The sequence below is a fragment of the Gouania willdenowi genome, chromosome 19 (genome assembly GCF_900634775.1).
Source record: "Gouania willdenowi chromosome 19, fGouWil2.1, whole genome shotgun sequence".
In the NCBI taxonomy this organism is placed as follows: Eukaryota; Metazoa; Chordata; class Actinopteri; order Blenniiformes; family Gobiesocidae; genus Gouania; species Gouania willdenowi.
In genome coordinates this window covers 12,718,511-12,790,599 of record NC_041062.1, presented here as the reverse complement: position 1 = coordinate 12,790,599, position 72,089 = coordinate 12,718,511, and the positions used below count along the sequence as shown (strand labels likewise).

Sequence of the window (72,089 nt, the reverse complement as noted above, 5' to 3'; positions counted from 1 at the left end):
TTCTCACCTGCTCTAAACACATGCTGTCAACAGGACCAGATCTGACCTCATGATCTACCACTGGACTCAGAGTCAAGGATGAAAAAGTGGAAAACTGCCTGCAGTGGTGTCATAAGTTTCTATATTTATAGGTTTGAGATCATCATGGTCATGTATTAGCTCTAGTTTCATGAATTCCTCAGGCCAAAATGCATCCAACAAAACAAAAACAAAAAAAACAGATCGATTATAAATAGTAACTGTTGGAAAATATTTAAAAATACATTGGATTTACTCCACCAGAAGGAAGTGTTGCATAATTCTGAAGCAGATGGTGTTATCATGAATCCAGAGTTTAAATCTATGAATTTAGATTTTTGCATTGTTTGGGATTTTTACTGCTTGCTCTGATGTATTTACTCTGTTCACAGAGTAGTGCCTGTTTATGAAGCTTTGTGTGTTGACACTTTATTTATTTTTTTATTTTTTTCTCCAAACAATCAGCTCTCCGAACAGAAACACTGTCTGCATGCTCGCTACCAAGTGTGTTTTGTCAGCTGCCATGAGACGCTCATGTGCCACCCACCAACATCTGTCATTGCCGATGCTGCGCTCCTTCACTACGCTCACGCTTTACTTAGCCGAAGGCAAGAATTAATGACAGAGCCAAAGAAGAGAAAGAGAAAAAAAAAAAGTTGTTTTTTTTATGAATAACAAAAAGCAAAAATATTGCCAATATCACATTTCACAAACAAAAACAATGGAAAACATCTGAAAAGTTGTTTACGTAAAGTAAGGAACAAGAACTGCATTTGCAAAGACAATGAAAGGGTTAAAAATCCCAGCCTGAGAGCATTGTTCGATTGTTTGAGTGACACACTAAATAATAGCCATTACATTTCTGAACGCCATAAACAGTAATAAGAAATGATTTGTGTCAAATTATTGTACATGTGTGAGGCGACACGTTCCAACAAATCAATGCGTCTCCTACTAAATTCACTTATTTGCCTAATGTATTCACTTTCTTTTACGTCACGTCTTACATTATGCAAGACGTGTTAAACTCATCTCAGTGCAGGCACTTCAGTATAGCACAGGTCACCAACACGGTGCCCGCGGGCACCAGGTAGCCCTCAAGGACCACTGGAGGTGCCCTCAGGCTTGTTCTAGCAGCACTAGACACCAATGAGTTCAGTCTAAAATGTAATTTACTTTGCCAGGCTTCAAACTCATAACAATAAATATGGATGACGGACGTAGTCAGTGGCTTAGTACAGTTAAATGCTGCTGCACTTGATAATGTGAATAAGTATCACAGATAGGTTTTTTGTTACAGATGGTAAAGATTTAGTGTTTAGATTTAGATGTTTTTCAAAAGTTTGATAAAATCTTACATAATTGTTGAATTGTCAAAACATGTTTCCATTAGTAAAAGTAATTAGTGACTTGAGAAAGTCATTTCATTTGAAAATGAAACCATTGCATAAATTAAGATAATTAAAGTGTAGCATGTTGAAACTTAAAGCTGACATCTGGAGTTTATGAGAATCTATGTTTATGTGTAAATCTTTTGAAATGCAAACAATACCTAACTAGTCTTTTACTATGGTCTACTGTTGGTGGTCATTCGTATACATTAGTGTATATAAGTCCCTCCTTCGTCCTGTAGACCCCGATACAAATGAAAACGATTGCAGAGTGCTCCCGACTTCCTGTTTTTGAGACTGTCAATCAAAGTGAATGCGGAACTGTGCACGGAAACAAGGCCACGCGTCACAACAGCAAACAGGTAAATATGATTTTGTCTCTTACCTGACCCATAGACATATATCAATACGACCTGATGCAACCTTGTTACGTTCCGCGAAGGAGTGGCTTCTGGTAGATTGGGAGAGGCAGTGGGAGGAAGTGAGGCTGTTTAGGGCGGGACATCGAGACGTTTCTCAGAAACTCCGAATAGCAGCTTTGAAGCTGATATCCGGAGTTTCTGAGAAATCTATGTTTATGTATGATTCTTTTGAAATGCAAAAAAAATACCTATCAAGTCTTTCACATAGTCTACTGCCGGTGGTCATTCTTATACATTAATGCATATAAGTCCCTCCTTCGTCCTATAGACCCTTATACAAATGCAAGAATCAAAAGTTATGGCACTTTCACAATAAAAGTGTAGTTTTTGTAGTTATGCGACTTTGTTAGGTTTTGCACAAACGTAGAGGCGTAGCTTCTGGTAGATTGGCAGAGGCAGGGGAGGAAGTAGAGCTTGTTGAGGGCGGGACATCGAGACATTCTCTCAGAAACTCTGGATAGCAGCTTTAAGTATTTCTTATCTTTTTAGGTTGTCATGCTTCATTTGGCTTAGGGTTAGGGTTAGGGTTGGTTTTAGGGTTAGGGTAACAAAGGGTTAGGGTAACGAATGACACTTAATGACAGCCTTCATTAAGCCTTATTCATGCTAATGGCAGGTGTCATGTCATAATAATGACAGTGTAATGTCAGCCTTTATGTATAAAAGTTCAAGTAAAGTGACACTGAACTAATGAAATTATTTTCGTGAGAGCGTCCAAGTGTTGTCTGGGAAAGTTTCTGCTCTCACTTTAATACAGGATCATCCAGATATTCTAAAAGCACTCTCAGTAAATGAAGTGTTTCACATAAGCCTGATTCTGGTCACTATTTCCAGGAAGCGAAGCCACCAACCAAACATAATCAACCATTGTGATGACAGCTTTGCGGGTCATGGTGAGGGTCAATGTTGAAGAAATGAAGAAAGACGTGTTATAACAGACTTCCATAATTAATCCTGCAGCAGTGTTTTTGGGCCGCAGTTGACAACAGCATCTTTCCCATGTTGTGGCCAGCTTGATACTTGTAAAACCCCCCTGGGATGCTGCAGGAGCGCTTCTCGTAATCAGTGTTGTCGCTTTCAATTATGCACTAATCAGCTTCTGGAACAAGTAGGGGAACGGAAATCCAGATGTGACAGGCAAATTACAGTGTGGCTCCAGAGAGATTATTGAGATAGCGAGAAAGTGAGCAACCACATCTGCCTGGACATGAGCTATCTGTCTATTCCTGTTTTTCTATGGTTTCCATTATTAAAAACCAAATCAAGTGTGATCTTCTTTCTATAACACAATACTTAAGTTATACTCATCAAATATAGTTCCATTTACTCAAAAATTATTAGTCAAAGTGACTGAAAAAAGGAAGAAAATGTTACACCAACTTGACATAATTAAGTTTGTAGAACTTTTTCTATAACTTTGAGAATTAATCTATTTTGTTAATTTTAGCGTTTACAGAGAACATTAAACAGTCAGACATCAATGCTTTCACTCTCCAGGTAAAAAGGGGCAATAGCCAATTTGATATACTAAATATTTGTACTAAAATGTGTGTATTTAACGATCCCGAAAAAAGATGAACATTTAATTAATAAATTATTATTTTTTTTTTTACAAAGATCAATGAAAGAAAAGACAAATATATAATCATCTTAAATGCTTCGTTAAGGATGCTCATGACGACTGACATCCTACAGTTACAATGTTATCAGCGAAGATTTCATGGTTGCAATCAGGTCGCCACAGCAAGCCATCGCATTGTGCACCATCATTCATTTTCCTGTATACATATTTTCACATGGTGAAATGAATAAATAAAATAGCAGACCCTGGTGTAACCGTATCATCATTAGTCAATTAGTAAATGTCGATTCTGTGAGCGAGGTGCGTCGGCAGTGATTGGCTGATGCAGATCATGTGCAATAAAAGGCATAAAAACCAAATCTCTATTCTCTGCATTAGGGACAAACATGGCCTGATTTTTTTGATGTAATCCCAGAGATGAGATATCAACCCAATCCCTGAGCAGATAAATAATTTTAATCTGTTATTTGTCTCAGTGGATGTCTGTTTTGTTACCAGGGGTTATGTTTGTTTGCACTTCTGAATGAGTGTGCAATGCCGTCTCGGGGATGTATTTTTCAATGTATTTTCTTGTTTTTTTTTTTGTGTGTGTGAAACAGAAGCAGCACGTGTTGATAAGGTATTGATCCGTCAACGTGACGTCCAGTGCAAAGAACAGGATTCTCGTTCTCTGAAGCTGCAGTGATCCACACATCCAAAACCCACCAGCCTCGATAATGAGAACACATTCATTTCGAACTCCTTTCTCTCCTCCTGAATCATTGAAGCAACTGCGACACTAAATCCTACAGATCTGCGAAAACCGTCAAATCTGGTTGATGATGACTCGCTGCTCTGACAGCTAATGAAGAAGATCTTCCTTCTAATGTCACATGTTAAGACTTATCCACCTCTATCAGCTGCAAAATGGTGTGCCTCCAAGCTGCCCAGAGGGCTTACAGCCTCGGTGTGTAACAGATATCCAGCCAGTAGTGACCCAGCACAGCATGAGGTCCATGCATGAAGAAGGAAATCTATTTCTGTCACTGGGAAGCACTGATACAGGCAGGAAGGATGAAGCTGTAGTTTAAACAGTTCACAAAGAATCATAAGCACAAGTTAGTGCTCAATAAATCAGTATTTAAAATCTTCCCCCTGACTTTGTTTATTCTCTAAAGCTATTTGACCTTTTTCAGTTCTGATTTGTTTGAAAAATGATTAAAGTTCTTCAAAGCTGTCTTGCAAAACTCTTAGCCACCCACCAGTTGTTTAACTGTACAGTGCAAAACGGTGCTATATTTATTACATGTGTTAATTGATGTCGACAGTTTTAATGCAATGCTTGATCAGTTTTAATCATGGAGACGAATATAATCCAATTTAATTTTATACTTTACTTCTCTTTTACTGGTGATCTGATACCTATATAAGTCAGTCTAAAGTCATCCATCCATCCATCATCCATCCATCCATCCATCATCCATCCATCCATCTATCCAGTGGCTCTCGTACCTCCTTTTGCCTTGATTCTGAATCCAAGTCCTCCCTTTGACTGACTACAACATTTTGCTCAGAATAAATAAAACCACTATAGAGCATAATGATGAAATTAATGAGTGATAACACACATTTCAAAGAATCTCATGTTTTAAATAACTGGGAAAAAAACAGTAAATAGTGCCTCCTGAATAGATTTATTATCCCCCGCTATAAATGTGTGCGTCCGTCCGTCCGAGTTAAAGGGGACAGCTTTTCTCAGAAGATACGATAACCAAATTCGGTGTGTGGCTTCAATACCTTGATGGAGTTTGAAAATGAGAAGCGCGCAAATATGTTTACCGGAGTTATTGCCCTTGTTCTGTTTTTTTACTCTGTTCTAGGTATCTTCAAAGGGGACAGCTTTTCTTAGAAACTGTTTAATATACAAGAACCAAATTCGGTGTGTGGTTTCATGGTATCACTACCTTGATGGAGTTTGAAAACGAGAAACTCGCAAATATTTTTTCCGGAGTTATGGCCCTTGTTGCATTTTTTTTGTTGCTCTGTTCGAGTTATCTTCAAAAGGGACAGCTTTTCTTAGAAAACATTAGATAGTAATTTCATTTTCTGATGTGGTAATATTTTATTGTGCATACATCTAAGTTCGATTTAGGACATTTAGGAAAAGTTGTGAGTTATAATGAGAACCAATGTTTCTATAATTTTTATCATTGTGGGACCAAGACTGACTTTTGTATTTTCAGTTCATGTTCTAATCAAGATCATTTCCATCATCATTGTTATGATTATATTTTTAACTAAAAAAAAACATTATAAAACACCATAGTTTGATGCTTTGTTTTGTTAATTCACCACACTTTCTCTCAAGTACAGCACCCCTTGTTGTGCCGTTGCGTACCCCCATTTGAAGAACACTGGTGTAAATCATCTGTTAAAACTGAAATTTAAGAAAAAAACAAACATTACGTACAGTTTGAAGCCTGCAGTTTTTTAACATCATGCCACCTACACGTCAAATATACTTTAACAAAAACTGTAAAGCTATAACTCGCTAGACTCAAAAAGCTATGTATGCATAACCCACACAATTTGATTGAAAACATGCAGCTTCTGCTGAGAAAAAGCTCATGGGAGCGGAATGAAGCGGAGGTTAGCATTACTGCTGTAAACTAGAAGGTTAAGAGATCAAGCTAAGGCATCAGTGTTTTGTTTGCACTTCTTAAAGTGCGCTCAGATATTCCTCCGATGTGTGTGTGCAAGGTTTTCTGGGTAAAAATGGCTATTAAAATGTGTACTGTGGGAATCTTGGTGTGAATCTAAACATCCTGGATATCATTCTTGGAGGTGTATACGTGTCCCTTTTTTTAACACCATAAATAGATAGTGTACAAATAACAATGGAAATCTTTCCCTCCTGATGAATAAAGTGGTGAAGGCTGCACCTCAGAGACTGAGTCAGACATCTTTACTGCTGGGAGGAGATGTGCAAATTGAAAAAGTTGAACATGCCGCAGGGTGAGTCATGCCTGTAAGAGCATCCCACTTCACCTGATCTCACAGCGGACAGCCTCAAACTGCTGCTGCTGCTGCTGCTGCTGCTTTCAACTTTTTGTCACCACCTGAGAGCTGGGCCGTATTTCTGAAAGGCGGCGGAAAAGTTTGTCACACAAGCCGCTGTTTTCAAAGAGGGGATTAAAACAAGTTTCGTGCAGGCGGGAAAAAGTGGCTTCTTTTGTGAGACAAACAGGAGGCCCACTGAGTATGGAGGTGGATTTGTGTCTTTATTATTCAATAAAAAATAAAAAAACCTTTCTAGTCAAAGAAAAAAACCATTTAAATGCAAAAAAATATATATTTGATAGCCAAATAATTTTATTTGAACACTTTTTTGTGTTCAAATGCCATTTTTTTGTGTGTGATTATTTTTTCTTGATTGAAATGTTTTTTTTTTGATTGAATAATAAAGACACAAATCTACCTCCATAACAGAGCGAGCCTTCCTGTTTGCAGCTGTAAGGATGGACACATTTCAGGGCAAGAGTCACTTACATATTTAAATTACAATTACGTCTTCAATTATCCATGTTTAATTACAATTTATCACAATTACTGAGCCTTTAATAAATAAGCCCATGAAACTCCAATGATAGCGGGTCAGTTTTGAACTGATGTATTTAATCAGCTGTGAAATACATAAAAACGTTATATATCATCTAATTTCTTCTATCATCTCTTGGTTACCTTGTTAGGCTCCCTTATTAATGAAAATATTGGTTTTAATATTTTTGTGTGGATGTCTGAGCTTTTTTTTGTCTGTCAGTATACACCTCAATTACAATTTACAGTATTTTGAATAGTAAAATGATCCTTAGGAGAACTGACAGGTAAACTTAATATGATACATATTTTAATGATTCATAACTACGTATATGTAAGCCATGGAACTGTAACTGTGTGTAATTCAATTGTTATAGAATTCCCATGCCAGTTACAATTACAAGGTCAAACATCTGAACACAATTACAAATCAATTACGATTACAACAGATTTTTTCCATTTATGATTATAATTATAATTAACCTCAACCCAAACACATTTAGCATGTTTTGGAAAAATTGACTGTGCAGGTGTCGTTCTGAGTACTTTGTTTCCAAACAGGGGTAAAAAAAAAAAAAAAAAAAAAAAGCCTCCAGAAATGATTTCATCAATTCAGATGTGGGAAAAAAATCAACAGCACAGCGCCACCTCATTAATTACCTCATTACATCAGAAGTAATTAAGGCGACTCGGCGCGCTCTTCAGCTTCAACATCTCATTAAAACGAGTGGAGGGTCTGCAGGCCTTTGGTGGCACATTACTCCTCTGATGAGGTCAGGCTGAAGGTCGAGAGCTCCACAAACATGCATCAGAGGGGAAACATTAAAAAAAAAAAAAAAAAAAGGGTTTCCTCAGCATTATTTCTTCTTCATGAACACATTTATCACCAAGACTCAGGATCTCACTGAAGAGGAAAGGGATCGTTTAATTGGGTTGGAATGAGGTCTTTGTGAAAAAGACAGATGAATAAAACCAGTGTATGCAGGTAGTTCTCACATGTAATTTATTTCTCATAAAAGAAGGAGAAAAAAAGGGTCTTTTTAGTACAAATTTGTCAGAGAACTCATTTCCATTATGGTTAAACCTCTTTTTTTTTTTTTTTTTTAATTAAAATGCAAAAACCTTAAGACGTTCTCATCGTGAACATTTTCACATCTATGTGAAAACCTTTTAAAACGCGACCGAAAATTCTTCTGAGGACCACCTTTGGCCACTTTTTAAGTCAGTTCACACAATGTGAAACTCAACCTAATTCGCCTAAAGCAAATTATCAGCAGAGATGATGATTAGAAAAAAGATGAGCTGCGTGCATTTACATACTTATCATGAGCATATTAACATATTCAGCTGATTTGACTTTAAAATATGCAATAATATTATGATCAAATCATTAGAAAATATAGAATGAGAGGATATGAAGTGATACTCAGTGATGCTTCAGCTAAGCTGGTTCAGAACAAAGAGGTCAGAGCACATTAGTCCAGTTTTAAAGTCGTTACCGTGGCTCCCAGTCAGCCTCAGAATAGACTTTAAAGTTCTGCTGCAGGTGTAGAAATCAGTGAGATGCTAGTCAGGTATGAACAGAAGAGGACTAGGGCCACTAAAAAAACAAAAAAACAGAGCCAGTAGTGGAAGAAACAGAAAGAAGAAGAAAAAAAAACAGGGAAAAAAAAACTGAGCGTCTTAATAATTTTTTTGTATTAATTTTTTATTGTTATTATAATTATTCTTCTTTTTTTTTTTTCCTTGAGTTTTTTTTCAATTTTTTTTTAGTCTTGATTTTTTTTTTCCAGTCCTGATTTTTTTTTATTTTTTTATTATTTATTTTTTTATTTTGGAACACAGGTGGAGACAGGCAGCATGTTGGTGAATGAAAACAAGTGAAAATGACCGAATTTTCGCATTTTCTCTGTGAGCTAAGGGTTCCAGAGGAATATATGAATTATTATAATAAAAGGAAAAGAAAAGATAATTATTAAGACAAAAAATATTGATGATAAATTAAGACAACAACAAAAAAAAAAAAAAAAAAAAAGATTACTTCCTCTACTCGCTCAGTTTTTTAGGGTTAGGGTTAGGTAGTGGCCCTAATCTTCTTGCGTAGGTCTGAACCCAGCAGGTCTCTCAGATCTATGGACACAGGTCAGATAGTGGAGCCCAGAGCTCACAGCAAACATGGTGATTCTGCTTTTAGTTGTTATGCTGCAGAGAAGAAGTGGAACAAACTGCCGGCAGACCTGAAGTCAGTATCTAATGTGAACATTTTTAAATCCAAGTTAATGGCACTATTTTTTCTCTACTGCGTATGATTGAGAGGGAAATTTTTAATCATATTATTGTTGATTTAATGCTTTTAAAAGTTCTTATTCATTTTTAAACAGTTTATTGTTTTCTGTTACACTTTTATTATTGTATTGCCTTGTGTATGAAATGCATTATACAAATATGGTAACACTTTATATTAGGGAACGCCCATTAACCATTAATTAGTTGCGTATTAGCATGCAAATTAGTAGCATACTGACTCTTTATTAGTCATTATTAATGTCTTATTAATGTCTGATTCTGCATGGCCTTATTATACAACCAGAAAGCCATTAACTAAGAGTTTTCCTTTAATATCTTCAGAATTATTACTTATCAAAGTTAAAGTTAACCCTAACCCTGATTGGACTGCAAGACCAAGGCATTAGTAAGTACTTAATAATGAATAATCGTGATCAATGACTATATGTTGTTTGTCACATGTAAGAATGCAGTCATATTTTTCATTTATAATGTTAAATGTTACTGATCTCTTTATTTATTATTTGAATGACATTTGCACTGCTGCCAGTTAGAATTCTGGGAAAAGAAACAACTCCAGTTTCATCATCCAGAATTTAGTGCATTGTGTATAATTATGGTATTAAATGTCTATTCGGTCCCTGTTTACTCCATCAGTTCTGCAACATATAATGACCACATTCATTTCTGATTACATTTTGTCACATTGTGTGAGTTTTTTCTTTTTTTAAAAAAAAAAAAAAAAAACCTGTCTGCAGAAACCGTTCAACGGCTGACAACAAGATGAATGAATATATTCTAATAGTCTGTGAAGTCCTTTTGAAGTGTTTTCCTGCTCTGGCTGAATGGTAGAGAGGTGGGCCCAGACCTGAGGTGATGAAGGTTTCAAAACTTGGTTGAACAGTGAAGATTAATGATGCCCTGAGTGTGAAAACCACATGGAGAGAGGGAGATACTGTGTCTCAGCTACAATCAGGAGACTGTCTGGCTTCATTAAAATCCCAGGATGGTAGAGCAGCGCTGGAGTAGAAAGGAACCAACGCGACTCTCACGCTACTGTCTATCAGGAGCTTTAAAGTTGAGGTTGCTTAGCAGCAAACAAAAGGCATCCTAAAAGCCTCTTTACTGCATCCCCCACTAAGCCTTTATGCTACCACAGGCATCTCTGCTGTGGATTAATGAATTTAATGTGTGGAAGAGGATCTATTAACTGCAACAAAGAGTACTCCGGTCCACAAATGTGGTCATTTCAGGGAATATTTCTTTGTATCGCGAGGATGTCAAAAGGGCACACAACTATGAACCCAATTACAGGATGAAACTTAAAAAGCAAAACAGCTTCTGTTGTGCTTTGGCAGCGTCAGTTGGTTTTTGGTTTATTATAATCACACTTTGCGAACTTAAAAACCCTCCTACACAAGATCAATAAGTTTTATTTAAACTGAAATAAATATTTTTCAAGTTCGCTAATCAGCTCGGTGCCAACAAATTGTAATAAAGTTGTTGTTGTTGCTGATTTTGAGCAACAACTCAATTTATACCTGTACCCACTGTACCTATATATATCTAAATGTTCTATTTTTATTGACAGACCATTTTACTTCTGTAATATGCTGTACTGTATATTTATTCTTTCATAAATGTAGACCCTAAGAAGCACACCAAAGTGGCATGGGAAGATTAGCATTCTTTACATCACATTGTTAATAGATTTCTCATTAGCTACTTCCTTTGCATCCATGGGGTTTTTTTCTGTCAATCTAAAAATACCCTAATTTACATGAGCAACAGTGATGTGCGTCATGCCGTGTGCTTAGCCAAAGCTTTTGTCATTTCGTACTTCACTGATTAGACCAGGACAGCTGGAACACTTTGGAAAATGTGATAATTGTGTTTTCATGCTGTCCTGATGACAGTCTGCAAGCTGGAGTCGAGGAAGAGTGAAGAACGCCGCTGCAATCTTCATCGTCTTCATCAGGGACAATCGTATAACTAAAGAAGGCACGAATTGCTCAATTATTTAAAAAGAAGAAAAAAAAAATACAGTGAGGTTGAATTTATTCATTTTTGCACTGCACGAGAATAATGGTGTGATAGTGTACCCCGACTATAAAAAACAACAATAAGGTCAATCATTTTGGTCACCACCCCAATTCTATAATGTGTGTTGAAGGGTGCCGATTGTAAAGTTTTGCAGGCATAAATGAACAGCAAAGTTTTGCAACATTTAGCAACAAACCTGAGCTGAGTTTACAAAACGGATGTGAATTTTTTAACCTTACTTTTGACCAGATTTACAGCAACATTTGTGATTTTTTTTTCTCGTAAAAATATAATGTTAAATGTAAATGTACAATTAAATATAAATGTTAAATATAAATGTAAATGTTAAATGTTGAATTTAAATGTTAAATGTTTAATCTAAATCTAAATGTTAAATGTTTAATCTAAATCTAAATGTTGAATGTAAATGTCAAATGTTCAATTTAAATGTTAAATGTTAAATCTAAATGTTAAATCTAAATGTTAAATTTAAATCTAATTGTTAAATTTAAATCTAAATGTTAAATCTAAATCTAAATGTTGAATCTAAATGTTAAATCTAAATGTTAAATCCCAATGTCACAGTGAAACTAAATATTTAGCGAATATCAAATTCACTGTTTGGATTTAACATTTAAAATTTAGATTTAACATTTAACTGGTGCCCTGTCCAGGGTGTACCCCCGCCCAGTGCCCAATGAGAACCGGAAATTGGCACCGGCAGACCCCCGCGACCCTGATAAACGGGAATTAGCGGGTTTGAAAATGGATGGATTGATGAATGGATTTAACATTTAAAATATAGATTTGGACTCAACATTTACATTTAACATTTAGTTTTAGATTGAATATTTAGATATAATATTTAACATTTAGATTTAGATTTAACATTTAACCTTGTTGCCTATATTTTATCCCTGGCAACAGCAGGCATGCACATGGGGCTGATACGCAAATGTTCTTAAACGAAGGAGTGTCAAAATAATTGGAGTTCAGAGGCCAAATACAGAACAGTTTGAGCTCAGGTAAGCCAGAGATTTTTGGCAGGAAAACCAATAATTTCCACAGTAATGTTCCTGCGTGAGCCAGAAATGCATTGCATTGTATTTTTTTAGTTACACAGAAGGAAGAGTGCAACTAAAAAGCTACTTCAACTCAATGGTCATCCCCCAACAATCTGTAAGCACATCAATCTACATCATCTAGCTCTACAGCTGCTTGACAACACATTAGGAAATGGCTACAAGATCTGAAAAATGAATCACTCGCCCCTCATAAAAAAAAAAAATAAATAAAAGAATCACAACTAGTGCTTGCTTTTATTCTTCAGTGTACACTTTCAAAAAGTTTGTAACAATGAACTGTTTTTTTTTTTTTTGTTACTTCAACAAAAATAGAAACACTGCAATAAATAATTCATAGGTTGCTACTTGTGAGGTCACTCTCTGTAGACCTTCAAAATTTTAAAGCTAGCAGGAAGTGTGCTGCACTGCTCACAGAGCTCAGGATGTACTGGTGTCTGCTTTTTATTAAATATGATGCTTAGCTGAGCATCATGTACAGACTGCAGCGCTAGGTGTGAGCTTGTTATTTGTGGTCGTTTTTTAGAGTCTGTTCAGAAGGGATTAGAGGTTAAAAATTAAAAAAAAAAAAAGGAACTTTTGATTCTTAGTGGATCCCCCTTTTCAGCAACTTTCAAAATATCACTTCCATTTCCTGCACTTGTTTGAGGTAAATTGCCACTTTCCTTGCCAGGGCATGCTCAACCAATCATCCATCAATCAGTGCGCTCTCACTGTCACCCTCTTCATCCGTCTTCCTCAGCACCTCTGCACCTATTTCATTCCTAGTCCTCTTCCTCCTCACTCTCCTTTTTTTTCCCAATTCCCTATCTGCTTCTCTCCTGGGAACGACACCACCCACTCTCATTAATGCATGTGCGTCATTCTTCCAATGTAATTGCTTCAGACCTACTTAAGGAAATGGAGGAATAAATATTAAAGGGGTTTGTCGTTCGGACGGATGGAGAACATGAATAAGATAAAGTAAAGACAATGGTTTTCATGGATGTCTGTGATGTGTGAATGTCAAATCCTTTGTTTTCAGTGATAAGCAAAGTTGCTTAAAGCCATTTTAAATTGAGGTCACAAACAGCAGAGAGTGATACATTAATATTCATATTTTTCTTTCATTATCTGGCATTTCATTTGAGCACAACATTAGTAACCTAGTATCAGCGTGAGTATTTGAGAGCTGATGATGCACAGGTGGAGCAGCTCCAGTTTGGATCTCAGCTTCAGCACCAGGGGAGGGAATCTGGGGCAGATGAAAAGCTAAACACAGTCACTTATTAAAGCTGTATGTATCTGACACCGTTAGGGAGGTAGAGCACCTGCAGCAAGGCTTGACATGGTGGCAGATCTACTGAGATGTTTTCCAAGTGATGACAATAGATGTGGAGCCAGTCATTCATTTGAATACACTTAAAAAAAAGGAGGAGTTTGTGTGAAGTTGAGGAGGGGCCGATTCCTCTGAAATGTAAAAAATGATGAGAAAGAAATTCAAAAAGAACACTTTTTTTCTTTTTAAATCTGCATTTGGGAATTAAAATGAACTGTTTCTGTACTAAATCAGCCTTCAGGGTGTTTAGCTTAGTTTTATACCATTTAACATGCTGAGACATTAGATTTGACTGCAGTGTGATAGAAAAAAGAAAAAAACTAATTATACTCCACCTGCTGAATAAGACTTGTGCTAATTTCCCCCATCTTTTCTAAATTAAGATTAAATCAGAAGTGTCATGGAGGAGATTGTGCATTTATGTTTGATGCAGGAATGGAAATTCCTGAATTTCACTTCAATGCTGGAATATGTTTGGCTGAATGAGTAATTGATTGCATTTGAACAACAAAACAGGTATTGTTGTAGATAATTACTCTATATCACATAAGTCAAACTCAAGGCCCGGGGGCCAAATGCGGCCCTTTGGAGCATCCATTGTGACAGGCAGGAGAAGGTAAAAATGAGAGAAAACATGAAATTATACCAATGAATTCAGTTCCTCTTAATTCACAAATGAATTGAAACTCCCCAGTATTTCCAGGGGCTTGAATGGTTTCAGCCCCTTTTAATCGTAAAGTGTGACAAAAAAAACCTATTTTTAAAAAAATAACTAATACAAAATCCAGCAATTTCTCAAAAGCAATCACAAAAAAAAAAAAATCCTCTAAATTTCACAAAGTCATAAAATCAAGGAATTTAGAGGATTTGTCATTGATTGTTTAAAATTGTCTAAAATTTGAGGCCCACTTGTCCAAATTGGCCCCTGAACTAAAATGAGTTTGACACCCCTGCTTGGATAGATGGAATTCTGCCAGCATGCAGAATTCCATTCTCGCCTTATTTTTTTGCCAAGTTGATGACATCCAAATCCTCTTCATAAGCTCATATTCTTGGAAATGTATTGGTGCCTAAACATCACATAAATCCTGAAGGGAGATCACATTAGAATCATTCAAACAATGCCAGAGATTGATGGAAGCAAATCCTCCCAGTGAAAGTAGGTCCAGCTCCTTTGAGGTGGAACTGTAGCATTGCCCAAATATTATAAGTTATTGAAAAAGATTTGATGCAAACATGTAGAAAGGACTTTATTTTTTTTAAACATCATATCTGCAAAACTGGCAAAAAAAAAAAGGAGGTTTCACAAAATCACACACCATTGAGGCTCTTCTTACGTCATCATAAGCGTCACAGATGTGCGTTCCTAAAGATGGATCACATCTAAACTGGCAAGCAATGAAAGAGGACCAAAATACTCTGCAAGCCTGCCTGGAAATTTGAACAGGGAATCGGAAATTCAGTCAATGATGGTTAAACGCTTTTCTGCAGATTGGACACTTTTGTGCTTCAAACCCCCACAGAGAATTATCTTATGTTTCTGTCCTGTGTACAGTGTTGTGACTAAAATGACATCATGCACTTTGTCGGTGCATTTTCTAATAAAAAGCCGCGACTTCTAGAGGAAGTGCCATCTGTTCTTGGCATCGCTGGCTCTGCCGCCGAGTCTGATTAATGCCTATAAATATCATCAGGACATATGTGATGGAAACACATGCGTCTGTAAACACGAGGAGCGATGTTGTGAGTATATGTAAACTCTCACTTACAGTAATATCAACACTGAGAGTGTATAAAAGTACAGTACATGAGCTGTTTTGGGACGACAGATGAATAATTAGCCAACAATGAACAATCCTGTTAGTGATATTACTCGCACAGGTGTGGATGCAAACGTGTGTCGACTATGATGGTCAACACCGGCCTTATTTTCAGTCTTACCCATCTGTCAGTGTCCTTTTGCACATTAAACCCATTAGAATGGTGAACGTCATGCAGGCAGATGGGAGTGCAGCAGCTGCTACCTAACAAATGAAATTTAATGTTGCATTGGTGTTTTTTCAGTTGTTTGTGTCTGTTTCACCCTGTGACAGACCATATCTCCAAATTCATTATGTACTGGTCAGTACATCATCCGCATCGGTGCATCACAGTGCTAATATTTTACGATATGTAATCAAAATAAACTTAGCAAAAAAGCAACAGGTTAATTTTTTAATCATTTTTTTTTTTAAGCTGGGATACAAATGTCTGCCGTTTTAGAGAAGACCCCATCGTTCTCGCTCTGTAATTAAGACCTAGTGGCATTTGAAAGGAACCCGTTACGTGATTAAATTTGTACAACCCATTAAGCAGCAATGATTGAATATGCAGCTGTGTAAACGGTGAAGCTTATGAGCCTGTGACCTTGGAGGCTGGGCGCGTGCCAGGTTTCGAGCATGGGAAAAGCAACCGTTAACATTATTAAACATGCTGAGAGCATTTTTATCACAGCCAGTAGGAGCCAATCCCATAATAATAGTAATAGCAATAATAATAATAATAATAATAATAATAAAACTGTTTTTTTAAAACGCCAATAGCTATTACAAGTGAAGTAAAAAAAAAAGAAGAGGTGAATTGTTTCTATACAATCTAATAAAAATATAAATAAAATGAAAACGTTAAACTACACAAGAGTCTGGGAGCACACAAAGGGATAAAACAACCTCTTTTGCATTGTTACCCCAAGAATTCCTGATGACCTCAAAGACAATTTTTTTTCTACAGTTGTTTTTTTTTTTTTTATCATGCTTGTTATGCTGCATTACAAATACAGAGTATAGCCAGGATTAGTGACAAGTTTTTGTTGTTTTTACTTTATTTTGTTTGAATTAGATGGACATTTGGCGTGGAAAAAGTAAAAGTAAAAAATTTAAATTAATTTGAAAAAGACTAATACTGTAATCTAAAAATTAATAATAATTATTATCTTTTTTTTTTTTAATCAATTACTAGACATTTCAGGTGACCCCATTTAAACTCCAGGCAACCCCACATGCGATCCCGATGCCAAGGTTGAAAAACACTGAGATAAAGGGTATAAGCGACACCTTTGAGTTAACAAAAATCAACATAATATTCAGCGATTATAGGAAGCTTCTCCCGTATAAACCAACAACAAAAAAAGATGTGAGGATTAATGCACTGTAGCTCTTTTACAATTGAAGAAAAGGTGTGTGAATGTAAACACATTTCTCTTACGAATGCTCATCTATCTCATGCTTTCATAATATGTCACGTAAAGTGTGTCTATTCATCTTCCAAACAACTAAAAACGAACTCACTGTGTCACTCTGGATACACTGTGATATAATATAGTTTGTGCTGTATGACATCTAAAGTGTGATGTAACTCATAATTCTCCCCGTCACAAGCTGGTAACACATTAAAACGTAATGAACCCTCAAGTGTAGCTGTGCTCTCCAGGCTTGAAATTCTATTTTTGTTTGTCATGACACAGTCAAGAATGATGTGTCACTCTCCATATCTGTGAACAGTGATATAAGGAATAAAACAGCAGATGTGATGATCATAAGGAAGGACAAATTTCTATATACAGTGGGTACGGAAAGGATTCAGACCCCTTGCGAGTTAAATATGAGTGTCACAGCAAAGGGTCTGAATACTTTGTAATATTTCAGTTTTTCTTTTTTGATAAATTTGCAAAAAATTCTACATTTCTGTTCTTTTCTGTCAAGATGGGGTGCTGAGTGCACATCAATGAGAAATAAAATGAACTTTTTTGATTTTAGCAAATGGCTGCAATGAAACAAAGAGTGAAAAATTTAAAGGGGTCTGAATACTGTAGTTGTTCAGGTATAATTACATATATTAATCAGAACCACAGCTCTGTTTCTCAATCTCAAGAAAGAACACGAGTTTTGTGTCACACTTTTTCATTTGATCGTGCAGATACAAGGAAATAACGCAATGGATTTAAGCTTGGCAGACTTTATATGCACAGACAAACTCCATAAAGGTCGCTACGGACTGGATTTAAACTTGGGTTGTATACCTTTGTGCGTGTTTTGGCAAGAATATGCTTCATGTAATTATGATAATGACTGAATTTCACAATAAATGCGCTCATGCAAAAAGTTCCTCCCTGATTTGTGTCAAAGTAGCTATAATATGATCTAATTATATACATTAGAGTTGATAATGGATGCTCATTAAAGGCCAATGTGTTCTTTTTCTTTTGTCCCAAGAGGAAAGCACAGGTCTCGCTGTGTCCCTCTTTATGTGAATGATTAGAAAATTATCATAAAGAGCTCTCAGAGAAAGTGAGTCATACCTCTCATATCTGGATGATATATTTACGAGAAACTTTTAAATGAATGGGAACTCTAATTCAGTGGCTGGAGTGCTGACGAAGTGCTTAAAAGCTTTAAAAGAATGCCATCCAACTCAGCAAGAAAGTTGAAAGAAAACGAATGCAGTCCGCTGAATCATTAGAGACCTCAAGGGATTGGATGGTCCAGGTGCATCACTATTCTATTTTTTTTGGCCCACTACCACCATTTTTTTTTTTTTTAAACATTTTTCTACGTCAGCCTGTGATGAAATTAGGCCAGAGTTTTCCCACGAGCTGCTTCTCGCAGACAGGATTCAGATTTATAACCCAGAATGCCCAATAAAGGAGGACCTTCCTAACTCTGTCTGGGCCAATTTGAAACCCAGAGGGAGAGGAAGACAGAGAAATATGAAAAGTAGAAGTAGTAGAATCTAATGTGGATTACTGCTTGCCCAAAAATGTTCTAAACACATATGTTAAAGGGCCCATGTTACGCTAAATTAACTTACTCTGTGCTTTAAACATGATAAAAGTGCTATTTGGGCTTCATACACATGCATAAAGTGTTATTTTCATTGATTCCCTCAATCATTAGTTAGAGGGTGATTTGCTCCTTTCTTACTGCAGGGTGAGCCCAAACACCTCGCTCCACTTTGATGACGCGTTCCCACTTTGATGATGAATTTGACGCGGCACTGAGCTGGAGAAGCCGCGCCTCCAGGAATCTCTCTGCCGTGATTGACGTGTAAACAGACACGCCCCCACGATGGTGAGTATTTCAGCGTCCTTCACGCAGTGCTATGTGTGTATTTTCTACAGTCTATGTATGTACCAGCGAACGCCCCGCCCCCACGCTCCGTCTCGTGTTTATAAAGCAGCATGAGCTCAGCTACGGAGTGGGTGGGAGGAGGGCCGGCCATCCTCTGGCTCTACGTCACCGTGTGCTGAGGAGGAAGTTAGTGTCCCATCTGTAGACACACCCACTCGTGAATATGCATAAGTAGGCCACAAATCAGCCTGTTTGTGTAGAGTTGCTCAGAAAGTGACTTTTCAGAGGCTAAAACTCTAGAAAACAGGCGAGTTTGGGAAAATAAACCTCAAATACTATGTTTTTGGAGTTCTTAGAACAAATGGAGATGGGTGAAAAATAGCAACACATGGGACCTTTAACATTACCAACCTGCAAAAAAAAAAAAAAAAAGCCAGCATGACTTCACCCTTTCTTTCTTTTTTTTTAAGTCTATGGTCTAATCTTCTGGCCTGTATCTTTTCCTGATTCAGTTCCCTTTCACAGTATCATGTGCAGTCCCAGCTGGCAGCTGTTTTGAGTAAAAACATGACATCAAATGTACAGTTTCTGTTCTCCCACATGATTTCAGTGTTTTCTAGGTACAAACCCTCCACAAGCAGATGCAGAACAAACTGAACGACAGGTGGACAAATTACCCAACATATTTTTCTCTAATAAGCACAAATTCTTCACAAAAAAATAAATAAATAAAGAATCTCATTATACTGGTTGTAGCATGGTTAGTAATAAGGGTCAAAATTTTAGTTTTCCCATTTAGCTAAACGGTGCAAACATTCTATAACTAACCTTCTTTCCCTCCAAAACCTTTTTGTCTCGTGAGTGGAGAACAAAGACAAAACTGAGAACTAAGAAGAACACATAGCAACCAAACAAGCATCAAAATTGATCACAATGCCCCAAATCATGACTGTCAGGTTCTGTTTAGTCCTTGTGGTTCTTTTAGTTATTCCGACTCTTAGTTTATTCTGATTTTCAAGTATGATCTCCTCTGTTTTACTCTTGTCTTTGTGTTTCCAGGTGTTCCTGCTCGTGTCTCCACCTCCCAGTGGTTTCAGTGGTGTTTGAATTCTGACTGATTAGCTGCCTCATGTGTTGCACCCAGGTGTGGCTCATTCCCAATCAAGCTCCAAGTGTTTGGACGCAGTGCGACGGCTGGATCATTGTGTACTGTCAATGTTACTCTCCCCGTGCGCTGCTGTGTGTTTTGTTCCCTGCTCCCTGGTTTCTTCATGCTGCCATTTTGGTTTCTTGCTTCTTTTTTGGACATTAAACATACACCTGTCTCTGCATTTGGGTCCACGCCACCACCCAACCCTGACACATGACATGTATTGATTTGAATTCTAATTCCTTACTGGACCCTAGTCTGTTTATTGGCAGGTTAAAGTGCATTTTCATCCATCTTGATGGCTGACACTTTAAACACTTGTGCTCGGTTTTATCTTCATTCTCCCATACTCCATTTATTGATTATCTGTCAGCATGCTCCACTTTCAAGAAGCGAAGTGATGAATAGCATCAAGCATCAATTCATCATCAACGGACCAGGATAGTGTGGGTGCATTGCCACTACTTTTGACATATTGAAAGTATATTCAACCCAATATTTTAAATATGGTGCTTTTAAAAAAGGTAAGGTGAGGAGTATGCTGTGGGGAATATTTTCTCTACTTAGGATTCAACTTGCAACTGGGGGCTGTCTATGAATTAAATTAAGGTGTAACACAACTGCTGCACAGGTAAAGGTTCTTAGACGGCACACAGACGGGGTTGACGTATATTTTGGCTTTCTATTGCAAGTTTGAGAATGAAAACAGAGTCTCACTCCGATGCAGAAGTATAGCTTGTGTGAGTTATTGTAGATTTCTCTTCTGCAGCCGCTTCCTAGAAGATATAAAGAAGCTGTAATTAATGCTACACATGAGAATCATCCACAGAGAGCCTATCCCTGAACCACCTCCCCAGTGATTCTGCTCATCATGCACCCATCACATACCTCCACCAGCCAACATAGGCCGAGGCATCATTGGGCCGAAGTTGGTCATGTAGGGCATCAACTGCCCACTAGATTGCCAGACGCTCCTTCTTAACGATGCTGTGCCAATCCTTGCTCTTTCTATATTTAGGCCACAAGACGATCGACTCATCCATACCTCATACAACAGAACAGGTTCTGTCTGTAAAACAAAAGGCAGAAACAAATCGGGTGTGTAAATATGTAGCACACCTGTATCCTGCAGGCTGCATCCCGGACCAGGTTGAATCTTGAAATATTACCCTGCTCCTGGTGTGTCACCACAATTGTTGTTGATGACAACATGAACCACATTCTGTTTGCAGGTCATTTCCTGGGTCACGCAGTTCCCTAATGGATTTGCAAAACATGCTTGCACTTGACATGCCCCTTGCTAAGTAGGGTGGTGTTTGCACAATGTACCATCATTCCAAATAACACTGCCCCAGACAGGAGTGTGACCCATGCTTTGGCAGGACTACAATCCCTCTCCATTAAACTGGCTAAACATACCGGTGTGTCTAATCCTTTATTTGATTGGTTTGAAACATACTTTGGCAGATGGTCCAATGTTGTTTCTTCTCTTTTCCTCTCCGCAGGGGTTCCAGCAGTGGTGGTCCTGGCTGTTTGCTGATGTCTCTACATTGCTTGGATTCAAGGATTTGTCCTCCGTGCTTGCAACAGTCCCTGGGGAGTTGGAAGAAACTACACCCCTTGTCAAAATATGTGATTTATAGGAAATGGTTTTAATCTGATGCTATGTAAACCATGACCCGTCTTGGTGATGTCTTGTGAAAATCCTGTATGAAGAGCTCGTATTGATGGGTGCTTACTATTACCTTACTTTATGCAGAAATTGATGTTCCTGCATTCCTTGTATTCAAGGACTTGTCCTCTGTATTATTGATGAATCCATGTCCGAGGAGAGTTGCTGCAGTTTTATCTATTGAATGGATGCTGCAACTGTCCACAACCGAAGTGGTACCTCCGATACCGTACCTGCCTCCGTCACAAACCTATTTGGGATGACTGTGGGCCCTGTGAGAAGGAAGGAAGAGACAGACTAAGGAGGGGGGATAATAGACTGTCAGAGAGTGAGGAGACAGAGACAGACAGGGAGATGCAAGATGTTTTTTATACAAGCAAAGTGTCCAACTTTGTAGTGTAGTTAAAGAACTCACCACTGTCCCCCACAAGCCTTTACGGTTGAAACCTTTATTGAGGCGCAACTATATTTTGAAGCTGGGATAGCGCGACCAAGATATTGTGAAATTTGGAATTTCCCTGAAATAATTCAAATATCACACAAACTAAACAAGATTTCAAAAGAGAAAAACCCTGCTTATCTGTTTTTTGCTTATTCTTTATTTATGATTTGTTTCTAAATCAGTAAAACAAAATAACCACAGTGTGTTTTTTCAGTTTGGTTTTGAAACAGAATAAGCAAAGAGCGAACCTTATAAGAATTTACTACACAAAATCTGTTTTTTTCTTCTTTTTTTTATGTTATTGTTGCTTTTCTCAGTATGACTGTAGGCACATGTTAACGCACTGCTCTGACAGATTTGCAAAAACAGTGAATGCAGCTTCTACTATCCGTTTTTTGTTGTTAAATTACTGGTCGACCAATGCGGCAGGCGTTTTTGGTTCCCATAGGTCACTGTGCAAAGGATCAGTGACAGATGGTTAGCACACGTTTGTGTACGTACACCATACATGTGGGTCAGGTACATCACGGCTGCTAGTTGCCATGGGAACTGGGTATCAAACAAGAGTGCAATTTCAGGGAGAAACTGACTTGTGGCCGAGCTCCAGTTCTTATCCCCTCTCCAGAGTAAATCCTTTACAATGTGTGGCAATGTTCATTAGAGAAAGTTACCAATGCCAAACAGACTCAGACTCTGCACGGAGGGTTTCCACAGGGATGCAGGAGCATCACTGTAGATCAATAATCCAGCACACATCTGCTCATCCAGCAGATCATCAGTTTCACTTCTGCAACCATTAACCTAAATCTACATTTAAAAAAAAAAAAAAATAGACAAATGGTAATCCTGCAGTGTGACCTGAAATAGCATGACAGGGGCATACTTTGAGCAGGCTGTCTGTGATTTGTTCACGAGAGCGAGTGTGTGACCTTGGGCATTCACATACAACACAAAGGGATTCTCCCGGCCTGTCTCTGCCTGTTTCTCATCAACACACACACACACACACACACAAATGGCCGCTATGTATGCTAAGAGCACGTGATTGGATGCAGAAAGCTGGTGATGCATGCTGAATGCTAATGAGGTTCTTTGGGTGCTTTCTTGTTTTTTTTTTTTTTTTTTCATATATAAAAAGGAGGGGAGCTGAAGAAAGCTTCCTCTGTGCCTCTGAGACAGAGAGGAAGGAGCACAGAGAGCAGGAAAGGCATCGAGAAAGAGAGAGAAAGAGAGAGAGAGAGAGAGAGAGAGAGAGGAGGGAGAAAAAGACCTCTCTCATTCTTCATCATTGTCTAACACCATGAGATTCACCTTCAAGTTAGTCCCCTACACATTTACCATCACCTATCAACACAAATCAATGAAATTACTTCTTCATGTCACATGATTTCCTATGATGCACTGCCGCTCTACCTCATCACATGATTCTAACTCAAGTCAAAACCTCTGTAGGGGACAAACAGTCCACTTAATACTGTTTCTGTCTCAGTTCTGTGCCTTTGTGCAGTGGATGTGTGTACATAAGCCTGCATTGTCCTCCCTCCCTCTGTCCCTGTTCTTTGGCTCTGTTCAGTCTAATGGGGTGAAAAATAAGCTTGAGGCACACCGGGCGAGCTTTTGGGGTCAGCAGCATGCAAAGCCTTTTTTTTAGTGTGAAACAGTGAGAGTGCAGGTATCATGGATTTATATCAAGAAACCAGTAATATGTGTGTGTGTGTGTGTGTGAGTGTGTGTACATATATAGTATATACTGTATATACATATATATAAAATGATTTGCCCTCATCAATCAATCAAGGGTCATTTTATTGACTACACCTTTTTGCATTCCCCCCCTAAAAAATACACTATAGATTTTTCATCAAAAATAATATTGAGCATTCTTTTTTATTTATTTATGTTTTTATTTATATATATATATATATATATATATATATATATTATCAACCACAAGTATAGTCTGTGCTAATAATATAAAGTATGAAATGTTTTTATAATTTTTTTTCATAATTTTTTATTATTGACTGTTTTTATCTTCTTTTGGAAAACAAACTTCCAAACAACTTCGAAAGAGGAACTATTCTTGAACTGGAGGAATGCTAACAACGTCTGGCAGGGAACAAGGCCAACACGAACAACGATAGAGAGGAAGAGGAATAAAAACAAGACAACACTGACTATAGATGAGAATACACAAGAAAGGACTGTTCAGAACAACTCAAGAATGTTTGACCAGAGAGACATGTAAACCCATGTAAATTTGCGATGGTAAAACAGGGGACGGGACCCAGATAAGCAAACTGCTTCTCTCGTCTCCTTTTTTGGCATGTACAAAAAATGTAAAAAAAAAAAAAGTGAATGTAACCATGTCGGAAATAAACTGAATAAATAAAAAATAAAAAAAATCTATATCTTTAACTTTTCCTGATTTTTTTTTTTTTTTTGAGCAACCAAAAGCAGCACAAAAAGCTGTGTAAATGATCTGAAAAGCAGGCAGAATGCTTTACTGCAATGGCAAACAATGGGCTGTTTACAGGCAGTGGGGCCTTGTGACATCATCAATCATGTGATTTAAAGATGGTGGAGCGCAGGCTCTGAAACAGTAGTAGTCCCATTTTAAAAAGGCAATAAACTGAATATTGTGCATAGTGATTTTCAGTTTTGTCAGGCACACATCTTCTAATAAGTACATTTCAAAGATTTTTTGGTCAGATTTGTAAAAATTGTGGAGAATCTCTTTAACATTCTTAACTAAAGAAACAAGTCCAAAATGGCAAAATGGTTTGTTTATACTAGCAATGTTTAAACTGAAAACAAAAATCACACGACATTTAAAACATACTGGTTGCCCTGCACTGGGCATCAATAGACGAGTAACATTAATTTAGGTGGCAGCTACTGTATATTACAGTATTAACTTTATCTAATTATATTTGTATTTATTTTGATTTTCATTAGCTGTAACAGGTACAGCTACTCTTCCTGGAGTCAATCCAGCATGGTGCCTACAAAACAATATTTCCACCAGTTTTCATAGCGCCACAAAGTGATAAAAATTATATTAAAACACCCACCCACGGCCCACACACGCACACTCAAAAGTGCAAATGTACAAATGCACACATTACATTAGTTGTAAGTAAATACACTATGAAATTAAGTAACACACAATCATATCGAACAAGATCCAACCTTGTTAAAAAATATATGCTACAATGGCTTGACCCATGTTTTACCTAAATAATCACATTTACTGTGTTAATCTGATACATCAACATCAAAGTATACTTCCACTTTAGATAGAAATGCTTTCCATATTTTATTACGTTTAGCCAGCAAGTAATTTTTTTTCACTCTTGCAAATATGTTTAACCTGCAAACAATAATTTAATAAATAAAAGCTACACTGTATTTACAGTGGGTACGGAAAGTATTGAGAACCCTCTACATTTTTCACTCTTTGTTTCATTGCAGCCATTTGTTAAAATCAAAAAAGTTCATTTTATTTCTCATTGATGCACACTCAGCACCCCATCTTGACAGAAAAAAACCAGAAATGTAGACATTTTTGCAAATGTATTAAAAAAGAAAAAACTGAAATATCACATGGTCACAAGTATTCAGACCCTTTGCTGTGACACTCATATTTAACTCACATGCTGTCCATTTCTTCAACACCCGTTAATTGATTTTTTTTTTTTAACTCTTTCAAGTTTGTATATGAGTAAATCTATCGTAAAAGACTCAGTGTCCAACCTGTCATAAACATCATGGTCCTAGCATTAGCATAAACCCGACCCTGCTGCTGAAGCACACCAAATTTGCGTGGCCTCCAGCGGGCGCAATTCGGCCCCTAGCCGAAAACAAGCCACATATTCAAACTCTGGGGAATAAAACGCGCCCGCTGGTGCCACATTTTCTATGAAATGAGCACTGTGTATTTCGCCTCTTGCGGGCGCACTTGCAACTCTACCCATATTCGGACTCGGGCAGAGCAGACCTTTCCGCTGACATATATTTTGTCTCGATTCGAGCACTTTTGGAAAAACCAATGAATGAAGCACTATCAACACTGAAGCTGCTTTCACACTGCTCTCTCCCATAGACACAGTACACGAAGGCAGTGGGTGTTGTTCTGGCGCCTCTAACTGACACGCCCCCAGCGTTTCAGAGCAAAGAGAAGTGCGTGTTTTTCCATGATTTTGAGACCTAATTTTGTACACTCAGCAATTTTGTTCATCTTTCAAATTTGGCTCAGTGGTCAGTGACACATGTTTCTGTGGTGTGACAAACTCATAACACACATTTATTTATGCTTTACACAGACTTTAACCAGTGATGAGCTATCAGGGCCAGCAAGGCATTTTCTGCTGACCTAAGCACATTTAAATATATGATCTGATCTATATTTACAACCTGGATTATAATATTTGTTCCACATTTCTCTTTTCTAATCATTTAGGAGAGTTTATTTTGGCCACACTGCTTCCAAGACACAGATGTTGAATGCTATATTTTATTTTTTATTTTATTTTATCTTTAATTTAATCAGATTTCACGTGTTGTCAAGGTCAATTTAATCTGCCCAGGGCTTTCAGAATCATGTACCTTAAACTGTCAATTACAAGTGGGTTGCTATTCATTGTTCCTAAAAGCACAAAAGCACACAAATAACTGTTCTAAAATCCCCATTATATAGCTTCTTGGTTTTAAGATATTAACATTACTAAAAGTAACAATGCCCAAACTACATCACTTAAAAATAAATAAATAAATACATTACAGGAGGTTTACATTAAAATAAATCAAAATTAATTTACATTAAACATATTTATAGAATTCCTTTAAAGGTGCTGTTGAACCCTTTGACCTCTCAGGGCCCAGGTGCAGTACATTAGGGGTCCACTAGAGGGCCGCAGTCCACACTGTAGGAAGTAAGAATGACTTTTGGAGCCACAAATTGCAAATAGACCCATACCCAGAGGGATGTACTCATATTTCTAATAATATGCTAGTATTGTAAAGTCATAATAAGGGAATCACTAAAACTTGTTGAAAGCGGGTAAAAAGCTAAGACCACACAGCAAAGTGTAACTGTAGTCCTCAAAAAAAACAACTAATGGTTAAATATATAGTATATAATATAATTATGCTACATTTGTTCCATCCATTGTTTTCTTAAATGCCAACATATTTGTTATTTGTTGAACAAATGAAAAAAATGAAGTCGCCTTTGCTGGAATTGACAGATGATTTGCATCTCACTTATGGAGCAGCAGGGCCTGTGTTGTTGTTTTTTTGTTGTTGTTTTTTTTGTGACTGCACCTCACACTCGAATTGAATATGAAACGAAACACCCTGCATGCATATTGCTGCAGCAGGAACCAAGATTCATCAGATGATTGAGTCAGCGATGATGCCAGCTGCTGTCTCTCCCCCCCCCAAACCAAAATTACTCAACACTCACGTCCAATTGCTGTCTCAACTCCTCACTGCAATAAAAGAAGACATGACAGCACATTCATCTGGAATAAAAGCTACATCCTGCTGTATTTTCTGCAGCTTGCTTGACTAAAATGGAATTAGATTTTTTACCATAGAATTACTTTGATTTAATTTGTAAGCAGCTAACAAGATCACAGAGGAAAAAGCCCAGGATTCACAATTAGAACTAAATACAGGAGATGGATATGAGGCTGACCTTTCAAAATAATAGCAGGTAATTATTAGTGAACCTGTAAAGCAGAGGTTCCCAACCTATTTTGGGTCGTGACCCCATTTTAGTATCACATATGTCCGACGACCCCAGAGACATTTTATTTTTTCTAGAATTATATTTCAGAAAGTTTAGGTTTAGGATACAGTTATGTGTTATTTATTGTGTGTGTGATGTGTATTTGAAAAATAATAATAATTTAAAAAAAAAAATTGAAAATAGAATTTGAATCCATTTTATCTGTTTTCTTTATATATAAATATATATAAATATATATATATATATATATATTCACAAAGCACAAAACACTACAGTAGTGATTGAGATCTTATATCACCTCTTCTGTATCCCCAAGTGTCAAAAAGTCAATGTCCTTAAAACATATTTTTTGCTATTGAAAGATTTTGGTTTGTACTTGAAGGATATTTTTTGTATTTGAAGACGTGTTTCTTTGTGTGTGTAAAACATGTTGAAAACAGTTGGATAGGTATGTTTCTTATTTGCAAAACAAAATGCATTAGTTTGGGATTAATGTTGTGCAATTGTGATTATTGGGCTAAATTTTAAGTCCATGTGTTAACCAATTATCCCAGTCCCTCTGTTACACGTGATTTTTTTAAATTAATTAATTTATTTAAATAAAAAAAAACAACCAGGAACCAGAAATGAATCTGATGTATAGGATACAGTGAGTGAGTCATCATAAACAAACCAAATAAATGAAATTAATACACCTTGTCAACAGTCTGACTCCTGGTAGTGGATAAGCACTGACAAATATTCAGTTGCTTACATTGTTAGCCCAGTAAGCCCATATATACACACAACACACAAAGCAATCATATTGTGTGCTCCATTAGCATTTCAACCAACTCATTAAATGAAATTGGAATAAATTGTAAAGAGCTTAACACAAATAGCCACACTTGTTCAAAGCCTTTCTGTTTTTTCCACACTACAAACACCATGTGCTTGTAGCGTCATCTGGTGGAAAGAATATGTACTAAAGCCATGCAAATATAAATAACAATAATATTAACATAATGCTGATTAATTAAGATTTAATTTAATAATTTACACCCCTAGATAACAAACCAGTTTACAGGAAAAAGTGATTTGACATATTTTGACACATTTCTTGGTTTTAAATGCAGCATCATCCTCACATTTAAATTCCTTAATTTGCACAGTTTTGTTAAACGTGGGCTTTATTCCACTCTTCAAAAATAATGACAACAAATTCAACCTATTGTGTCCTAAAATGTGAATGGTTTGTAAAGGAGGGTTGTTTTGTGATCTGCATTCTTAAAAATATATGACATTAGAAATGTAATTTGCTCAGATAGATCCATTATTTCCTGAGATGAACAAGACACAGATGCAGCAATAGTTTGGACAATTATTAGAAAAATGCAAGTATGAGAATAATCAGCCTCACGTGTCTAAGCCACTGAAATTAAACCTAAACTCAAATCTATATTTGTAGAAGGAGGAACATGGACTTTTTGCTCTTTCATCACAATTTATCTTCCCTGTGCAGAAATCATTTACACAACCACATGATATGAAACCCCGTAGTTCAAGGAACAGAATCAAAACTACTTGTCTTTACTTTCAGTGAGACTGTGGTCAGACTTACACCCTATAGAACTAAAGCAACTTACTACACTTTTAGATACAAAATAATACTCAGTGAAACATTTCATCAATTACAATTGTCCTTTTTTTTGACTAAATTTGACAAAAGTACAACTGCATTTTCCTTATTCAAGTCTTAGTTGGTGAATAATGGTAATTTGGTCGAACAATCTATATTTACTGTATATATTATATATATGGTAAAATACTTAACTGCTTTGTGACACTTACATGATGCAGTTTTGATGAAAATGGTCTTAAATTAAACAAATGTATTTATTTTAAACAAAACAAAATAAAATTAAACATACTCCTGTAAGTTAAATGAATTTTGCAGGCTCTAGCTGTCCCTATTATTATTATTATTATTATTATTATTATTATTATTATTATTATTATTATTATTATTATTAGGGTTAGGGTTAGGGTTAGGGTTATTAATAATAATAATAATAATAATAATAATAATAATAATAATAATAATAATAATAATAATCTCAGTGCTCGGGGGCAGATGGAGGGGCAGTAAGAGGAGTTATTCGACTTATGATGTCACAAACGGAGCAAACTCAAACTCCCCTGTCTGAGCACGTTTCAAAAAATGTTTAGCAAACAAGGGACTGCGGAATCCTACGTTTTCTCTTCATTAAAAATTGTCATAGAAAACTAAAATTTGTATAATACGGGACCTATATATATTGTGTCCAAATTCATTCTTCACTGTGTAGACGTGTGTAATTCACTTAGAACATCATTTAGCATAAAGCAATAATTTTTATGTCTAGTATTTAACTTTAGGAAGAATTGTTGAATTTGCATCATTTGTCTTTAAAAATGTCATTTTTTTGGGCCAAAGGCTCCGCGATGTGTGAAACCTGTAGAGATGTGTAATCTCACTAAATGCAGACAATTTCCTGTTTGTAATTCAGTTTTATTCTCATAACTATTTTTTCAAAATATTTTGACTTTAATCTTGAGATATATTTACTTTAATGTTGAATTATGACAACTTTAATCTTGAAACATTACAAATTTAAACTCGTAGTGCTTTTTTTTTTTTTTATGTGGCCCTAATATAAGGAAGCTATGGAAGCCCATTCCCGCCAGTAAAAAAATTAATTTAATTGACATTTGCAGTGAAAAAACCACATTGGAATATTTGTGCAAAAATACACCAGTATGCACCAGAGAGCAACAACAAAATAGACAAAATATAATTAACACAGTAAAATTTCAAAGGGAAACATTTGCCACTATAAAAATACACTATCTCATAATTACAACTTAGCATCTCATAATTATGACTTAGTATCTCATAATAGATTGATTTATTTATTTTTTAATTACTTTTCCTTTTTTTATTATTATTTTTTTATTTTTTATTTTTTTTACTGGCGGGATTGGGCTTCCATACTATTACGTTATCGTAAATAATAATAATAAATAAATAAATAAAAAAAAGCAAACTGCTTCTCTCGTCTCCTTTTTCGGCATGTACAAAAAAAAAAAAAAAAAAAAAATGTAAAAAAAAAAAAAAGTGAATGTAACCATGTCGGAAATAAACTGAATAAAAAAAAAAAATTAAATAAAAATAAAAATAAATAAATCTTCTCTGTCATTTTTCGTTTAAATAAAATTCTCCCGCTGGCTGAATAGAAAGCTTTGGCGGCCCATATTTGGCCCACGGGCCTTGAGTTTGACACACACCCTATTAAGATAGATGGCGGGTCACGAGGCCAGTCCAGTTAAGAACCCCTGGTTTGAGGCTTGGGGGGCGGGGCCTAAAAGGGACTCCACAAAGTGGGGTCAGGGGCCCCGTCAGCTTCTTCAATGCGTCTTGAATTCACTCCACTGTGTTGAGAAACCACCACCACACACACACTGTTTTATGTGTGTGTGTGTGTGTGTGTGTGAGCCTCAATTACTGAAGCCATAGCCGTGAAAAGAGAGGCAGGCAGCGGCCATCTCACCGCCCACAGTCCGGGGAGGGAAAGAAAGTGGTGCTTTGTGAAAGACGGGCAGCGGAAAAACAAAAGTTTACCGATCAAACATCCGCGAGCAGGGGGACGGACAGGCTGTGTCTGTGTACCGGGAACTTTGGACGTGTAGAGCGGTGAAACGTGGCAGGAGAGGACGGGGGACAAACGGTGACGGTGAGTGTGTCGAGTGTCCACCGCTTTATGGAGCTTGTGTGATGGAAAAGCTCATTGACAGTTTCCGTTTCTTCGACGGAAAGATGCGATTCTAAAGCAGCCGTGACTGGAATAACTGTGCTGGGATGGAATAATGATCCACTTTTACATCTTTTTATTTTTATTTTTTATTTTTACCCCCCATCATCCAATCATTGCCCTTTATGCACTAAATCAACCTCTAAAAAGACAATTTTGCACTGATTCGTGGAGAGATCTGAGGAGATTTCGCAGGATTAGGAAATAACTCGCATCTAATGTCAAATGCTACAGTAATTATTATGCAGGATATTCGTCTGATCTTCACATTTGTCATCTCATATTCACTTCCGATGCGTTTCTGCGATCCTTGCAAAGTTTCCGTGCTTTGCTTCTGTGCCTTTCGCAACATTTCATGACTCATGCCAAAGACGTGCGATCCCAGTGTCACCAACAAATAGTGGATTCATTCATTAAAGACTGCTCAGGTTTCACCTCACAAGCCTGCTCCACGTGGTAAACAGGGACTCATATTAATACTCTATTTATTTATTTCATCAATGAAGTTGGAGGGAAACAATCCTGGAAACAAAAGTCTGCATCAGCTGCACATTTCCTCCTTTAAACTGGAATAAAACTCCTAAAATGGAACTTTATACCATACAATACCCAATAAACAGCAGGTTTGACTCTATTTATTTTTAATTTTTTGTTTGTTGTTGATGCATTTACTATGTTAGTATTGGTTTCAAACATATGGTCCAGGGGCCAAACAAAAGGAGTGATTATTAGAGCTGGGCAATATAAACCAAAAGTCATAACTCGATATTTTTTCTCGCAATGGCAATGTACGATATTATTCTCTATGTTTTTAACTAAATACAATCTTATCACAAAGACAATTCTGGGTTAAATTAGATGATGTAAAATGCCACACAGCTGCACAATATGTGCCACTTATGGCTTTTTTCTCCTCTCAGGGACAGCACGTGTGAGTGAGTTCTGTCGTGTGGCTTGTTTAGGGGAAGATCTGGGTTAGAATGCACTCGACAATGTATCTAACTGTGTTTTTCATGCTGTTCTGAAAGGTAGCGAAAGCATGCGACTCCTAAAATAACTGTTTTGATATAGGGCTGCACAATTATCCACATTTTAATCGTGATCACAATTTTGGCTGCCACAATTAAATACATTTGATTTAAAATAAGGGCTCTGCACACTGTAATAATGTATTTATTTCATTAGCATTTGGTATATTTTAAATTCTTGGGCTAATTTTTTATTTTTTTATTTTTAGTATAATTCATATTTAAAGTAAACTGTGCACATTGTTTGTTTAAAAGTAGTGTAATAAAAAGAGATTTTTTTTTTCTCCTAACATGATAAATAATAGTGATTATAATCGTGATTACAATATTCATCAAAATAATCGTGATTATAATTTTTGCCATAATCGTGCAGCCCTATTTTAATGCAAAACAAGCTATAATCTACATATATATATATATATATATATATATATATATATAAATATGGAAAAATTGTAAAGAAGGACACTGTTTGACTGTACTCTAAGAATTATATTACTTGTATGATATTAATTGTATTGTGCGATTGTATAAATAACGACAAGTTAAAAAGAAGAAGATATATCTCAATATAGGCGATAGTGTCATTTTCTATGTCGCTAAAATAGAACACTCGATCTATCTTTAATCTTGATTTATTGCTCAGCCCTAATAATTATGGCCTAAGAGAAGATTTTACAGTGCAAAAGTGCATTAAAAGGCATGAATCACATTGTAAATAAATTTTGAATGAATTTCTGTGTTAGATGCATCTAATCAAAAATAATTTATATTTCTATATGTACATTCCTGTTAAGGCCAACCAATTCAATTTAGAAAATTTCCAATTCATTCCCATTGACAGTTTCCAACTTTGAAAATTCCCGGAATTTTTCACCCGAGTTGAAATGTTGTTTTTTTTTTTAAATCGTATTCATTTTTATGGATGCTGCTAGTATTTATTTTTGGATATGATGTATTTATTTAAAACTACTCCCAATTTCTGATTATTTCCAATAAATAATTCCCATGAAAATGTTATGTTTTACAATATTCCCGACATTTACTGTAAATTCTCTGCCCCTTTACGACGCTACTCTTGCAAATAAAGCCTTTTAAAAGAAATAAAATGAAGACTGGAAATGCAAAGTAACGCAGTTAAATTGGAGGTTAATTCTATTCCCCATAATGGTTGTGCTGCATTAGCAATAGAACTATCAAACCAACGTTTTTTACCACTATTTCATTTTAATAACTTCCTCCTTCTCTTTTCTACGGCTTTTGCTTTTCCCTTTGATCTCATTTTGCAGATTTCTTTTTTGATGTCTAGAGACTGACGTTTCTTATTTGGTGTTTCTGGCTCTTTTGCGTAGGTGTTTCATTTCTTAGTCATCGCTCTTATTCTATCCACTGACTGCATCCAACCTGCTAAACACCTCTGGGGTCTTGTTCTATCCTATAATTATTGCTTTGAACTTGATGATTTCCTTCCTCCTTCGTGTGCTTTTGTGCTTGAAAGTAATTTAACTCTGTTAAACGCCACATAGTAATGGGTCTGTTATAATTGATGTACTGTAGAAAAGCTTATATTTCACTATCATTCACTGATAGGATCTGCTTGTCATTTCTTTTTGCAGAAGCTGCCCAGCTGTTAAGGCCTTTCAGATGAGCTGTAAACCATGGTGGGGGACATCTTGGCCTGCGTTGCTTTTCTCTGCCTGGTTTTTGACGTTAGTGGCGACCACTGCCTCATCATCAGCGAGATCAACGCTGACAATCCCAGACTGGACACCACAGAGTTCGTTGAGCTGTATCACACGAGCGGGCAGCGAGCGTCCCTGGACGGCTACACGCTTGTGTTTTATAATGGGAACGGAAACATTGCCTACAAGGTGCTGGACCTTAAAGGCCACAGCACAGACGACAGAGGGTTCTTCCTGGTGGGCTCTGTAGACATGCTACCCAAACCAGCCATCCTCCTGCCTCCAAACACAGTCCAGAACGGACCAGACGCCATCGTCCTCTATCACACCTCCGCCGCCCGTTACAGTGAAAAAATGAACGTGACGGCTGTGGGGATGGTGGACGCCGTCGTCTATATGACTCGACGCACCGGAGGCGCTGAATTCCTTGCTGAAATACTGACGCCCGGGGAACAAGCGTTTATTGAGGATCAAACAACGCTGGAGGGGGATGAATCCATCGAGAGGTGTTTGCTGTCTGAGGATCGGTGGGGCTTTCAGGTGTCCTCACCCTCCCCAGGTCAGCGAAACAACTGCACCCCACCTGCTGCTGCAGCTAGCATTCCGTACATCACTGAACTGAAGCTGGGCGGAGGGCAGGTGGAAGGCTTTGTAGAGCTCACAGAGGCTTCGGCTGCAGGTCCCCTGGTTCTGGTGGTCTGGGATGGCAAGACGGACAGTGTCAGCATCAGTGTGGATATAGACGTGGAAAGCTCCAGGAATGGATTGATCACGATGAATCTAGAAAAGAAATACATGAAAGGTCAGTACGCGCTTGTCTGTAATCCGTGTACCCTTCGTTCTTTGGTTATTCTGTTTGAAAACCAAATCAAAATAAAACTTTCTGGTTATTTTGTTTTACTGACTTAAACAAAAACTGAAAAATCAAAAATGAGACAAGCAGCCTTTTTCTGTTTTAAAGGGGCTATATGAAAAATTATTGTGAATTTTCAACTTTTAAATATGTCTGAAATACCTAATTGCAAAATTTGAGAGTTAAGAAACATGGCCTTAGCTGTCATGCCATACGTACTGTATATGTGATTTTGTTTGTTTGTTATATATACATTCATAAATATTGCTGGCCCGGCCAACCTGTAGTACCTTTTTCCACCGGTTGGGTGAGTATAAGCCTATTTACAGCAGAGCCGTCCCTGAACTAGGCCATCTCGGGCGTCAAAGCCTTTTTCCGTGCGCAAGTTTGATGTAATGTTCACTAGCATCACCGCTGTGTACAAGTCCATATTTTCAGCTGGTAGTAGTCTGTTAGGTGAAATATACGCCAGGAGGTAGATCATTTCAAACATACGCGCTAAATAAATTGTCACTTCCTTTTTGACTCTTTGACTATTTAGATTTACATCAATAAAATAAAGATCACACAAACACTATTGTTTCTTTATATTTTTAATGATAATATTGATAAATGCAAACTTACAATAACAAAAAATAGGATTTATCCTTTTTTAAAAAAAAACAAAACAAAAAAGGAGCAACGCATAAGTCATACAATTGATGAATTGGTGAATTATTGATCCATAAATAAAAAAATAAAAAATTGGTGTTACGTATGATATGTGATTGAAGGAACTAGAGGTGGTGTAATGACTACTGGTGCTCCATGTTTCTTGTGATCAACTTCCGTGTGTGTTGACGGCTGCTGTTAGTAGCTAGCGGTACTATTTGCAAAAGTGTCAAATGGTAGAAGTTCTAACATCTGTTGTTCCTCATACCAGCCTCACATTCGATAGTCAGTCACCATTTTATCTGGATACTATTTGGACCGTAACACTGTTTGGTAAAGTTGGCAGATATTCACAGACGGACTTCCAGCATCAACACCTCTTTAACGCAACGTCATCGACACACAAATTATGCCTCTCTACCATCGGTGTGAGGTGGCCGACATGATACAAGATCATATTTTTATGAAACGCAGCAGAGTAAAAGTCTGTCTGTGGGTCCTCTCTGTGTGGTGAGATGAAAACATCAAGCTCTCGTCCATAGTTTTCCCGTAAATATCCAAATATCATCAAAACGGAAGATTTAATTTTAAAACAGAAAAAAATGCTGCTTATCTGATTTTTATGTTTTGGTTTTAAAGCACAACTTAGTAACTTGCGCTCAGCGCTCCCCCTAAAGGTCTCTTTTGGTTATATCACAGTCGTAAAAACTCCGCACCCTTCGCCGCCTGCCCCACCCCACAGCTACATGCGCACCTTTGCTCTCCCAAGACGGTAGCAACTGATCACTGAAAAATCTTAATACAACAGTGACACTAAGGGTGCTTTCACACATATAGTCCCATGTGACCATGTGAATAGTATGAGGAAGAGAGACAAGTAAAATAAATGAATGACGTGTGAGTGATACGGAAGGGAGTGGAAATGTGTGTGATGACAAATCAGCTCTGAAAATGGATGGATTCATAGATGGGTGGATATTTGTGTGTGTGCTGCCTGATGGAGCGCTGGGTTGTGAGCGCGTGCGTGTGCCTGTTGCCGTGACGACAGTGTGTGTGATTGCGTACCTCTGCTGAGCTGTCACTGCAGGGAGTTGCTCCGTTCCTCAGACAAAGGTCTTCTCTGCCTTTTTTTTCGCTGGCTCCGCCATGATATAAGTTTGAGAAAAGTGAATTTGTAGACATCCGTGTGCAGCCACGGGGCTGGTCATCATCTAGCATTAGTTTGTATTGGGCTGCCGTAAAGCAGTACGTTTTGCCACCAGGTCGGAGGCAGGAAAAGTTGCAAGTGTGGTTTTCTGTCCAGAGACAGCAGGGAGAGATTAAAGACCCCCCAAACACCCCATAAACATTTGTATTACCTTCACAGGGACTACGAGAAGGATTTATTAAGATGAAAAAGTGACTTAGTTCTGCTTTAAGGCAGTAAAGCAAAATAACCAGACCGTTTATTTGTTTTTTTTTGATTCGTACACAGATTGTCTTTGTTTCTTTTCACATATTTGTCCCATTATGAATTCCTCGTTCCTGATATTTTTTCATTTCAGGAGACTCATCTGGAGCTGTTGCCATTTACAGCGGCAGAGCTGCAGATTTCCCTGTGGGGAGTCCACTCAGCACTTTACAGCCTCTAGATGCATTTGTGTTTGCTGGACCTGGAAACAAGCCGAGTGCTAATCTCACAGAGACTCTCATCCCCGGCAGGCAGCCGTACCAGCTTAGCAACAGGCAAGACAATCCGGTCATTTATGTCCTTCTCACATATAGTGTGAACGTTTCAAATTAACCATCAAAACTGACTAAAGGTTGAAAATGTTGGGTTTTTGTCTTATGGTTATTCTGCAGACTATACTTTACAACAGTTGTGCAACACCTTCAGTTTGGTCGGGTTTCACTCTGAGGATACTGTTCCTCTTTACTGAGTTGGAGAAACAGAAGTAAACTTTTATAGACTTGTCAATCATTACTGTATTAAGGCTCCGTTCACATAAAATTATCATTTCAAAAGATATGTTAAATATAAAATACAGACAAAGTTTGGGAAGTGAGCTCTGTGAAATGATCAGTTTGACTTGAACACATGAACCATTTGTTATTCAAAAATAAAAACGTGCAAGATGGAGAATGCTCGCTGATTTGTGGGTTCACGTGTTGCACCTGAACAGCTGTCATATTTGGTGATTGGAGTCACTTTCTCTCTTTTCTTTGCCTCGTAACACTTACAACACACTAACCAATCCTTATAATCTAAAAAGTGTTTTTATCAGCAGTTTTTAAATGGTTGTCTGTCTGTTTAAAAAATACTTACCAGTTTTCCAAACCCATGTTTTCTTTTTTTATCAGCAATTTCTAAAAAAAAAAATGTTGATGTTTTTTTAAATCTTATAATTCATTGGACCCTGTACTTATGGTTTCTTCATTAAAAAGAAAACTAGTACTTACAGTAAATGCATAATATCTATGTCTGTAGTCGGTTATGTTAAATCTTGAAATTTTAAATGTAATTGTGCTTTATACAGAATGGCAGCATACTAACAAAATGGTTAAATGTTCAAATGTCATTGCACAGGTTATTGAATTGAACATCATGTATGCAGCTAATGGTATTTTACTATGTTAAAATCTTCAAATTTGGGGTAAACTCAAACATGTGAACAGGAATTTTGTGATTTTTCAACTCCCTATCATTATAAATCAAACACATGGATGCAACTGATAAAGATTTGTTTGTTTATTTCTCAATTCTTCATTAAAAATGTTTTAGAATTTTTTTATTTCTAATTTTGTTCACAGTTTGAGGGAGGGAGGTTTTCTGCTGAGTCGCTGTGGTGTGGCCACGTGGGCCAGAGATCCTGGCATTTTCTGGGAGGCTCCACAAACTCCTGGACTGCCCAACCAGTGCCCATGGCCGAGGATCTGCCCTCACTCTATCTGTAAGTCTTTATAACATGTCACTAAAGCCTATTGTTGCATCATTTAGCTCCCAGGAAACACTCGTATCCAGTGAATGGAGAAAAAAATACTCATTGTCTAGTTTTTTCAAGTCAGGAAAATACTGAATTTAGCCTATTCATGATTAGATTTGTGCAAATTTGCCTCAAAAAGTTGAATGGTCTTGCCTTTACTTATAATTGAACACACGTAAACCCTTATGGAGGAACATGTCTGGTCTTCTTTTACATGACGCACTCACTTTAAGTCTTTTCAACATGGTTTTATCATCAATCAGCATGACTAACATATCACACACAAATATCCAATACATTCACTACTGTAGAATATGAAAAGCTGGGGTGTATATTCAAAATTTTGATTTTGCATCTCTATATTTAAACAGGTAATGCTAAAAATGTATTTAAGAATAAACATAATCTTGGAGTCTAATTAATCACCGGAAAATGTATTTTTTATTATTATTTTTATTAGACTGGGAAAATTTGGTGTAAGCACCATAAGCTTAGTGTGCTATGTTAGAACGTTCCTGACTAATTTTTTCCTTCCTTGCGTGATTTATTTTGTCACTGCCATCAAGCTAAACTATTTTTTTTTTTACATACATCAGCTTGTTAAACATTGATGCCATGTACTACCTTATTAATGGGAGCACACAAAGCTGAACAGGGTCACAGCATCGCACACGTATTTCTTTTATTTTGAAAAAACAAAACAAAAACTGAGAGTGAAATGGAAACACTGACACTGACGACTTCAGAGAGACACTGGGTACCCGTGGGAATCCGACAAACGCAGACACCGCTTAATGAGTACTTGTCAGTTGTCACGCCTTGACAAGCGTAGACATGCAAACATTTTTCCGTCATCCCTTTGAAGGAGAACCCTTTAAAGGAAAGATTTGCAAATCCCAATTTAAAGGCTAAATTGCTTACCAGTATCTTAGAAAACATCATTTCCTCTTTCAAGAACGTAAGAGTATTTGTATTTGCAGAGATATGAAAATACGGTTGCTATATGATACGTTCAAAATCATAGTCATATCAATCATGTGATAATATTGGATTAAGTGAAACAGAAGAGGATGAACTCAAATTGAACAGACCTATTTGTGCGTTTCAGATTATTGAAACTTTGGTGATGCCAAGGTGGGATTTTAATGTAAACCATGCAATTTTAAAATTGTGCAAAGTCACATTCTGTCCTGTTTTTTACCCATCAGACCATTCACTAAATTTGCTGATAATCCAGATCTAATCTGTCATGTGTTTAATGAAAAAGGAGAACATGACAGCCATAGTTTTTCCTTAACTAGTGTAAAAGTAAAAAAAAAAAAAAAAACTTTCCTAAAACATACAAACCAAATGTCTATGTCAATAGATTTAAAGACGATCTGTTTTTTTTTTTTTTTTATTGATTGCAGACAGTATTGTTCCTCATTTTTAACTCGTGTACAAAACACTGAATAAAAGGCTTGGGTTAGGCTTCTGTGTTTGATTGTTGGGCCTGTTTTTGAAACAGGAAGTAGCCCCTAGCAGTGTTCTCATTCAGCACCCGGATGGCCTGTGGGGAAAGCTCCTCTCCAGCCTCACCATGCTGGTTTCCAGGCTATGGCAGCATCTTTCCAGTTTCAAACAATAATCATAATCTGGGCTTTTCCTGCATACGTCTCCATTTATCTTCAAATATATTTAGAAATCAGGATTGGAGGGTGTGAAGCTGAGAATGAAAAGAAGGAATGCTATCTGGCAACTGCTAATAAAGTCATTAGATTGTTGGAATGAAACCATGTGGACATGTGTGTTGTAAGTTATGGATACATTTTCCCCTCAGCAATGATCTAATAGCGACACCGTTATGTAATAGCATCTTTTCCCCCCTGCCTGTTGTTTAATCTTTTGATAATCTTACAAAACTCATAATGTTGGATCTGTTGAAATAATCTATACCACGTTTTGGTGACAAACCTCCTGCTTTTAAACTTTTTACTTGCAAAAATAAAAGAAAGTTACTCCGTCTGAAGCGCGATGAAAACACTGTGTTGCTTCCATCACATATTCGTCTAAACAAAATATGATTGACAAACTTTACATCCAATCATCGTAAAGAATGAGGAGTGACGTCATAACACAGTCAATAAAATATACTGTAAAACGTTTTTTTTTAACACTTAAGCACATCCCTAAATTATGCATTTTAAACTAATGTAAAACATGTGAATTATGATCAATTTAAACTTATTATTCTGAAAAATCTTAATATTTAAACACAAACACTATTATTAAAATAGTATCTTTACAACCCTTACAATGTTCTAAACATTTTTAAAATGGCATTTCCACCAAAATCTTTTCACATGTGCTTTATATTTATATTCATCCTTCATATTTATTATTATTATTATTATTATTATCATAATTATACTGTTTCTGGTTTGTTTTAGTTTTTAGTTTTTTCGCACCAAGTAAAATTCCATGTATTGTTGATATCGGTCCGATATTAGCCTGAAAAGGAATATCAGATAAAAAAAATTCCGTATTCTCCGAATTTGTTTTTTTTTTTTTAATTTATTTTATTCAATTGTAGAATATAATCAAGCATTTTCTAACATTCCACACTACAAAATAAGTAATTACAATTTTTTTTATTAAAGAAAAGAAAAAAAGAAAAGTATGTATGATTCACGTTGATATCGGATCAATATCGGTATCGGCCAGTACGCAAGGTTGCAATATCGGTATCACATGGGACATCCCTATTTGTTGTTAAACTCCACTTGGTAATAAAACTGATTCTGATTCTTTAAATCTATGTTCCAGTTATCCCAGGGGGCACAGATTCACCACACCACCTCCCACCCTGGGGAAACATTGACTTCTTGATTAATGAGATCAACACTGATTCTCCCGGTGCAGCAGAAGACGGAGAGTACATCGAGCTGTGGCATCCGTCGGGTCGCAGGGTGTCCTTGCAGGGCATCTGGATTCTGTTTTTCAGCACACGCAACAACAAACCCTACAGGGAGATCAGCCTGAGCGGACACTTTACGACCTCCAGAGGTTATTTCCTGTTGGGTAGTGACAGGTTGGTACCAGCGCCGTCACTGCGTCTGCCTCCCAACACCATTCAGAACGGACCGGATGCAGTGGCACTCTACCGCAGCCCTTTTGGCCCACCGTCGGCCTCTCGCAGGGGGATCCCCACTAAGGGTTTACTGGATGCAGTGGTGTACCGACAAAGAGGGTCTGATAAGGAGGCGCAGGAGCTGAGCAAAGCTCTGACACCAGGACAGCTGCCTCTGTTGGAAGATCCAGATGTTCTGCCTGGTGATGAGGCTCTCAGTCGCTGCCGTGGCCTCTACCCCCACGACCTGTCTGCATTTTCAGTGAGTACAACATGTACACATTTCACAATAAGAGTCCAACCAAACCAAAAATGTAGGTTTGATTCCAAAATGCACACATTCTTATTCGTGTATAAAGGACCAAGCGTGTTTTATTGCACCAAAAACACACTTTAGCCAATCATTGCGTCCGTCAGAGTTGGGGTTAATTACATTTTTCATTTATAATTACGTCTTCAATTATCCATATTCAATTACAACTAGGGATGTCCCGATACAACTTTTTCCACTTACGATAAGATACCGATATTGCAGTCTTGAATATTGGCCGAAATTGTATTATTTTGTAAGGATGCTGCTAATATTTATTTTCGGATGTGATGTATTCATTTAAAAATCCAATAAATAATTCCCATGAAAACTGTACGTTTTTCAATATTTATATAGTTATATCGATACAATACGATATCAGCACAAATCGCACACACTTTTATGACTTATTTTGTAGTGAGGAATGTCAGAAAAGGCTTGATCAAGTGATGTTAGTCAAACAGAGAACAATAGTCAACAATTCACTTCAGCTATTTTTTGCTGTCGGTGTATGGTGGGAACAACTGAGGGCGGGGACAAAAACAACAAAAACTTATCGGAGATTTTAGATGCAGTCCAATAAAATCCGATATTCGTTTTCTTGCTGATATCGGACCGATATCCGATATTAATATCGGATCGGGACACCCCTGATTACGACACAATTAGGATTACGGTGACTGGCAATATTTTCAATTACAATTATTATTTTTCCCCTAAAAGTCAATTACAACTACGTACAAATTCAATTAATTTTTTTTAATAATACTTACCTTATGTAAGTAATGTAAGTATTTGCCACTGTTTATCCTGTTTTTATTCTGCTATACGAGCCAATGCAACAACATTTTGTTCTTATCTGTACTGTAAAGTTCAAATTTGAATGACAATAAAGGAAGTCTGTTCGCATCTCTTATGATAACGGGTTAGTTTAACCCATATCTTAAATCAGATGTAAAATACACTAGAAATATTAGGTTAGGTAATGTTAGGTTTCCTTATCCATTAAAAAATTGGTAATAATTATCTTGATGTGGGCGCCTGAGCATTTTTTTCTGTCAGTATAGCCCAAGATTTATGTTTTTTAAAAAATGGTAAAATGATCCTCAGGAGAAGTGACATATAGTGGAAAAAGTTGATATGAAACATATTTTAATCATTTTTAACTATGTATGGGTAAGCCATAGAACTGTGACATGGTTCCACAGGTTTGCACTTAATTAAAATGTAACAGTTTTAATAGAATTTCCATGCCAATTACAATTACAAAGTCAATTATCGAAACTGTATTAAATTTAAATTATGATTATAACAGCAACATATTTTCTACAGTTATGTGTGTGTGTGTGTGTGGTTATTTCAGGTGGCTCCACCGACCCCTTTGAGGGAAAACATCTGCCCTCGTCCTCCTCCACCCCCAGAAGGTGTGGTCATCAGTGAGGTGGCCAGTAGTTATTGGACCAATCACAGCAGGCAGAGGGCCTTCGTGGAGCTGCGTGGTCATCCTATGACAGACCTGCAGGGCCTGGTTCTCTCTGTGTTTGACCAGGAACAGCCAGGGACCGTCATTGCTCTTCCTTTGACTGGATTCATCGACTCGGATGGTTTTTATATCGTTGAAAATGTCACAGGAGCAGGTGAGAGTAGTAGAGGAACTGTGGATCCTCTACATTCATGAATCTAAAAATAAGGCCTTAATTGTCATTAAAATGTCTTAAATCAATGTTTCAAAAGTCTTACATTTTAACACATAATAAGTATGATTTTATGATTGTAATGGTAACATTTCTTTTTAAAAAAAAATATATATAACTGTAACATGGCGACATGGTTGTAGTGGGACTTCTTAATATACATTTTTGTATTTTTGTTGTTGTTTTAATAGATTTCTGACTATTTTTGTTGTCATCCTGTGTGTTTTGCATTATCTTGATTAAAAAATTGACCTTGACGCTATGTAATTGGTGTGGCTATTGTGTTTACTATGAAGTTGGTCTTGAATTTAATTTCAAATGGCATTTAAAAGTCTTAAAAAGTCTTGAATTGAATTTGACTGAAGCTGTAGGAAACCTGATTAAGTTTCTTTCTTTACACCAACTATTTATTGACTACCCTTCTCCTTGATTACCTTGTTTCTCTACTGCATAGATCAGACCTTCCCGGAGGGCTCCACTGTGCCTGCGCGTGGAGCAGTGGTCCTGTGCTACGACCTGTTCAGTGTCTGCAGGGCTGGCACGGCTCTCACCAACTCCAGCCTCAGAGATGTGCTTGTTTTTAGCAATAACCCACAGCTGCTTTCCTCTCTGTCCACCACCAGGGGGAGACAAGTGATGCCAGCTCTCAGGTAAATAGCACATAAGCCCTAAGCCAGTTTTGTATGTGATCAATGTGCATAGGTGGACTGACCATCTGACATACCGGCCTCATCCTGGTGGGACGTTGACTCAAAGTGGACCGGTGCGGACCACTACTTTTTTTTTTTTTGAGTGAGTTGAGGCAGATATGTTAACAGGTGGCCTAAAGTGTTCCAATAGTGGCAAGAAAAGATTGTTAAATGACTAAAATGGGCAAAAACCAGTTAAGAGTGGCCAAAAAATGGGCAAATCAAGAGGAACCAGTTGGCATGTAATGGCAAAGGGTAGCTTTATAGAGCAAAATGTAGCAATCAATAGGGAAAAAGGGGAAAATGTGGCAATCAATAGGGAAAAGGGGCAAAAATGTGGAACAAAAAGAGGCAAAATTTAGGGTAATAAGGAGACAAGTTGTATTTATTTGGCAAAAGTTTGGTTATTTGGATGAAAAGTGGCCCACAATTTTTTAAGAAAGGACAAAAATTGGATAAAACAACTTGCAAAAATGGCCAAATAATAGAGGAAAAGAGGTATTTATTGGCAAAAGGTAGCTAAAGTTTGAAAAAAGTGTCGAGGGCAAAAATGGGACAAAGGATGTTGCAAAATGGCTAAAGGAAATAGGTAAAAAGGGGTTAAAAAGTTTCCCCCTTTTAAGGTTTTCTGGGGGAATGATAAATAAAATTAAGACATAAAAAGCCACATGTTGAGCATCGATGACTTAATAACGGCTTCTACATGATGTCGCTGATAATGTAGTGGGCTGGTCTGAACTCAAAATGCCAGAGCTGAATTCTTGTCCCAGTCTACCATTGTCCATGTGTAAACACAACCCTTTTGATCCTAAGTCTTGACTTCATACCACGCGAACGACTAAATTAGGAGCTGTACACAACAAAGTGTGCCTGAACATCTCATTTGAGGTGTGAATTCTATCATCCGAGTGAAAATTACTCTAATGAATTATGAACAGAGCAAACAATAGACGTCTCAAGTCTTTGCTGTTACAATTAGGAAGCTATGTCACAACAATGTTTCAGCCTAGATATGAAGACTTGCAGAAGTTTGTCAAATTTGCTAGAGTTATACCAACCAGAGCTTCAAATAGTAATAAAATATTAGAATCAACTCTATTATTTTCTTTTCACTTTGTCTACACATGCTGTCAAAGGTCAACACTATACGTAGTGCGATTTTTTTCGTGTTTGTTTTATTATGGCAGTTAAATAAATGAATTTATTTTATTGCATATTTGTGACCATCACAAGCCCTCTCTAAGGAAGGGTAAGAAATACTTTATTAAAGGGAGAATAAACAAACAAAGGGGAGTGTTACACCTTGGTGAGGGGGAAGGGAACAGGGAAGAGGGAGTCAGGGTAGGAAAATGGAAGGGGTGGGTCATTGCAATCAACTCTGTCAAACTGATGTTTTTGCACCATCAGAGTAATATTATATCCCATTCAGCCAATCACAGTCATGGAATTAAAAACTTGAACTGTCAATTTGAAACCACAGACACTTTGAAATATTTACTTAAATAATCCTGATACGACTTAAATTATACAAACATACATACCTCTCTTTAGAAAAAGAAAATAAATTGCTTAAAATTCGGATATAAAGCTCATGCACCAAAATTGAACGCATGATAAATGCACTTAGTTGCTATAAACACATGTGAATTTGAATTGATTCTGTTTCTGGAGTACGGTAAATGTTTTAGAGGGAAGTTCTTTGAAGATAGTCAGATGATGTAAGAATAGTTTTTCCAAGAAAACTACTTCATTTTCCTTTTGTGGCGTCTTTGTCAGGCTTTAATGTACTCTGTTGAACAAACAAACATTATGTAGACTGAATTACCTGAGAAAATTGTGTTTTCATACAGTTTTCAGTGCAAAATCATGTAGTCCAAATGGAATGAACATTATGAAGAGCAAACAGTACCATGGAGACCAAAGGAAATAGTCAACCAGTGGAGACAAACTGCAATGTTGTTAAGGCAACCAACAGAGATTTATAAGAAGGAGGGTATCAACAGCTTTATATAATGGACACAATTCTTTAACAGCAGGGCTTCTTGTTTTCCCCCCTGATGTGTCCTATTTAGCCTTCCATCCTGACATGTCCTAAAGGATTTTCTTAGATCATGTGTAGCACCACTGATTTCTTACTCTTGGATTTCAAATAAACCACAAAAACCTGCACCAAAAATAACTCTCAAATGCTCATCGTTACATGACATGCTTTTCACATCTGTCTCTTTTATTTTTTTATTGTGTGGTTCGAGCCCCCTGACTGCCTCCATTAACTTGCTACTTGGGTTTCTGCTTTTCTTTAAAGGGATATTTAACCCAACTGAAAGACTCATGTATGTAAACTTTACTAGTAGGAATAAGAGTTGATATAGAAGCTGAATACGCGCTAAAAAGCACTTAGTGCTTGTGAAGGTCGACGTGTCCACCATTCACATAGCTCCAACACATGTGGATATTGATTAAGAAGCTGATAATGGCTTCCAAATACTGTGCTGGCTGACATTTTATAAGTCAGATTTCCTATTGAACATCTATTCAACTAGGACTTACATGACCTGATGTTAATGGTGCCAGTTCCTACTGTTTTATTCACTTTGTAAATTACTCTCAATAGGGCTTAAAAATAACTGGTACCGTGGTCAGGGTGTACCGATGACAACTGGGAGAGGCACCAGCTGAAACAGTTACAAGCGGGTTGGAAAATGGATGGATGAATGGTTAGGTTTCTTTCAAGATGTGTTGTAGTAAAGAGTTCCCAGGCTCCTAATCCTGGACAAGCCCCCAAACTGTTGCGGTGGTTTTGTAGGAGAGGAAAGGAGTCAAAGATGAGGAGGCAGTTTGGAAAATCTTTTCCAGTTAAGTACTAAGCATGAGGTTAGACACAAAGCAGCTAGATGCATGTGTAACGAAGTCCCCTATTCCTGGTCTCCTTCTACAGTACAGACCCTTTCCAAAAAATTTGAATATCATGGAAAAGTTGTTTCATTTCCATAATTCCATTCAAAAAGTGAAACTGTCATAGATTATAGATTCAGGGCCCACAATTTAAACGATTTCAAGTATTTATTTGTTTGTATTAATTTGGGCTTCCAGCTCATTAAACCCATAAAAACAGGAATTCAAAAAATTAGAATATTGTGAAGAAATCATCATTTACTTCTCAGTTTTTGCATAAAAAAAAGAGGAGAAGAAGGACTGGACTGTTGGCCAGTGATCCAAGGTCCTGTTTTCTGATGAAAGCAAAATGTGCCTTTCATTCAGGAATCAAGGTCCAAGGAAATGAAACAACTTTTCCACAACATTATAATTTTTTGGAAAGGGTCTGTATATTAAGATTTAATGCTATCTAAGCCTCTGTCTCCATAACGCCTACTTATCTGATGTGGATGTGATCTATCTACTGTGCCCGCTTTTTTCAAAAGCTCAGATTCTGGATAACGGATGACGTAATCGGACGAGATCACAGAATCCAATGTTGGTTTTGATCCGGATCAAACTTTTAGTTTGGGTTTGTCAGAACTATTTAGTAGGACTGGGATCACTTTGATTCCAAAAATCTGGATGACACCGATCCCATCAGAAGCGTACACTCAGCGTGGATTTTAGGCCAAATGTGTAATGAAACTTTAAACGTGTATCAAATAATACGATTATTGTATCATGCAGTTTAGCCTACAATATTTATTTATAAGGTTTATATTTCATTTGTTCATCCATCAGACTACAGTGATTAGGTAGGAGATAACGTATCCAGCCTATCAATGTTGGTGCATCTCGTCACCATAACTCGTAACACTATATCACAAACATGATCAAAAAGTGGTCACCAGAAATTTGTGATATCAAAATGGGGTCACGACCCGAAAAAGTTTGGGAGCCACTGCTCTAGGACCACCGTGTCAAACTGGTTTTAGTCCAGGGGCCACAGAGGAGGAATAATCCTACCAATAATCTTAAGAACCCTACCCTGTTTTGTAATTTACAAGCTCTACTTGACTGGTGTTAACCTCATTAATCGAGTCATGCTAATAGTTCCTCTACATGTGTTGATGCTGGTGTCGTGTTCAGGTCAGTGGAAAGTGGTCCGGTCTCCCTCAGCCGGTGTTCCTGCTGTGAGGTGAGGAGTTCTTCGTCCTGGACCAGCTCCTCGCCTACTCCACACAGCACCAACCTTTGTCCAAGCTCCACCTTTGAAAGTCAGATCAATCTTTGCCTCGGCCCGCTGTCCACAGACTGGCTGGAGCAGTCAGAAGGTATGACATCACACAGAAGTAATGCATGGAACATGTTGAACCAAACAAAGAGCACAGATTGATTCAATTATGATATTTTAAGATAGTTTTTTGACCCATTTTAAAGTGTTTCTGACTTCTCCTAGACTGCAACAGCCTTATCCATGGGAGGAGGGTGGCTGAGGTGGCCGACTATTTGGAGCAGAGGTGTCACTGTGGTATTTCTGCTTTGTATCTCCAGGGTGAGGCATTTCTAAGTATTTAATTGCATTTCATGACCATGTGTAGCATACAACTATGGGCATGACTATAGTATTATGTATTTATAGTAAATGGTCTGATTCGAAACCAATATTTACACATCAAGAGCTTTTCCCATTTATTAGCAATTTGTTGGTTTAATCTCTGAATACATTCAATCAGATGTAAGCATTAATTTTGACATATCGTTTCTGATTTTAATATGTGTTTCTATAGTTGAAAGATAAGAAAGTCAAAAAGTAGTGTTATCCTGTTCTGCTTTGGATGAAAAACAACTATGCTTAACCCTCTTATTGTCCTTGGGGTCAATTTGACCCTATTCAATGTCTGTAATTCAAAAACTTATTGTTGACTTGGGGGGGGGGGGGGGGGGGTTGCTTCATATTTTTTGACGGTTACAATTGATTCAGCATAAAATTATCATGATTTTTTTCCCAATGTGCTGAACACATATTGCGCGCATCGGTGTTCCCCTGGGGTCAATTTGACCCCAAGTTCCTTTAACTGTGCAAAATTTGAGAAGATTTGGATGAAAACTAGATAGATTAATTCTCATTTAAAAGTTTGGCCTGATGGGAGTGCTAGAGAATGGAATAGAATAGAATAGAATAAACCTTTATTGATCCCCAATGGGGAACTTCACATGTTGCAGCAACACCATAGAATAGCAAAAGTAAACAGTATGAGCAGAAATAAATTATAACATATATTATGTCCATAACCATACTGGGTATGGACATAATCTAGAAAAAGATGAAAATAAAATAAATTAAAATAACATTTCAAACAAAAGCAAAACCACAACGGCATAAAAAAAACACAATGTGCAAATGACAAATACAGGAATATGGTTGGGGGAGTATCAGTGTTGTTACAGTTATTGAGTTAAACAGTGGTGTTGAACAGGTTAAGGTTTCATTATTAAGGGGTGAGTTACAGTATGTGTTCAACAAATAAACAAAGTGCCGGACACAAAAACGTAGTCAATGATTTTCTGAACATCATTTTCTGGAGGCGAATAACCCTGGGGTCAGATTGACCCCAAGGGTCAAATGTGTTAGATGATTTGAGGATAAAGCTAGGGTTAAATTACATTTTTAAGGAGAACTTCTTTCAACAAAATAATTTCAAATAATTGATTGTCTTATTGTCTGTTCCTTTTTGAGGTACAATTTGAGGATAATGGTGGGGTTCAATTACATTTTTAAGGAGAACTTCATGAAACAAAGTAATTGTAAATAATTGATGGTCTTGATGTCTGTTACTATTTCAGGGGCCAATTTCTCTTGTGTGTCTGGGTGGCTCCGAGTCTGGGGAAACATCCAGGCACTCTCTGACCATCAGAAGGCTCTCATCATTCAGACGTCTCACATGAACCCTTCGTCCCCTCAGGGTGACGCCTGCTCTCCAACGGCCGATCGTTACACCAGCTCAGGCAAGTCGTGCGCTTGGTGCAGACTTTTTGATTAGATACCACCAGGCCTGGTTCCATTAAAGTCATGACCGAGGAGCCATGCGTCATCACTGACTCATCATCGCCTCAACAACCTTTTCTGGTTTTCAGTTGTGCAGAGCTTTTTATACCCCGCCACAAATGGCACAAAGTGTGGAGTGGGATATAGGTTTGTGTTCCGAGCTTTTCTTAGAAACAGTTTAAGATACGATAACTAAATTTGGTGTGGGGCTTCAGGGTATCAATACCTTGATGGAGTTCGAAAATGAGAAGCGCGCGATAATTTTTTCCGGAGTTATTGCCCTTTTTCCATTTTTTTTACTCTGTTTGAGGTATCTTCAAAGGGGGCAGCTTTTCTCAGAAACCATTTAAGATACGGTAACCAAATTTGGTGTGTGGCTTCAGGGTATCAATACCTTGATGGACTTCGAAAATGAGAAGCGCGCGATTATTTTTTTCCGGAGTTATTGCCCTTTTTTTTGTTTTTTTTACTCTGAGGTATCTTCAAAGGGGACAGCTTTTCCTAGAGAGCTTTTAAGATAGGATGACCAAATTCGGTGTGTGGCTTTAGGGTATCAATACCTTGATGGAGTTCGAAAATGAGAAGCGCTCAAAAAAAATTTCCAGAGTTATTCATAGGGGACAGCTTTTCTTAGAAACCGCTTAAGATAGTTAGTAATTCTTTATTCCGATTCTGATTTTCTTATGTATACATCTAAGTTCTTAGATTTTGGACATTTAGAACAACCAATCTGGCGGGGGATGTTGATGACTGTATTCTCGTTTTTATTTTAAAGGAGTGTGAAGCGTAAAATAATTAATTAATCTACAAATTGTGACTTGTAAGCTGCAATGATAGTAAAAGCTACATTAGAAGTTATGTTGTGTAAGTAGAGGATGTTTCTCCTCTTGATTGTTGTGATATAAATTATTGTAATGTGTACAATTGCATACTGAGCTTGAAACTCATGAAAAAAACAAGCAACTCGACTATTTTTGTATACCTTTCAATGGTTTGGATTCACTTTGATTCTCAGAGTCTCATACCACCACCGGTTTTTTACCAGTGCTTTAATTAGAGGAGAAGTTTAAAAGGCTCCATGAATATATTTAGACACAGCTGGAGTGAACACACGATGCACAGCAAGCTCCACAGTCAGTGTCCCACTGTCGTGCTTCTTTAATAGTCTTAGTCATCTTTGTGACTGAGTCATATAAAGATCAGTCCATTAAAAACTGAGACGTGATTTTTTAGAAATTTCACCAATGATGAGCGATGGAGATTTTTTGATCTTTCAAACTAATCAGAATCACCAACATTTAATGGAGTCTTTCATGGCGTAAGGTTAATCTTTGATCCAGTATTTGTCACAATCTGCTAAGTATTTTTGACATAATCCTGCTAACAGACATAATACCTCCTTGATTAAGGTAATAAACAGTTTAAAAATCAACAGTAAAAACATAAATGAATTAACTTACTGCTTTATAAACTTTTTTTGTACTTTGTACACTTTTTTTAACTTAATTTTTGTACAGTTCGCTACTCCATGCTTTTATCTCAGTAAAATTTTCATACACATGACATATCTATTAAATGTGACTCAAAGACATTTTGCAGATCTTAAATCATTTGCAAATATCTTGTTTTGATTACGTTTTACATTCCATTTTTGTCCGTGTGAAGGCAATCTGAAGAAAATAATGTATTAGTTTGGTTAGAAGTTAGAACTTTAATCAGGTTTGCAAAAAGGCAGTAAAGGTTTAAAACAGCTAACAGTGTTTTTGTTTTGCTCTCTAGCGTCATCCCTGGGGTTGCAGATTGGCCTGATAGTAGCAGTGCTTGTTCTCCTGGGGCTGGGAGTTGCTCTCTTTACTTATTTCTACAGGAGGAGGTGGGCATTCCTTTACGTTATTCCCCTTCATATGATTCTATTTTAATTCAATGTTCTGCTTTTTTTATGAAACATTTTTTTTTTTTACACATTCTCAATATCTCAATATTAATAGCTTGAAAAATGTGAAAGCACAATGCGTTATTTTTTGTTGTTATTTTTCTATTAGTGTTAATGCATGTTTGGGTTCAATCAGTACTTGATGATGAGTCAGAGTTTTTGCATGATGAAAGCAATATCTTCCTTTCAAAATATTGTCTTTTCTGCTCTGCTGTGAAATCCTAGATGTGGGTTTCTTTGGAGATGCTGTGGATCATTTAAAAGGAAAGACATCAGAGAACACATTTTTTATAGTTGCTCATGTAAACAGAATAGTGAAAAAATATTTAAAAAAAAAAAAAAATAGCTTAGACGTGTATGTTACAGTTATTTATGTGTATCCTGCGAGTTGCACGAAAAAAACCTTTTGATTTGTTTATTTAGTTTTCTACATGATTAAATGTTTGCGCAGCAGACAGAGAAGTCCATCTGCCTCAAATTTAACTTGTGCTTGTGCGCACTGACGTCTCCACATTAAAACAAGCAAGACGCTCATTTAAATAGGGGCGGTCTGCATCAGTTCTGCTCGTGCACTAATGATTGCTGCAATCTTAGTGAATTCCGCGCAGCAGGTGAGGAAACTGCGTCAATAAAGGATTTAGGGAAGCAACTAAATTACCACCCTTTATTTCAGATCATAGTGAAGCCCTGTGTTTGTTGACATTTTTTCGCATTGCATTGTGGGATGAGGAGTCACGGCGACGGGTGCATAGAAGTGTTTTATCGCGGGAAATACTGGGAACAAAAATGGTGTTGAGCAAATCACTGTCCTCCTTGTACTGCAAATAAAATCTGTAAAAATGAAGTAAAACACTTCTAAGTATCAATTCAACATCCCACAATGCAATGTGCAACAATGTCAACTAGAGTTTGGAGATAAAAACAAACTTTCAAGTGGAAATTTCAACCTTTTTCTTTTTTTTTTTTTTTTTTTGGAGTAAAAAATGTTCAATTAATTGATCTTTGAGGCATATACTATGATTTTATCAATAAAAGATTATCTTGTACATCAGCTTTTATGTAAAATATCACTGTCTACGACAACTTTAGATGTTCCCATGAGGAGCAGATCAAAAAAGTCAGTTATAACTGTGTGTTGTTATATTAAACATTGAAAGTGTAGGCAGCACCTCAGCAATTTGACCTGATCCAGTTTAACTGGATGAAGCGTGTGAGCAAAAAGCCTTCAAAGGACCTTCAAAGTTTTGGTACATTTGTGCTTGATGACGCGTTTGTCTTTACAGGCGCCCCCTGGACTATTACACAATGGAGTTGAGTGAGCACGCAGAGGGCCTCTCAGATCTATAATCCAGGTTGTTAGGCCACATGTTTGCACTTGGAAGTATCTGTGGGATGATGTCAGCTACGAGGGTACGGAGACGCTGTAATCTGATGCTCCGTTGAACCTGTGGGTGAGGATTCATCCGGCTACCCTGAAGCCAATGCCAATAAGTGTCCTTCTATGTTTCTATCAACTGTTGAGTGATTGTTGATGGTGTGGCCACATCCAGTGTATGGAGAAAACGTGTTACCGTCCAATACGGCCACTTCACAGGTGAATTTTGAGTCCTTATGTTTTTCTATTGTACAGTCTTTGCCTATGTCAACAGTGCTGGTGACTACTTAAAAAGGGAATGAACAAGATTATGATGGAATAATTTTAACTACTTGATCCGCAAATGGATATGGAAATTTAGACTTAATGTGGATAAATATTTTTAGCCTCTTCTTTTTGTTTTATTAAGTACAGCACTTAAACTCCCTTGTTCAGCACACATTCATTCCTTGGAAATCCTGTTTTATTATTGTGCTGCAATTTATTTTATATTCCACTCAAACCCAACTCTCATAGTGCTTCTTCTTTTTTTAAACATGAGTGTTTCTAACTTGTATTGAGTGTCCTTAACCACTTTTGTATGTGTGCATAAAGCAGAGAGTTTGATTAAGTAATGTGTGGCTCTGGTGTTTGTTGTAAACACAGAGGAATAATTTGGTGTTGAGATGTTTCATCTTGGGTGATTTGGTATCTCACAACCCTCTCCTGTACCTGCGTGGTGTTTAAACTGATTTTTCTGCCAACATGCAGATAAGAAGGAAATGTGAAGTACTTGCGTTGTAAAATCAATTTCAATTGAAAACCACTGTAAACCTGCCTCTTTAACATTGTGTAGAAATGCAAACTTAGCTGATATTACAAGTTCAGCTCATGATGCACGTCTTGGTGAATTTTGTTTGATTAGGAAGAGATTATGTGAACTAAGGTTGTCTTTCTAATGAAGAACACTGCTTCAGAGGTTTCTCAAATTAGAGACACAGGATCAATATAAAGAGGATCAATTATGAGCACGCTGGAAAACTTACATGAGACACCCAGACCCTCACTTAAGAACTTTCTTCTGTGGACATTTTCTTCTTTACTTTGTAGATAAAATCATTGTTTTTCAAGGCAAAACGTGTGTATTTGACCATACAGGTACTGTATGCCACTATTATGTTATAAAAAACATTTCCTGTTTTAATTTCTGTCTGAAAAGTATTGTTGGTAACTTTGTTATTATAGGTTTTTGTGTGAAGACAATGTACGTGTAGTACGTTTTAAAAGCTATCTTCATGGAGTTGGAATTATTCTATTATATATTTCAATGTATGGATTAAAATGTGATGACCTTTCCTGAACCACAGAACTTCAGAACTTCAGAGACACATTTAGACTTGCATGTTATTGCTCGCAAAGCCTAACATAAACCTTATGGCCATCTAAGAGCCTTTAATACATTTTTACTTATAGCTTAATTCAGTTCGAACACAAATCACACACCACTACAACAGAGACTTTGCACTGAATAGAACTCAAAAGACACTGGAATGAATGAGCTTCTTCTTTCCCCCTGTTTTTAATAGTGTTTTTTCTTCAATGTTCATCACTGGCACAGGTCTCAATTAAAATACTCCCACCAATGTCAAATTTGATTTGGTCTCTTTTTAATGGTTAAACTGTTACCCCCTGTAACTCCCTTGCTTCAATGGGGTCCCTCTCTTCTGGCAAAGGTGTACCATTACAAATTTCTACTTACTGTCATGAAGGATTGATGGGTCACTATGCTAACGCTACTATCATACCTCTTGGACCTCCTGCGTTATTGCGCCGTTATTCTCCAACTTCCTTTGGCGCCCTGGAGAATGGTTTCAACTCTGCTCCAGTCATATTTACCACCTACTTTTCATTCTTTCTTTAATCTAGCGGCGGTGGTGTAACAGTTAAGGAAGGGGGCTTCTAATTGGTAGGTCACCGGTTCAAATTCCAACCTGGGCAACCCCTAACTGACCGCTCATCTTGTACGCCGCTTTGGATGAAATCACAATTTTTTTGTTAAATGCAATGCTTCCTGCAGCACAAACACACCTGGGAACATTTAATACACACGTACGCTATAATAAAAACCTAACAAAACCAACAAACTACAGTAAAAACACGTGTATAGCATAGGGGTGTCCCGATCCAATATCAATATTGGTTCGATATTAGCCTGAAAACGAATATCAGATTCAAATTTCCAGATTTTCCGATTTTTTAATTTATTTTTTATTTTTTTTTTTATTTTTGTCAAGTAATTTTTATTTATTTTATTCAATTATAGAATACTGTAGATATTATGTTGAAGGTTAAAAATTATGTAATCAATTGGTTAATAATAAATGGGCCAGTTTTTCTCACACCTATTGTTGCTGACTATTGTTCTCTGAGTAACACCACTGGATCAAGCCTTTTCTAATATTCCACACTACAAAATAAGTAATAAGTACATTCTCTATGGGGAATCATCCTATGGCAAAAGACATGAAGAACCACCTTGTTTGCGTAAAAAAAAAAGACATCTCAGCAAGTGATGTGAGAGCTCTATATAGCAACATCAGGTGCTGCATGGGAAGACATTGTGGATGACTGCAGCAGTTTGCACTACCTGGACCAGGAGCAGTTTGGGTGGAGCAAAAAGCAAAGTCTTGCACAGCATGAGTCTCATGCACGGCAAGAACACAGTGCAAGTTGTGTGGATAGGACTGTACTGTTGCATTGGTTTCATCAGTCAAAGAAGATATTTCGGAACAAACTCAATCCCTAATGCTGCGTTCACACCGGATGCGTCACGAAATGTCCGTACGTCCAGATTACGTACAAAGTCAATGGATAGATGCGTCACAGCGCGAAATCTTTCCTGTGCAGCGGTGCGGCCAGATCCACACGGCAAGTGCGTTGGCCTTGCGAGCGCGCTCACGATTTTACGCATATCCGCACGTTCGCAAGAATTGAAAATATTGAACTTCTGCGACTGTTTTGCATGACGAAAGCCAATCAGTCTTTGTTGACGATGACATCAAGCCATCAACACAGACACCGGTTTGTTCACCCATTCAACCATGGAGCAGAATCTGTATGACACAGCTTTTATAACCAGGACCAAACTACGAAGGATTTGGTGTGAAAAAGAATCAGCGAGGAGGTAAAAGTTCTCTCTAGTTTTCATCTTTGAAAGTGGGCACTGAGCTAGGACAGCATTAGCCGCTAATCACACCGGCTTTTTTCCACTGGTGGTTTATGTTTTTGAGAGGAGAAAAAGGAGCAGCTCCTCGCTTCAGACGTGCATATGAAGCGAAAGGGGACATTTTTTTGATCCTGCAGACCCTGTGGTACGTTTCGTGCGGCAGATGTGTCCGGTGCCGCAGAAGACGCATTCGGTGTGAACGCAGAATAAGGGTCAAGATACTTAAAGTCATAACACGCCAAAGAAGGCCTACCTACTTCCTTTAACCTGGCACCGCATGAAAGCTGAAATTTGATTGCCTGAAAACTGTCAAATGTTATAAATATGAGTCAGTGGAAGCAACAGAGTGATAACAAAAATAGTATTTGTAGTGTTGGAATGGACTATTATTCAATTATATATCTTTATACTCAATAATCCTGTTAATAAAATACATTCTCAGTCAGACCAACTCAGGACAAACAGTTTTAGAACATCTGATTTCAACGTAATCTAAATCTTAAAACAACACAACCATGTACTGTACGTAAGCGAAGAGACTAAACAGATATGATCACTGAACAGTAAGATTAACTCTAAAAATATAGTTTGACCAGAATGCACAAATCTAAATCATTAACAAATAAGAACAATTATATTTTAAACACTAAACTTAATACACATTAAACAAATAATGTTCATGTACCGAAATAAATCAAATAAACAGACACAATAGACCCCTAAATCAATAATCTTGAATGTAATTTGTATTGCTTTAAATCACCAGTAAATGTCATCTTTAACTAATTACAAGTAATTGATCATTTGATTTCTAAATGTAAAACATCTTCTATTTAAAAGAATACTGTAAGATTTAAACTTTTGAAAACTGTGCTTTACGTGTTAATTTCTTCCTGCATGTACAGTATGTGTTTATCTTTGATGAGCACACGTTTGGCCCTGACAATTTTAAAAGTGAGCAGACACTGACGCCCACAGCTGTGTTTTAGATGAGTGCCTGTTCTTCTATTGACTTGATATTGTTGTTGATTCATTTCTGTTCATCTCAGGTACTGAACATGAGAGTTAGCTCAAAACTCTAAAGTAGAAAGGAGAACTGACATAAATGCAGTTTACATAGTGGCGGTTGGCAAAAGCCTTTTCACACTCTCGTACTGGTTCAGTAGGAAGCGAGTCTGACAGAGATTTAGATTATTTACCCATTAGAGCGTTTTTTTGCGTAAACGTGGTATCGGTCTCCGAGGTAGAAAGACCGAGTTAGCTGCTTAAGGTAATGCTGCACACGAGCTGAAAATTCAGGTTTTTCCTGACTTTTCAAACTGTTTCATAGTGTTGTGTTCAAGGCCAAAACTATCCTAGACCAAGACTTGCCCGAGACCAGAATGCACCGAGACCGAGGAAAGGCCGAGACCAAGACCGTAAACATTTTTTTTTTTTTTAATTAAAAAAAAATATATAAATAAATAAAATTATGACAAGGTTCGACAGTTAAATAACATTCTCTCTTTAATTTTAGTTTCTTTTAAATACATTTGACGGAGAAAAAAGGTGCCTGCAAAAAATTAACTAAAATATTAAAACTACAACTGCTACTGAGAGTTATTAATTTTGGCATTAAATAATTATTATTTCACAGAGCACTGATATCCTGCTTTTTCTGTTCAGTTGTGTCGGGATGGTTACTGAAACTGACTTTTGTCTTGATATGGCACATCCCCCAATAGAATAATATTCACCAGCCGCCACTGTTTGTGTTTAGCACTTTTGTTCCGAGTCTCTGTTTATTCTGTGTTCTAGTTTAACTCTTGTCTGTGTTTCAGGTATTCCTGCTTGTGGCTCCATCCCCCAGTGATGTCCGTGTGCTTGGTCGGTGACTGATTAGCTCCCTTGTGTTTCCACCCAGGTGTGGCCCATTCCCAATCAAGTTTCCCTCACTATTTAGCTGAGTGCTTGGAGACAGTATGACTGCTGGATCATTGTTAATGTCTACCCACCTCATGATCTGCTGCGTTCGGTCCATGCTCCCTGGTTTCTTCGTGCTGCCCTTCTGGTTTTGGGTTATATTATTAAAGGGACTGCTACCAACACTACACCTGCCTGCGTCCTGCATCTTTTTCTCTGCATGTGGGTCCACACCTACACCCCGACGTGACAGCCACTGAGTTCACAAGTTTATGATTGGTGTTTGACATTTTAAAAGAAAATCATGTCAGTAATTTCTCATGACCTTGAAACATATTCCTGATAAGTGGAGTCTTTTGACGTCACTCTGCTCCCAAATAAAGGCCCTGCAATGTATTCAATGAAGATGTACAGTTTACGATGTCTTCCAGCTCTTGACGCTGCTATCCAGAGCTTTCATGTCTCACTTGCCAAAATGTCTTTTTCACGAAAACAAGGTCGTTTGTTCAACTTAAGATTTCTTGTGCTACCTTTTTCATCATCTTTTTGGGACTTATTGACACTGATGAGTCACTCTGTTGAAGTCTTTTCAGGTGAAAAGCAAGAGTAGGTTTTTCTTGGCTTCTATTAAAACCTTCCCTTTCACTGCTCTGGTTCTTCAGGTGGAAACAACATTTATTTATGTTCTAAATCGAGGTTAGATCACTTTTAGAACAAACCTATAATTTAATATCAAATCTATGATGATGCATCTTCAGTCACCTAGTTTTTGAAAAACTATCCTTGAGAAATGATCATCATCTGCCTTTAAAACAATCGCACCAGAAATGCTCACTGAGTACTTCCTTTACCTAAATGTCATGAGTGAATATCTTGCAAGTGATCAAACACAATTTATTTCTGGAATGCAGACGACTGCTAAGTGATACTTTCAGGTTACACTGCAAACGTTTAATTGTTCAGTCTGTGAACCAAACCACAGGAAGGCTCAGGCAAAAAACAGGAAGACATACGCCACATAATGAAACTGCATCTACATCGATGGCAATGATTTGATGTTAGAGGCCACTGCAGCTCGTGTGGTGAAAGTGGATCTTGGCGTTTCTTTAAGTTTTCTGCTCTAATTATTTAAAAATGATGGCACAATTAAAAGCAAACATCTGCGGAACATTTTTCTTGCTTTTTCACCTTTGGACAACTTCAAACAAACCAGTGGTGGTGAGTACTTAAACAGTAAGATTTGTATATATATATATATATATATATATATATATATATACATATATTTGTATGTAAGGAATGAATATGTGTATTTTTATAAAAATGGGTAACTGAGTAGTTGTTGTAAACAAAATATAAAGCTAATGATAGTCCAAGTTCCTAACTTGGGGTTCTGAGATGTTTATTCTAATATGAAACTAGTATTTTATATTACTGGATGTTTTCCTTTTTGGAGTATTTTAGAAAGCCAACAGAATTAGGATAATCCCGCGACTCTAATGCATGGCTCTGCAAAATGACGACAAGTTTCTTTGTGCTGAAAACCAAACTATTTTCTTGTAGCTTCCTATTTGAGGTGGTAGACAATGAGACAAACCACAGGAAGTTGTACCTTTTCCTGTTAGCCTCATTGAAATGTTTAAAAGTTTAAACTCTTGCTACCTAACGGATACCAGCGTTGTATTTATAATATATGCAGTAGATGGGTTTTGACCTATTTAAAAGTAAAGGAGATATTTTTTCTATAGTGATGTAAAATGGACATGTTTGGATGTTGTATGATATATTTGTCCGTTGAGCAGATACAGACAGAAGCAATCTAAGCAGAAAATACACTAACTAACCCCTCTCATGGAGAGAAAGGCTCACTACGATTCAATACTGGACCGAAGCAAACGAATTACATGGCAGGGTGACTGTTACAGGGATCTACAGTCCAAGTACCAGGCAGGCTCATCACAAGCTGAAGCAGAAGGTAACTTACACTTACTGTGGCGCTCGCTTTTTGTTTCATTCGAAGATGATCTGTGGACTTCAACACAATAAAACACTATTCAAACAGATTTAAAATGTGTTTGTTAGTGTGAAGTGCATGTATGAATTAGAATGGTGGTCCCTAACAAAGAAGATTCCTTAGTTAATCCACCAAGCAAACATCTAAACTGCTCTCTATATGGCAGCACTGTTTTTTTTGTTTTTTTTTACCATGTTTGCTCCTAGTCTAATGAATACCAATCTCCTTGTAAATGTTAAATCCAACACAGCCATAGATGTGTGTGGGTAGCTTTCTATCCCCATGTGTTTGTTTTGCTAAAGACATGTGGTCATCTGGAGCCGGTTCTGCCCATTAGGGTCCACGTATAGGCAAAAAGACAAACAATCATTGGTGATTATTGTGAAAATAAGCTGCACCGTCTCTGTACATATGGCTAAATCACCTGAATGATAGATTTCAGTAAACAACTATACAGAGATACTCAGCAATAAAGTGGTTGTGGAGATCCCTACTTATTGTCCATGGTTTGTGTAGCATGGCTTACTGTATGTGCGTTTTAAAAAAAAAAAAATCTGATGAAAGGCTTTTAAAGTTCAGATGCATTTCCGAGTAACGGATACTCGCATCCCTCTTGGATCTACAGCCTTTACCATTACAACCTACTGTATTCTGCTTTAAATCACAGAGTTCTCCTTGAAAGTATGCGGGTTTCTTTCGTGATTGAAAAAAAACTTTCATTTATACATTTTTTAACCTAAAAAGAAAATCAAAATTTAAAATACATACAGTACCATCACACACTCACATACAATGCTTAAAGGAATTATTGATCCAAACTATAGACAGTGGGAATGAAAGGTCTAAAGGCCACATATATAACTGTGGAGGACTTGATTACTATTGGAAGTGCTCCAATAACGTAACTCCAATTGAATTTATGAAGTTAATGGCATCAGATCAAATTAGTAACATATTTTTATTAACACATTTTTATTTTTCAGCTCATTACCAATTATTTACAGTGTATTAATGTGTGATGGGTTCCGTATTGTTTTCATACAAAAAACAAAAAAGACAATTAGTTTTTACTGCTCGACTTAATTGCAAATGGGATTTCCTCTTTGATTAAGGATTTTGTGTAGGGCTTATTTTCCTTCATTGAAAATACTCTCAACAGTGATTTGGATTTGTGTTTTACTTAATGGCTAATGATTAGGACAGAAAACGACAATGATTAGTCATTGTGTGATTTCCCACTTTGCTGCCGTCCAATGAATGACTTTCAACAGAGACAAAGAGCTTCAGTGAATGCAGCTCCAGCCACCTCCCCTTGCTTTTTGCATCGCTGTGCTGCAGATCGTGGAGCAGTTTCACGTGTCTTTATTGGCCTTTCACATCCTACAAAGACTTCTGGAGGCTCTCTCATCTGACATTTCTCATTGATATTTTAGTTACTTGAAAATGCAGGCTGCAGGCACTTTAACCTTTTCCAGCTTCCTCCAGTTCCATAGGGTTTAATTAGCTTCATAGTTTTAGAACTCAAGACAGTTCTTTAGGGGCACCTATAGATGATGAACATGTAAATGAATTATAATTCATGTGGGTAGGGGAATACTGGTGTCGCACAGTTGTTTTTATTTTTTGTTCAACAAAACGGTTCAACAGTATGTCCCGTCAATACACCTCTAACGCATCCAATAACATTTGGATCCATTGCAGATAAATTATTGATTTTATTGGTTAGATTTTGAGGGCACACAGAAAGCCCATGCAGGCACATTATTATTAAGCAAACGGTAATACTCAACTTGCTAAACAGCGAAAACAATCTCTGGATTGTAGATGTTTGACTCCTGTATTCTCTTTAAGTCCTAACAGTGCTTTGTTGGATTATAGATCTTGGCTGGGTGCAAAAACATCAGAACCAGCTGCAAAGATTTATCACAGCCCCTTTTCTGAAAGAGCTACTGATTTACCTGAGGAAGGAAAATGTGCTCAGTTTAATGGAGGAATCCAGGATAAAGGAGGCAGGGCATCTGCAAGACCAGGTTGAAATGCTCTCAACTATTCTTATTAGCAAAGATAATCAAGGCTTTGATCCCCTTCAGACGTTCATCGAAAGCTCAGATTCCCACATCGCCCAACTAATCATGAACCATGGTAAGTGGAGAGAATTAGATCAGCTCACTACATTAGTCATTTGCTTTGTAGATTGAAAAGGAAAAAGCTTTTAGATGATTTGGTAATGTCTCAAGTGAATCATCATTTACTAGACGCTGCAGAGAGTTATGTGGCCTGTGTTATTGAAAGAAAAAATGTTGCCTTTCTCCTCTATAGATACAATGATAAAGGAGCACAAAGAGGTGCTTTTACGGACACATGAGCAGTACAGAGGCAGAGATTCACTAAGCGGCCCCAAACACCACATCCCCTCAAGAGCTTTACACCTGCTTGAAGGACTTTCTGACCTCCAGCAGAAGGAGAATGACTTAATGCAAGTGGGAATAAACCATGGGGGAAGAAGAATTCACCAAAGGCAGCTCTGCCTTGAAAGGCAGTTTGAGCCCCTGACACGGGTCAGTTTGCCTCCCAGGCTCTCCCTCACAGTTGGAGTCGCTGGTATCGGCAAGACAACCTGTGTGAGACATTTCATCAGACAGTGGAGTCAAGGGGTATTTTGTAAAGATGTAAGCTTTATTTTACCTTTCAGCTTCTCTGAGCTTAACTCACTGGAAAAACTTTCTGCTGAGAGTCTGGTGAAAATGGCGTTTCCCCATTTAAAAGACCCTAGTCTAATCCTAAGTAGTTCATGTAAAACAATGCTTATATTTGATGGGTTGGATGAATTTCAAAGCCCTTTGAATTTTGCCAATGTGACTCCCTGCAGTGACCCAAAGAAAGAAGTGTCCATTGAAGATTTAATCATGAACATAATCCAAGGTAATTTGCTCCCAGACACAGCTGTGTGGGTGACCTCCAGGCCAGGAGCCGCATCTTGCATCCCTGGTGGGCTCATTGACAGGGTAACAGAAATTCCAGAATTCAGCCATCAGGACATTCAAAACCTTCTGCGCCATCACTTTTTAGAGATGGATTTTGACAGAAAAATATGGGCACACCTAAAATCTCATAAGGCTTTGATGGTGATGTGCTACATACCGTGCATTTGCTGGATAGTCGCTGATACTTTGTTGTACATTATGCAGAATGGGAAACAGGAGAGTCTCCCCAGAACTTGCACTGAGCTGTTGGCTCATTTTTGCTCCATGCAAGCAGAAGTGATTGAACCAAGAGGCAGGGAACCCATTAAAGTGGAGCAGCTGAATGGAAGTAATCGTAAACTGCTGGGGAATCTTGGACGGATGGCCTTTTACGGACTACTCAAACACAAGTACATTTTCAGTGAGCAGGACCTCAGGGCCTATGGAATAGACACACTGTTAGCTCAATGCAGTTTTGCCGCTGGAATACTTCTTCGTGAGGAATCGGCCATGCACATCTCATACCGATTTATACACCTGACTCTGCAGGAGTTTCTTGCGGCTACATACTATTACGTTTCCTCAAAGCGAGCAATCTTTGACTTGTTCTCGGAGAGCACCGTGTCCTGGCCCAAGTTTGGTTTCCAGAACCACTTCAAAAATGCCATTCAACGTTCTCAAGATGCCAACAATGGTCACCTGGATGTTTTTGTACGATTCTTGACTGGCTTGCTGTGCCCGATGGCCCTTAACCTCTGACGGGGCTTCTGGCTCTGGGAAGAGATGATGGCAGTCAGAAAAGCATGGGCAGCAGAGTATTTACAAGGTCTCCTGGTCAGTGGGGGAACTGTGGTGTCCATGCGTAAAACAAACCTGGCTTATTGTCTGCAAGAGCTTCAACACACAGAGTTGTTGCGGAGTGTAGAGGAGGATTTACGGCTGGGCAGCCTTGCAGGAAAGTTAACTTGGCCTAATTGCATCGTGTTAGGTTACCTGCTCCATGTGTCGCCAGAATGCAACGAACAGACCAATTTGGCAGCGTGTCTGAACTTCTTAACTGTGAAATGTTTGCTACCACAACTGCTGTACTGCATTCATCTCAGGTGAGAACATTTCGAATTATTATCCAGTTATATAAACCTAAAAAAACAGAGAACTAATGCTGAAACTTATAATTGTCTAAAAGGTTAGAGAATAATTACTTCAAAGACGATGTTATGGAGTTGCTGGGAAGCCTTTTGACTGCCAAAGACTGCCGCATCCAAAAAATGAGGTGAATAATATTGACTCTTGTTTTGGGAATGCAAAGTGTGTAGTCACATAGTTAATAATCACTGTTCAGTATTAATTAGGGGAGTATTTTAAGTGTTTGTGTGATTGCTTAGTAATTGTCAAATGGGTAAAAAACACTTAGCTTTATTTTAATTGTGATTATAATTGATTTTTTCTTTTAATACATCTATTTTTTACCCTCACAGTTTGGCTGACAATCTAATTAGCAATAAAGGTGCCAAAGCATTGAGTCGGGCTCTCCTGGTTAATCGCACACTGACTTCACTCAAGTGAGCTTTCATTTGTTTCCTAATTACAACAGCTAGAAAGTACTGCACTCATGAGGGAACAGTAAGCCATTTGTAGCAAAGAAGTACTTACTTTTTTTTCTTTTTTTTTTTCGAGAATGTGATTTGAGGAAGAAAAAAAATAAAGTGAAAAACCACATTGAAGATTTGGAACGACATTCATCTATTTAGCATCTTATCTCATTCATGGTCTTCTTTATTTAATATTTATTTTATATTCTACTAATAGTCACAGAGTCAGAAATCAAAGACCCACATACAACTGCACTCCCATGGTAAACTGAAATTAATCTAAGATTAAATTTATTCATACAGTTGTGTAGAAAAATACGTTTTGTATTCTTTTGTTGATTTATAACTTAATAACAAAAAAAATCATAGTTTGCTGTCAAGATTAACCCCAAATGGGAGAATTAAATAAAAGGAGAAAATCTGGCAATAAAATAATATGTATGACTGTGATACTAACTTTTTAGCCTCCGGAACAACAACATTGGGTCAAAGGGAGCAAAACTCATTGCAGAAGCTCTGAAAATGAACCAAACCCTGATCTCAATCAAGTGAGTGCAAAAGCTTTTTGTGATTATGCACGTATTAATATAAAAGGAACGGGAAAAAAAAACTCTGATTTAACATTGGTTTGCTTCTTATATGTTCCTAATCAGCTTCCAGAACAATACTATCGAGGAGGAAGGCGCTCAGGCTCTTGCGGAGGTACTCCAGTGCAACCGCAAACTGGTGTCTCTGAAGTAAGGCTTTGTTTCTATTTTAACCTTATCGCTTTCTAACTACGCAATTCATTCACAACATGTATTTTCCATGCATGTATACATTTCAGCATACGGAAGAATAAGATTGGAGCAGACGGAGCGGAAAAGATTGCAAAAGCACTGTGGACGAACCGAACTCTCACAAAGCTGGTGTAAGGACGTGATGAGACAAATCAAAAGATAAAAAGAGGGACAGAATGACAGACAAGACGGACAAATGTTGACGTTGACTTTACAGCAGGGTTGTCAGACACTTCTATGCTTCCTGTATGGATTATTTCATCTAATTCCTTTATTTATATTGTGAATATAAAACCTATTTTTGTTCTCAGTCTTTGCAGTAACCAGGTCGGGGACAAAGGAACAACGGCACTGGCAGAGGCTCTAACTCACAACCACACCCTGCTCTCACTACAGTCAGTGATTTCTACCAGGGCGAACCATTAGACTTGTGCTTTTTTTAGTAACCCACAAATTAAGTCAATTTTGTGTACTTTTACCAGGTAAAATGACTACACTTTATGTTCAAATCAAAGTACATTTTCTTTTAGGCTTCAGAGTAACTCCATCAGCAACAAAGGAATGACGGCCCTTACAAAAGCACTGAGGCTGAACCGTGGCCTCATGTCTTTAAAGTGAGCATTATTTTGATTATCTTTATTTCCCTTTCAAAAGAGCTGGACATCCTTTTTTTTGTTATTTCTCCTATTCTAAAAAGAAAACCTGCTTTGTTTTAAAACTTTTTACACCATAAACAAATGAATCTATCTGTGTCATATTCCCTTTTATTCACATACAACGATGTTCTTAGTCTTAAGGAGAACTCTATTGGGGTGGAGGGAGCAAAGAACATGGCCCAGGCTCTCCATGAGAACAGCACTCTGAAGGATCTTGAGTGAGTTGTCATTTCAACAGTTGTACAGTTGAATGCCTTACAGATGTACTGTAGTAAAGATGTCATACTGTCCAACTACACTCACAAACTCTTTGTGAAGGTACTGCACGCCTGTCTTAGTTCAGTATTTTAGGTGTCATTTATACCCAATTTAGGAAAGTTAAATTTTTTGGAAGAGCTGTGACTTTTACTCTGTAAACTTTAAAAGAGATATCTGTGCTATGATTATTTCTTTAGAATAAATCTCTTATTTCTCTCTGTTTGCATGTGTTTTTGAGTCTCACAGCCAACCTGCTACATGATGAAGGGGTACAAGCAATAGCCGGATCAATCAAGCTCAATCAAAGTCTTGTGTCTTTGCAGTAAGTTGTATTTTTGAGCACCCACAACTTTATTTTTGTTCGTCTTTTTTTTTTTTGGGCTCCTAAGAGGAATATCAAGAATAGTAAATTAACAACACACAAAACAGACTTTTGCTGTCAACCTCCCTGAAGAATTTCCTTTGTTTCAGTGATATCTGGTCCATGAAAACAAACAAATATGTAATTTACCTCAAGGTCCTCCATCCAAGTCTTTGCTTTTACATTTCTGGTCGTACACCACCAATAAGCAGGCACGCTAGTGCTCCCTTTCATTTATTTGAGTTATTTTAAGAATTTACTGCACTTGTGTCGTAGAATAGACCCCCACTGACTTTACAAGGCCATCCTCTATAGTGGAAACTGCACCCAAAAATATTACATTTATTTTTATTTATTTTTATTTATTCAGTTCATTTCCGACATGGTTGCATTCACAGAAATTCATTTGACATTCAGAGCAAAATCACATCATTGGTTTTTTTTTTTGGTTTTTTTTTTTGTCCTTTTGCATGCCGGAAAGGCGACGGAATGTACATGATCCAAGTGGAGCTGTGCATGGATATATACTGAAAAATGTTCCAAAAGTGCCAACAAATATTTATTATTTAGTGTAGAACAGTAAGAAATCTCACAGCAATGTGTTTTGGTTTCCAAGAAACTTTGATTTAAAAACAAATTCATCATTTTTTTTGTCCCTCTTGTTGCTTTTTAGCCTTCAGTGGAATTTCATCAAGTCCATGGCGACCAAAGCTCTGGCCCATGCCCTTCTGTTCAACAACACAATCACACTGTTGGAGTAAGACCAGCTGACATTACACTACCAAAGCATCATTCTCTTCAATTTAAAACAGTGTACTCCCATGTGTGTGTTTTTTTTTCTCATATTTTGCCACAGTCTCCAAGAAAATGCTATTGGGGATGAAGGAGTCATCTCTCTGGCAGAAGCCCTGAAAACCAACACATCGCTTTGTACATTATGGTGTGCATTATTCTTGTCAGAGTGTTACAATGCAGCTATGGATATGCTGTGGTTGTTTTTTTTTTAATTTTTGTTTTGGCACATACATTTATTCATCCTGAGAAATATTGGGACTATAATCAATTGTTGTTTTTCCCCAACCGGTTGCAATTGATTTGTGTATCTATTTAGTCTTCAGGGAGTCTCAGCAGGCACAAATGGTGTGATTGCAATGGCAGGAGCGCTCACAGTCAACAAGTTTCTGCAAATATTAGAGTAAGTCTGCATTCCCTTTGAAACCAAACCCTTACAGTGTTTTCATATCAGTGGCCTGTGAGAGCAAACAAATTGATTTCTTCTATATTGCTGATTTCGTACTGGCTGTGCAGTAAATATCCCACAATCAATAGACCAGTGAAAACTCTTTAAGCCAGTGGATTTAAACTTTATTTACTAAATATACATTATTGCTTTGTAATTGCAACATTGAACTCATGATGGTTAATTTGGTTTGTAAAGAGTTTCTCCAAATTGCATATTTCTTAATATTTTTCCTGTGGCCTTTATATTTCTTAGCTTACGTGGGAATCTATCGGAAAGGAAGAGCAAAAGCCTTGGCCAATGCCTTAAAAATCAACAGAAACCTGAAGTCCCTGAAGTAAGTAATGCCCACTGTCTGCAGCTGGGTCAGGAGATAGAAAATTAAACATTTTTGTATTTTTAAATGTTTTAATTTATTCTAGTATTTATTTATTTTATTTATTTATTCAGTTTATTTCCAACATGGTTACATTCACTTTTTTTTTTTTTTTACATTTTTTGTACATGCCGAAAAAGGAGACGAGAGAAGCAGTTTGCTTATCTGGTCCCGTCCCCTGTTTTACCATCTCAAATTTACATGGGTTAACATGTCTCTCTGGTCAACATTCTTGAGTTGTTCTGAACAGTCCTTTTTTGTGTATTCTCATCTGTAGTCAGTGTTGTCTTGTTTTTATTCCTCTTCCTCTCTATCGTTGTTCGTGTTGGCCTTGTTCCCTGTTAGCATTCCTCCAGTTCAAGAATAGTTCCTCTTTCGAAGTTGTTTGGAAGTTTTTTTTTTCCCTTTTCATCCATAGTGTCACCACTCGGGAATGTCTCTTTTGGACACACAAGTTTGCAGCTTGTTTTGTCTCTACATGAAGGTTAATCCAGCTGTTGTTAGTTCTATTGGCAGTGTTGTATTTTCCACTGTTAGATTTAACTTGTATAAACACATTATTATATCTTAGTTCATAAGCAAGGTAGTAATTTCATGTACAGAAAAACGTGTTTCTAACTGCAATATGTATAAGTGCTTTCAATTTTATCATTCATTTATTTTTTTTATTTTTATTTTAAAAGTCATACCTGTGTAGGTTCTTTAAATTATATATTTGTCAAATTATTCAGTATGTTTTAAAATAAAACTCTCAAAAATCCATTCATTAATAATACATACAGCTCTAGAAATAATGATTATTTTGTGCATTCCTGCAGCTTGCAGGAGAACTCTTTGGGTATGGATGGAGCCATTTTCATCGCAACAGCCATGAAGGAAAACAATCATCTTCAATACATCAAGTAAGCATCAGTGTTGAGGAAGTTTGAGCTTTTAGTCTGCCAAATCATTTATATCAGGCATGGGTAACTGGTGGGCAACAAATACACACAATTACTCCAGAAACATACAAAATGAATTTTCATTCACACTAAATGACAGAAAAATACACAAAAACAATAACAAATATACACAAAATGACAGAAAAACACAACAAAACAACATCCAAAATACGCATAAAGACAACAAAAAGACCCTAAACACACAGAAAATATCAAAGAATTACACAAAATGAAATACAATAAGCATGACAACGTTTAAAAATGACTCAAAAACTAAAATAGCAACAACAATCATACAAGATGACAGAAAACAAACACAAAACGACAACAAAAATTCACAAAAAGACAGGAAAAATACATGAAACAACACAAATACACAACAAAACAACATCGAAATACACGTAATGACAACACAATGACTCCAAACACACAGAAAATGACAAAGAATTTTATTTTACAAAAACGAAACACAAATAAACAAAAGGACAAGAAAATGTAGCTAAATGACTCATTAACAGCCAAAAATGATACAAAATGACTCGTGCGTGAAACCACACAAAATTTACAAAATCACTCTAATAACGCACAAGATGACAACAAAAACACAGAAAAAAATACATTCTGTCAGTTCTTTCTTTAATGATAAGTCATTATTCTAAATACAGACATTCATTTTGATAATGTGGCCCTCAGATCAGACAATCACATGTTTGTGGCCACTGTGGTATAACTACCCATCTCTGATTCATTTGTGTGGCAGCTGATTTCTGTTTCTACAGTTTGCAGGGAAATAGCATTGGAAAATCTGGAGCCAAGGTCATATCAGATGCAATAAGAGTCAGCGCTCCAGCCTGTGTGGTGGATATTTAGTCAACGACTGCATCAAGCACAAGTGGGAATCAAACAGATGAACACAATTGGATATAAATCTTGTATCTTGGTCAGAAATAAAATGTGTACCTATTGCTTTTCATAGTCTCTGTGCTTTTTCTGTACCTGTCTGGTTCATTTCTGTACCCAAAGAATAATATGATGTTAGTGGAGTATAAGACCGTAATTCAAACCAAAAGATCAAGGACACCCATTAGCGAATGAGTTTTTCGTTTGTGCAAAAACACAATCACAAAATCTAAATCTCAAGTGCACTCACAATCAGTTTGTACCTTTGTGCTTTCTTTTTGCTAGGATCACTATTACTTTCCCTTTGTGCAATCAAAGCATTGTATATTAAGTTCCAGTTCCAGACTTTATACACTAGCATCCTTGGCTTTTTCATTTGCAGAACAATGTAAAAAAAAAAAAAAAAAAAAAAAAAAGGTTTAGACAGTTTTCTTTAAAAATAACAATTTATTTTAAACACTTTTAGTCAGTGTATTACTGAATGCTGTCTTTATTTAGCCACTCCCTCTCCAGATCACTCCACACTCACATCAATTGATTCATTGGTACCCTGCCTGTTATATAAGCCTGTATACAACAGCTAGTTTTAGACCAAGTAATTTAACTAGACAGCAGACATTCCGGATCATATTACTCCGCTGTACAGCTGATCTAAATACTTTTAATTTTCCTAACATCTTGGGCTACACACAGCAGTACACTGTCACTGCATACACACTGCAGGTCTTAATGCACAATTCTGAGGTTTTTTTTTTTTCCCCAAAAACTCACGCATGCACAGAAGAGGTCCTAAGGTGACCTCTCGCCAACAGAAGTCAGCGCTTCATAACTTCAAGGAAAGTGAAAGAGAAGAGAGCCAGGTTCATCTCTCCAGACGTTTGCTGTGATGGCTGCCACATCTGTACAACGGAGTGTTTGAATGCGGCGTCGGAGTCAACAGTGGTGGGATAGGGATGTCAGCGGAAAAAATAGTTC

General features: G+C 37.2%; 2 protein-coding genes across 2 annotated transcripts; both read left to right on the top strand.

Moving 5' to 3' along the window:
• Positions 1–31,230: 31,230 nt before the first annotated feature.
• Positions 31,231–55,556, top strand: LOC114481034 (uncharacterized). Its single transcript, XM_028475339.1, has 12 exons — positions 31,231–31,594; positions 34,317–35,184; positions 37,431–37,611; positions 38,677–38,816; positions 41,655–42,220; positions 43,632–43,905; positions 44,417–44,612; positions 48,720–48,904; positions 49,030–49,125; positions 50,418–50,579; positions 52,399–52,492; positions 53,836–55,556. Exons 2-12 carry the CDS (start codon positions 34,359–34,361, stop codon positions 53,897–53,899), a joined length of 2,784 nt encoding a protein of 927 aa, XP_028331140.1. The 5' UTR covers positions 31,231–31,594; positions 34,317–34,358; the 3' UTR covers positions 53,900–55,556.
• A 4,484-nt stretch (positions 55,557–60,040) lies between these two features.
• Positions 60,041–71,185, top strand: LOC114481296 (NLR family CARD domain-containing protein 3-like). The gene is given in 22 exon segments (XM_028476002.1): positions 60,041–60,252; positions 60,837–61,009; positions 62,927–63,190; positions 63,368–64,759; positions 64,762–64,808; positions 64,810–65,114; positions 65,198–65,284; positions 65,490–65,573; positions 66,068–66,151; positions 66,257–66,340; positions 66,430–66,513; positions 66,694–66,777; positions 66,913–66,996; positions 67,173–67,256; positions 67,535–67,618; positions 68,331–68,414; positions 68,514–68,597; positions 68,769–68,852; positions 69,153–69,164; positions 69,166–69,234; positions 70,092–70,175; positions 70,994–71,185. Coding segments are annotated over 21 exon segments (3,399 nt in total). The 5' UTR covers positions 60,041–60,252; positions 60,837–60,885; the 3' UTR covers positions 71,085–71,185.
• Positions 71,186–72,089: the final 904 nt, after the last annotated feature.

Coding starts and splice junctions, on each gene's coding strand:
- LOC114481034 (XM_028475339.1), top strand. CDS start 34,359: ATGGTGGGGGACATCTTGGCCTGCGTTGCTTTTCTCTGCCTGGTTTTT. Junction 49,126..50,417: donor TTCTGCTTTGTATCTCCAGG/GTGAGGCATTTC, acceptor TTACTATTTCAG/GGGCCAATTTCTCTTGTGTG. Junction 52,493..53,835: donor ACTTATTTCTACAGGAGGAG/GTGGGCATTCCT, acceptor TTGTCTTTACAG/GCGCCCCCTGGACTATTACA.